This window comes from Hemitrygon akajei, chromosome 25 (assembly GCF_048418815.1).
Source record: "Hemitrygon akajei chromosome 25, sHemAka1.3, whole genome shotgun sequence".
Lineage (NCBI taxonomy): Eukaryota > Metazoa > Chordata > Chondrichthyes > Myliobatiformes > Dasyatidae > Hemitrygon > Hemitrygon akajei.
The window spans coordinates 20,757,562-20,829,650 of NC_133148.1; the positions used below are offsets into that span (position 1 = coordinate 20,757,562).

General features: G+C 45.5%; 2 protein-coding genes across 2 annotated transcripts in view; both read right to left on the bottom strand.

The window, feature by feature from the left end:
• Window positions 1–8,070: 8,070 nt before the first annotated feature.
• LOC140716249 (uncharacterized) lies at window positions 8,071–50,157 on the bottom strand. The gene is made up of 4 exons (XM_073028857.1): window positions 50,030–50,157; window positions 43,920–45,666; window positions 18,643–18,812; window positions 8,071–15,503 (listed from the first exon to the last, which is right to left on the bottom strand). Exons 2-4 carry the CDS (start codon window positions 45,224–45,226, stop codon window positions 14,512–14,514), a joined length of 2,469 nt encoding a protein of 822 aa, XP_072884958.1. The 5' UTR covers window positions 45,227–45,666; window positions 50,030–50,157; the 3' UTR covers window positions 8,071–14,511.
• Window positions 50,158–69,069: 18,912 nt separating this feature from the next.
• LOC140716390 (uncharacterized) overlaps window positions 69,070–72,089 on the bottom strand; it is a 108,437-nt gene continuing 105,417 nt past the window's right edge. The window contains exon 3 of the mRNA XM_073029071.1: window positions 69,070–72,089. This exon is cut by the window's right edge and continues 1,497 nt beyond it. The gene's annotated coding sequence lies outside the window, so the exon portion shown is untranslated.

Below are 72,089 nucleotides of genomic sequence, written 5' to 3' on the forward strand. Positions count from 1 at the left end.
AGGATGCTCCCTGGATTAGAGAGCATGTCCTATGAGGACAAGTAGGGCGGGCTAGATCTTTTCTCTTTGTAGCAAAAGAGGACGAGAGGCGACTTGATAAGATACATTAGGTTGAGTGGAGAGCCAGATACTTTTTCCCAGGACAGAATTGAGTAATGCAAGACAGCATAATTTTAAGGTATTTGGAGGTAAGTATCAGAAGGTGCTTTTTTTACATAGAGAGTAATGGGTGTGTGGAATGCCCTAGCAGGGGTGGTGGTAAAGACAGATAGATTAGGGACATTTGAGAAATTCTTAGGCAAATGGATGATAGAAAAACAGGGCTATGAATGAAGGAAGGGTTTGGTCTGATTTTACAGTAGGTTGGAGGGTCAGTATAACATCATGGGCTGAAGGGCCTGTACTGTACTCTATGCTCTGTTTACCATCCTGTCAGTGAGCAATGTTCCTGGACCCCGGGATCCCTCAGTGCACCAATGCCGTTCAGGACTCTGCCAACAATGGTATATGTTCCCTTTGCATCTGATCTCCCAAAATGCAACACGTAACTCTTGTCCAGATTAAAATCCGTCTCCCAATCCTTCACTCAATCTCCAACTGATCTGTATAATGCCGTTATCTTTTGGGAACCTTCCTCATGGTCCACAACTCCACCAATCATACTTACTCTGAGGAATCTCTTTTCAACTCACTCAAATGTTACTGTATCCTTTCTTGCTTAATCATGGCCTCACCAACACCCTGTAACACACCTTCCCATTTCTAAACAAACTCCTTTACAATAAATCTCATTCAACCACTTGCGGCACCTGTCTATCAACCCATTTGTGACTCACAGACCAGGACACCGAAATCCCCTTGTACTCATTCAGTTGCAGCCACTTTCTACATAGAAAACCTGCTGTTCGTTCCTCTTACCAAGGTCCAGCACCTCCCACTTTCCACATTGAATCTGATTGGTCAGGTTTTCACCACTCACTCACAATCAACACTGTTTCAGGGTCACAGTACCTTCACCACAACTTGCCTTTCACCCTCCTGAGCTACCCACTGCCTTCTGCACCCGCCCCAGCCCCTATCACCCTGTTTCAATCCCAATTCGGCACACACAATGGTCCTGCACCCATTGTCCCTCTCTGCTCACTCCCTCTCCCTTATTAGATTCCATTCTCCACCTCCCTTTTCTGTCAGATCCCGTCATCTGCCACCTTTTGTTCCCTCCAGCCTCCCAGCCTTCATCGCCATTTCCACTCTTCATTTGTCCAACTGGCAACTCTTACTCCATCACTGCCCCTCTCACCTCTATCTCCCTCCAACCGATGAAGGGGCTTAACCCGAAATGTTGACTGTCCAAAAAAAAGGAGGGGGGGGGGAGTGGAATTGCTGGTCCGGGATAGAATCACGGCTATAGAAAGGGAGGACGCTGCAGAAGGAGTGTCCACGGAGTCGGTCTGGGTGGAAGTCAGAAATAGGAAGGGATCAATCACTGTGCCGGGAGTCTATTGGCCCCCAAATAGCCCTCGGGACAACGAGGAGCAGATAAGCAGGCAGATTTTAGAATGGTGCAGGAAATACGAGTTAGTAGTTATGGGTGATTTCAACTTCCCTCATATTGACTGGCACCTCCTGAGTGCAAGGGGGATAGATGGGGCTGAATTTGTCAGGTGTGTTCAAGAAGGATTCCTGACACAGTATGTGGACCGGCTGACAAGAGGAGAGGCCATACTGGATCTAGTTCTGGGTAATGAACCTGGTCAGGTGGCAGACCTCTTGGTGGGGGAGCATTTTGGTGAGAGTGACCACAACTCCCTTAGCTTCAGCATAGCTATGGAAAGGGATAAAATCAGACAAAATGGTAAAGTGCTTAACTGGGGAAGGGCTAACTTTGAAGGGATGAGGCAGGAACTAGCGAGAGTAAATTGGAAACAGATGTTCAAAGGGGAAAGCACAGAAGTAATGTGGGAGAAGTTTAGGGACCACTTGAGCTGGGTTCAGGATAGGTTTGTCCCACTGAGGCAAAGAAAAAATGGTAGGAAAAGGGAACTGTGGCTGAGGAAATATGTGAGGCAACTTATCAAGAGGAAAAAGGAAGCATATGTTAGATATAAGAAGCAGGAAGTAGGAGGGGCTTATGAGAAATACAGGGTAGCCAGGAAGGAGCTAAAGAAAGGACTTAGGAGAGCTCGAAGGGTGCATGAGAAGGCCTTGACACGTAGGATTAAGGAGAACCCCAAGGCATTCTATGCATATGTGAAGAATAGGAGGATGACGAGAATGAAGGTGGGACCGCTAAAGGATAAAGAGGGCAACATGTACCTGGAGGCGGAGGAGGTTGGGGAGGTCCTAAATAAATACTTTGCTTCAGTATTCATAAGTGAAAAGGATCTTGATCAGGATGAGGTTGAAATTGAGCGGGCCTTTGTGCTGGACAATGTGGAGATTAAGGAAGAAGAAGTGCTGGATCTTCTTAAAAACATTAAGATTGATAAATCCCCAGGGCCAGATATGATACACCCCAGGTTGTTGTGGGAATTGAGAGAAGAGATCGCAGGAGCAATAGCTATGATCTTTGAATCCTCTTTGGCTACAGGGGAAGTGCCAGAGGACTGGAGAATGGCAAATGTAGTTCCCTTGTTTAAAAAAGGTGATAGGGAGAAACCTGGGAACTATAGACCGGTGAGTCTTACGTTGGTGGTATGCAAACTACTGGAAAGGATTCTTAAGGATAGGATCTACAAGCATTTGGAGAAGTACAGTCTACTCATGGATAGTCAACATGGCTTTGTGAAGGGAAGATCGTGTCTCACGAGCCTGATTGAGTTTTTTGAAGAGTTAACAAAAGAAATTGATGAAGGTAGGGCAGTGGATGTGGTCTACATGGACTTTAGCAAAGCATTTGACAAGGTCCCTCATGAGAGACTCATCCAGAAAGTCATGAGGCATGGGATAAGTGGAACCTTGGCTGTTTGGATAAAAAATTGGCTTAAAGGAAGAAAGCAGAGGGTAGTTGTGGAAGGAAAGTATTCTGCCTGGAGGTCGGTGACTAGTGGAGTGCCGCAGGGATCTGTCCTGGGACCCCTGCTACTTGTGATTTTTATAAATGACCTAGATGTAGAGGCGGAAGGATGGGTGAGTAAGTTTGCAGATGACACGAAGATTGGAAGAGTTGTGGATGGAGCTGTAGGTGGTCGAAGGTTACAAGAGGATATAGACAAGCTGCAGAGTTGGGCAGAAAAATAGCAGATGGAGTTCAATCCGGACAAGTGTGAGGTGATGCATTTTGGAAGGACAAACCAGAAGACTGAGTACAGAATTAATGGTCAGTTACTTAAGAGTGTGGATGAACAAAGGGACCTTGGGGTTCAAATCCATACATCCCTCAAGGTCGCTGCACAGGTCGATAGGGTAGTTAAGAAGGCCTATGGGTTGCTAGGCTTCATTAACAGGGGGATTGAGTTCAAGAGTAGAGAGGTCATGTTGCAACTCTACAAATCTCTGGTGAGACAGCACTTAATATTGTGTTCAATTCTGGTCACCTCATTACAGGAAGGATGTGGAAGCTATGGAGAGGGTGCAGAGGAGATTTACCAGAATGTTGCCTGGATTGGAGAACAAGTCATAAGAAGCAAGATTAGCAGAGCTGGGACTTTTCTCTTTGGAGCATAGAAGAATGAGAGGGGACTTGATAGAGGTCTACAAGATTATGAGAGGCATAGGTAGGGTGGATAGTCAGTACCTGTTTTCCAGGGCACCAATCGCAAACACCAGAGGGCATATGTACAAAATTAAGGGAGGGAAGTTTAGGGGAGACATCAGGGGTAAGTTTTTTTTTACACAGAGGGTTGTGAGTGCCTGGAATGACTTGCCAGGGATGGTGGTGGAGGCTAAAACATTAGGGGTATTTAAGAGCCTCTTGGACAGGCACATGGATGAAAGAAAAATGGAGGGTTATGGGGTAGTGTGGGTTTAGTACTTTTTTAAAAGGATTATATGGGTCGGCACAACATGGAGGGCTGAAGGGCCTGTACTGTGCCGTAGTGTTCTAGGGTTCATTTCCTCCACACCAAGCCCCTCCAGCATCTTGTATGAACATAGAACGTGGAACAGACCAGCACTGTACAGGTGCCTCAACCCATGATGTTGCCCTTCAACCTATTCTCATGCAAGTGAAGCTCTGAAGGGCCCCTCCCCCCAGTGCTCCCGCACACAGGGGAATCGTGTGTCAACAGTGTGAATTTGTTGGTGTTTCGACAGACTGTCTGTCTGAATGAATCTTGTCCCATGAACAGACAATCACTGCTCCAAGTGTGTGGATGGATTCACAGACTCTTCCATTCCCCTGAGACCCCAGGGCATTGATGGTGAGGTCAGGCCATTCACCTACCTTGAATGTGGTGCCCTCCTGAGACACCAGTGAGTTCACACTGGGGAGAAGGTTTACGTGTGTCCTGTGGAATAGTTCAACGCCTTGTCTCTGCGATGTCAGAAAGACACTGGATTCACAGTTATTGCTGCTGCTCATCGCACTGATCACCGGCACAGCTGGGGTTTGCTCTGCTGAGATTCTACAGAGGTTGGAATTCCTGAGCACACACATAACAATCCAGAGGAACTCAGCAAGTCAGGCAGTGTCTTCATCAGGACTGTTTGAAACTCTCTTATCTCTCAAACCCTTACTGTCTCCCCACTACAAAATCAGAATCAGACTTTTTACCACCGACTTATATGAAGTGACACTTGTTTAGTGACAGCTATACTGTGCAAAGACATAAAATGATCATAAATCACAAAATAAATCAATAGTATAAAAGAAGAATAGCGAGTTCATGAGTTCACAGACCTTTCAGGAAACTGATGGTGGAGGAGAAGCTGTTCCTAAAGAATTGTGTGGCTCTTCATCCTCCTAGAACTCCTCCCTGATGGCAGTAATGAGAAGAGGGCATGACCCTGGCAAAGGTCCTTGGTGATGGATGCTGCCCTTGCTCAGCCCAGTGGGGACCACACTGAGAACAACATTAACCCCTTCATTCCTGGAATCATCCTCGTGAGCCTCCCCTGGATTCTCACCAACAACACATTCTTTCTGAGATAAGGGGCCCAAAACTGTTGACAATACTCCAAGTGTGACCTTGGCCTGACTAGTGTCTTGTAAAGCCTCAGCAATATCTCCTTCTGTGAGTCTTGCATGAGGACTTCTAAGACCCTCTGCATGTTTCATTTTCTCTCCTTTCAGATAATAGTCCACGCTTTTGTTCCCTTTACTAAAATGCATTATCATGCATTTCCCAACACTGTATTCCATTTGCCACTATTTTGCCCATTCTTCCAATTTGTCTATGTCATGCTACAATCGTGTTGCTTCCTCAGCCCTACCCACCCCTCCACCTATCTTCATATCACCCACAAACTTTGCCACAAAGCCATCAATTGCCAAATCATTCACAAGCAATGTGAAAAGTGCTGGTCAACTACTGACCCCTGAGGAATACTGGCAACCAACCAGAAAAGGTCCCATTTATTCTCACTCACTATCCTGCCCGTCAGCCATTCCTCTATCCAACTTCCCTTGTTAACCCATTTGCCTACCCCTGGCATTTGAAAACAACTTCTTATGTGGGACATATCTATTCTGCACCTTGTGAACTATTCCCAGAAACCTCAGCCATCTCAGTTCTGTTGTCATCCCTGCCAGTATCCTCCTCCAGTCCACCTGGCCGAGCTCCTCTCTCACGCCTCTGTAATTCCCTTTATTCATTGCGATACTGATACATGTAACTTATGCATATCCCTCTCAAACAGCAGTATGAATTCAATCATATTATGATCACTGTCACCTATGGGTTCCTTTATATTAAACTCCCTAATAAGTTATAATAGTTATTATTATTTTAACTTATAAGTTATAATAATTCCCTAATAGGTTATTACAGAGCACCCAGTCTAAGATAGACTTACCCCGAGTAGGCTCAAGCACAAGCTGCTCTAGAAAGCCATTTCACAAGCATTCAACAAATTCCCGCTCTTGCAATCTGACGCCAACTTGACTTTCCCAATCCCCTTGCATATTGAAGTCCCCCATTACAATTGTGACACTGCCCTTATTACAAGCCCTTTCCAGCTCCCACTGCAATCTCAACCCCACATCTTGGCTACTATTTGAAGGCCTATATGAGTCCCATAATGGTTTTTTTTCCCCTTGCAGTTTCTTAACTCCACCCACAAAGATTCAACATTCTCTGACACTATGTTACCTCTTTCTAAGGATGTGCCTTCCTGCCTGTCCTTTGAATACAAAGCACATCCTTTAATGTTAAGCTCCCAACTCTGGCCTTCTTTCAGCCACGATTCAGTGATGCCCACAACGTCATACCGACCAATCTGCAATTGCGCCGCAAGTTCAGCCACCTTATTCCGAATGCTAATCGCATTCACACCTGCATACTTCGCCCTTTTGAATTTTGCCTCTGTGTTACAATTTAACTCTTTGTTGCCTGCATTTGTACCCAGTCATTGGCTTGTCTTTCCTTACATTCATGTTACATCCACCATCTACTTGTGAACCTGCCGGCTCACCCTCAGCTCTATCGTACTGGTTCCCATCCCCCTGCCATATCAGTTTAAACCACTCCCACCAGCTCGAGTAAACCTGCCCACAAGAATATTGGTCCCCCTCAGATTCAAGTACAACCCATCCATTTTGTTCAGATGACACCTGCCACAGAAGAGGTCCCAATTATCCAGAAATCTGAATCCTTGCCCCCTGCTCTAATTCTTCAGCCATGCATTACTCCGCCACTTCAGTCTATTCCTATTCTCACTGTCACACGGCACAGACAGCAATCCCAGGATTTCTACCTTTGAGGCCCCGTTTCTCAGCTTGCTCCCTAAATCCCTGTATTCTGTTTTCAGGACACACTCCCTTTCTCTACCCATGTCATTGGAACCAGTATGTACCACGGCTTCTGGCTGCTCACCCTCCTTTTCAGGATATTGTGGACGCTCTCAGAAACATCGCCGGCTCTGGCAGCTGGGAGACAAACTGCCGATAGTGATTCTTTCTTTGCATCCACAGAATCACCTATCGGTCCCCCTAACTACAGAGTCCCCTATTACTGCTGCTGTCCTCTTCAGTTCCCAACCCTTCTGAGCCACGGGGCCAGAGAAGGGTTGTGTTTACACACCAGTGGGTCACTGCAATACAAAGATATGAAATGGAGAAATCTCCTCTGGTTGGTGTGAAGTCTGAGAGCAGGGAGAGGACCCATTGCTGAGGATGTCCCAGTGTGGCTCTAGCTGGTGGATTGTCCCGTCTCTGACTGCACATTCTCTGTATTACTGAATGGAACAGGGGCAGAAACCGGATAGAGACCAACACAGACCAGGAATAACAGCAGGGAAAGGGAATCTGCCCAGGATCATGGATGTGGGGTGTGAACAGGAGATGGGGGAGGAGATTGGCCCATCTGAGATTAGATTGTATTCACTGCATCTGTGAGCAGGACTTGGTCAGTGTGTACACAAGGGACTGTATCAGATGGGAGCAGGGCACAGCTCACCTGTACGTTACTACTATAACCTCTCCACTGGCTCAGCAGAGGGTGTTCTTCTTGTGGCAGTTGGTAAGACTCCATCTCCCCCAGAACATTCTGGTGTAATTCCACACTGGCATCATAGAGAGCATCCTCTCATCAGCCACTGCACTCTGGTTTGTTGAAGCAACCCCCTAACGATATACGAAAACGACAGCGAATAGTCATGTCAGCAGAAGAGGTGATGACTGCAATCACCGCAGGGCTTGTGTGAGTCCAGGACGAAGAAGCAGCAAGACGAATCATTGTGGACACTACCCATCCTGAAAACTGCCTTTCCCAAAAACTTCCATCTGGAAAGTATTATAAGGTTATTAAAACAAAAACTTCAAGCCAGCTGAAAAATTACTTTCCCCAGGCAGTTAATCTGATCAACATTCTAGTTATCCCACCCCCCATCTATTACCTCAGTCACTTCCCTGCACTGTAAACACATTAAAACAGTTTTTATAAACATGTCTACATTGTAAATACACGATGAATTTATGTACATTTTATTCCATATTCATAATTTAACCTCTAACTTTACTTTTATATAATCTTTATAATTATTGATTTTTTTTTTTGCATATTGCAGCCTGACCAGCACGCCACAGCAAATTCCCTATACATGTAGATGTACTTGGTGAATAAAGTTGATCCTTAATCCTTTCTACCTCTGAACTAAATACTGGGCTGAAGGAAAAGGAGAGATCTTTCCTAGATTTACTAAGCTTCATTATCACTCAGCCTCACTTATTAAAGCTTCTGCTCTTTGACCTCAAGCCACACACGCTCTCTGAATTGACATGGTTAACTGGCCTTGTGCTTGCAAACCCAATCAAAGCCTCCTAGGTGCCAGGGTCTAGCGATGTTTCTGAATGCATTCACAACACCCTGAAATGGGAAGCTGAGCAGCCAGAAGCTGTGGTACATATCGGTACCAACGACATAGGTAGAAAAGGGAGGAAGTCCTGAAAACAGAATACAGGGAAATAGGAAGGAAGTTGAGAAACAGGACCTCAAGGGTAATAATCTCGGGATTGCTGCCAGTGCCCTGTGACAGTGAGAATCGGAACAGAATGAGGGGGCAGAGAAATGTGTGGCTGAAGATTTGGAGCAGGGGGCAGGGATTCAGATTTCTGGATAATTGGGACCTCTTCTGGGGCAGGTGTGACCTGTACAAAAGGGACGGGTTGCACTTGGATCTGAGGGAGACCAATAAAGCAACCAACGTTAAAATTAGAAGCTTTATGGCTTCATGTCAAAAAGCGCTTAATTTACCAAGACACTTACTGGTTCACACACCAACTACAATCAAAGTTTATTTTTGTTTATATTTATTTAGAGATAAAGCATGGTAACAGGTCCTTCCAGCTCAATGAGCCCATGTCACCTGGTTACACCCATGTGACCAATTAACCTACTAACCCATGCGTCTTTGAAATGTGGGAGGAAACCAGAGCACCTGGAGGAAACACATGTGGTCGGCGGGGAGAAGACATAGAACAGTACAGCACAGAAACAGGCCATTTGCCCCACAGTGTTGTGCCAAACCAGCTACAAAGCAAATCAAAAGCTCTCAAACACTGACCCCTCCTACCTACACCACGTCCACATTCCTCCATCTTCCTTATATCCGTGTGCCTACCTGAACATCTCTTAAAAGCCTCCAATGGATTTGCCTCTACCACCACCCCAGGTAGCACATTCCAGGCATCCACCAATCTGAGTAAAAAAACTTCCCCCCTTTCATGCATGCCCTCTAGTATTTGACATTTACACCCTGAAAACAGATACTACCTGTCTACTCTATTTATGCCTTTCACAATCTTATATAAACATCTATTAGATCTCCCCTCGGCCTTCACTGCTCCAGAGAAAACAACCCAAGTTTATCAAGCTTCTAATGATAGCACATTCCCTCTAAACCAGGCGACATCCTGGTGAACCTCTTCTGCACCCTCTCCAAAGCCTCAACATCCTTCCTACAGTGGGGCGACCAGAACTGCATGCAATATTTCAGAGTTTTATAAAGTTGCAACATTACTTCTTGACTTTTGAACTCAGTGCCTCAGCTAATGAAAGCAAGCATTCCATAAGCCTTCTTAAACACCTATTAACCTGGGTAGTCAGTTCCAAGGAGCTATGAACTTGGATCCCAAAATCTTTCTGCTCAGGAACACTGTTAAGGCTCTTTCCCTTAACAGTGTACTGTCTCCTCGCATTTGCCCACCCAAAGTGCAACACCTCACACGTATCTGCGTTAAACTCCATCTGCCATCTCTCTGCCCATATCTGCAGCTGATCTATATCACATTGTATTCTTTGCCAGTCTTCTACACTGTCCACAACTCCAGCAATCTTGGTATCATCCGCAAACTCACTTACCCACCCATGTACTCGTTCATCCAGGTCATTTATATACTCCGCAAACTGCAGAGGTCCCAGCACAGATTACAGACCTCCAGCTGACAAGAGGAGCATTCCATCCTGACTACTCTCTGCTACGAAAAGCTTACTTCCTCTTGCCTGTGCCTCTGCCTGTTCACGCCAAAGCCTTCCCACTCTATCACTGGCATGCGCTGACAATGACCACTCCAACAGTGGCAGAGGTGAACCTGGGCCGCTGACACTGCAATACCGTTACACTACCATGCCAATTTAGTGAAGATTTTTAAATGCAAGTCAACTTAAGTACATTTCATATTTAAATATTCTATACAGAACATAATTCAATACTCTCCCCCGGCATGACACCTGATTGGACAGATGAGTGGATTTCCTACCATCTGCTCCGAGGACTCAGAGTGAACGAATTGTTGGGCCCCATTGTGATTTATTTGGTGGGTGAGGAACTAGATGATTGACTGAATTCTTTCCCACACTTGAAGCAGACGAATGTCCTCCATGTCCCTGACTGCAGTGAAACAGGCCTGTCTCCAGTGAGGATGTGCTGGTGTACCAGATCATTAGAGGAAGGAGATGATGCTTTCACCACGACCAGGTGAAGTCCCGCCCATCCTGATTCACAGACCAGGTGAAGTCCCGCCCATCCTGATTCACGCTTCCACCTGGGATGGGGAACTGTTTCCTTCCCAAGGATTTACAACCCACACCAAAGTATCACTTTTATGAGGGAAGTAACTTGTACGTTTTGCAAGGCCGCTGGGGAAGTTGAAGGTCCAATGTCTGTGAACCCAACTGCGAGTCCACTGGGGGCTGGAGGCCTATCCCAGGGTTAGAGGACTGTGTATGTTCCTGGGAGAGAGGAAAGGGGGAATTTTGCTGCTGTTCTTTTGTTGTGTACAGTGTCGTTCTGCTGAGGAACGTGGGCGCACTGTGTTGGCACTGGAACATGTGAGCCTGCAGCTCATGCAAAAGATGCATTCACCGTACGCTTTCGTGTACATGCGATAGATCTGTGAAGAGCCCTCAATACCACACTGCCCTCATTGCTGGGGGAAGCTCCATTCAATGCAGGTTGGCACTTCTATTGTCCTGGATAATGGACTACCTGACTGGCTGACCACAGTTCATGTGGCTTCAGAGCTGTGTGTCAGACATGGCTATAAGTAGTAATGAGGCCCCACAGGGGGCTGTATTGGCTCCCTGTTTACCCTGTGTACCTTGGACCTTAGATACAACATTGAGTTGTGTGATTTGCAGAAATTCTCTGATGACTCAGCAATAGTCGGGTGTATAAAGGGAGGACGGGAGGATGAACACAGGGCCCTGGTGGAGGACTTTGTCGAACGGTGCAAGCTGAATCATCCGCAGCTCAACATCAGTAAAGGAGGTGGTGATGGACTTTAGGAAGACACATCCTGCACTGCTCCCTGTTATTATTGGTGGTGAGGACGTGGATGTGGTGAGGACCTACAGGTACCTGGGGGTGCACCTGGATGACAGGCTTGAGTGCAGCACCAATATAGATGCTGTGTACAAGAAGGGCCAGAGTCACCTCTACTTCCTGAGGAGACTGAGGTCACCAATACAACGTTCTATGCGGTGGTGTGCTGGGGAAATGGCCTTCACATGGGTGATGCCAGCAAGCTCAATAAGCTGATTAGAGAAGATAGACAAGTCAAACTGGACATTCTGGAAAATCCTGGCAATTGTGGACAATGTTTCTCACCCTCTGCATGCCACCTTGTCTGCACAGAGGAGCACTTTAGTAACAGACTAAGACAACTGCGCTGCTCCAAAGAGCGATATAAAACGTCATTCTTACCCTTGGCCATTAAGTTGCATAATTAATCAATCTGGGAACTGATGACCCCCTCCTGTTAGAACGTCTGTTGACTTCTGTTTACCCCACTCTGCTACTGCCGACACCCTGTGCGTTATTGCCATCACTTCTTATCCGGACGGTGTGAATGGGCATGTTTTACTGTATAATGTTATGGTAATTCTTGCACTACCATCTTATCATTGTAACTTGGAAATCTTGTACATCTTATTTTTAAGGAAACATTTTTAAAAATTTTTTACTTCTAATCTTTGTAGCACTTGTCATACCACTGTGACGGTGTAATTTCCTTTGGGATCAATATCGATCTACCTATTTCTGTGAAGACATGAGGGATGGCAGGCAGTCTGAGCTATAAGGCACAGAAACAGGTCCTTCAGTCCAACTGGTTCAGACTGACCGAGTTGTGACCTGAACTCGTCCAATTTATCAGCATTTGACCCTGATCCTTCTGAACCTTTCCTGTCCCTGAAACTGTCCAAATGTCTTCCAGACACTGTAACTGAGCCTCTACCACTCCCTCTAGAATTGTGTGATGGGCACCCATCACCCTCTGTTTGAAAAACCTGCCCCTAAGGAGCTAGTTAAATCTTTCTCTCTCTCTCTCACCTGAAACAGATGCCCTCTAGTTTGACACTCCCCTACCCTGAGAAACGGCTGTGATTATCCACCTCATCGATGCCCTTCGTCACTTTATAAACCTCTGTAAGGTAACGACTCAACCTACTATGCTCCAGAGGGGTATAACCAGCAGAGGAAAATGTTTTTTTTTACACAAGTGGTGGTATGTGGAACAGCCTGCCCGAGTGGGTGGAAGCAGACAGATTAGGGGCATTTAAGAAACTCTGAGATAGACACATGGATGATAGAAAAATGGAGGCCTATGTAGCCGGGAAGGGTTAGATTGATCTTCGGGTCAGTAAAAAGGTCGGAACAAAGGGCCGACACTGTACTGTCGTGTTCTATGTTCCCTCCAGTCTCTCTTTATAACTCAAGCCTTCCAGTCCTGGGATCCTTCCTGAGAACCGATTTTGCAACTTTGCCTTTTTAATGTTATCCTTCCCATTGATAAGTGACCAGAAACTCACATAAACTCCAAGTGCGGTCTCACCGACATCTTCCACAGTCAACACGACGTGCTGACGCTTGCACTCAGACCCCCGACTAATGAGGGTAAGGGAGCCAAACGACTTCACCACGTCGCCCTTTTCAAGGAACTCCGCCTCTGAGTTCTCCAGCGCTCCCCAGGACACTGCAATTCACGGTGCAAGGGCCATCTTCCCAAAATGCAACACCTTGCAGTTCTTGGCCCATTTCCCAGGCAAACCAGATTCTGGACTCTGGGACCACAAAACAGGATGCTGATAGAGCTCAGCGGGTTGACCAGTGCCTGTGGCTGATAAAGGTACAAGTTGACGTTTCTAGTCGAGATCCTGTGTCAGGAAACCCAGACCATTAACTCATACTTTCTGCCATGCAAAACCCCATTCGCATGTTTCATTTTCTCTCCTTTTAGATAATTGTCTGCACTTCTGTTCCTTTTACTAACATGCATTATCATACATCTCCCAACACTGTATTCCATCTACCACTATTTTGCCCATTCTTCCAATTTGTCTATGTCATGCTACAATCGTGTTGCTTCCTCAGCCCTACCCACCCCTCCACCTATCTTCATATCACCCACAAACTTAGCCACAAAGCCATCAATTGCCGAATCATTGACAAGCAATGTGAAAAGTGCTGGTCAACTACTGACCCCTGAGGAATACTGGCAACCAACCAGAAAAGGTCCCATTTATTCTCACTCACTATCCTGCCCGTCAGCCATTCCTCTATCCATGCCGATGTCTTTTCTGTAATGCAATAGGATTTTATCTTGTTAAGCAGCCTCATGTGTGGCACCTTATCAAATGCCTTCTGAAAATCCAAGTAGATGATAACCACCGCCTCTTCTTTAATATCTTCCCAACCACTGAAGTTCGGCTAACTGGCCTACAGTTTCCTTTCTTTTGCCTTCCTCCCTTCTTAAAGAGTAGAGTGACATTTGCAATCTTCCAGTCCTCTGGGACCATGCCAGGATCAAGTGATTCTTGAAAGATCATGACCAATGCGTCTGTTCTCCCTTCAGCAACCTCTCTCAGGGCTCTGGGATGTAGTCCATCTGGTCCAGCCTCCACAGATGCTGTTGGACCCTCAGTGTGTTGTGCCCCGCTTTGTGTGAGCATCATACCACAGGTAAGGGCCACTTGGCCCCTCTCTCTGCCCCGTCAGTTAGCAAGGTCATGACTGACGGTGATACGACCCCATTTTCCTGCCGTCGACCATCTGACGATCAACTTGACATCATGAGTTCCCACTTAGGTTGATGATCTCCTATTTTCAACACTTGACTCCATCTGCTGTGTGTTTGCCCGTCCCTTCAGCTTGTCCACATCCCCTCGAAGTCTCTCCACATCCTCCTCAAGCCCAGTTCATTCACACAGAACAGATTTATTTATAATCGGTGCAGAATACAAATGTACCTGCAGTTCCAGGGGAAACAACCCAAATGTGTCCAGTGACCAGGGTCCAAACCTGGATGTGATCAACAGCAGCAATAACTGCAGAATCAGTTCCTGCAGTCATTTGTGAACTCACCGCTGGCTCAGCAGCTCCTGTGTTTAAATGCCCCGCGTATGTACCGCACATTTAAACCTTCTCTTCAGTGTGAGCTCGTCGGTGCCTCCAGAAATGAGAAGACCGAATAAAGTTCTTCCCACATTCAGGGCAGGTGAATGGCTTCTCTCCAGTGTGAACTCGCTGGTGCATCAGCAGATCAGTTGAACGAGTGAAGCCTTTACCGCAGTCAGAGCAGGTGTACGGTCTCTCCCCGGTGTGAATCCGTTGGTGCGTAAGAAGGTCAGACGACCGGATGAATCCCTTCCCGCACTCGGAGCAGGTGAATGGCCTCTCCCCGCTGTGAATCTTCTGGTGTATCTGGAGGTTTGAGGTCCGGCTGAACCCCTTCCCACACTCCGAGCAGATGAACAGCAGCCTCTCTCCAGTATGAATCTGCTGGTGTACCAACAGGTTGGCCATCCGAGTGAATGCTTTCCCACAATCAAAGCAGGTGAATGGTTTCTCCCCGGTGTGCACTCGTCGGTGGGTCTGCAGACTGGACGAACGGCTGAATCCCCTCCCACACTCAGAGCAGGTGAATGGCCTCTCCCCTGTGTGTATTCGCAGATGTGTCAGGAGGTGGGACGACTGAGTGAACCCCTTCCCACACTCAGAGCAGATGAATGGCCTCTCCCCGGTGTGAACCCGCTGGTGAGCCAGCAGTTTGGAAGACTGGGTGAATCCCTTCCCGCACTCAAAGCAGGTGAACAGTCTCTCCCGAGTGTGAATTTGCTGGTGTATCAGTAGGCTGGATGACTGAGCAAATCCCTTCCCGCACTCAGCGCAGGTGAACAGTCTCTCCCTGGTGTGAACTCGCTGGTGTACCAGTAGGTGGGTTGACTGAGTGAATGCCTCGCCACACTGATGGCAGATGAACGGCCGCTCCCCAGTGTGGACTCGCTGGTGCCTCTGCAGGTTGAAGGAATTGCTGAAACTCTTCCCGCAGTGAGAGCACGTGAATAGCCTCTCCCCAGCGGGAACTCGCTGCCGTTTCATCAGTTCCTTCCTGTGGTCGGATGGTCAAATGAATCCTCTCCCACAACATCAGCAGAAGAACGGCCTCTCCTCAACACGAACTCAGCAGTGTGTCACCAAATAGGATGAGGGAGTGAATTCTTTCCTGCATGCACAGCAGATGAATGGCCTCTCGCCAGTATGAATTTGCCAATGTCCCATTATGACTGAGTCCCTACATGCACCCGAGGCAGGGTGTCAATGTTTCCCTAGGACCTCAGTGATCAGTCAGTAAAAAGATGACCGAATTAATTACTTTCCTTAAATGGAAACAAGGGAAAGAAGATTTGAATATTCTCAGGGAAATGGATCAAGCTTATCCCAGTCAAAAGAATGAATGTTTCACTGGTGCAAAAACAAGGATGTGGTGAACACGTTTCCAGTCACAGATCAGGTGAGCTCACCTCCCCCAACGTGTCACACACGGTCTCTCGTTGCAGTGGCTGTTCCTTTCCCAATCCGCACTGGAGTGATCACTGCCCGCTCCTTCACGGGCTGGAAGAAGTTACTCGGCTTCTCTGCAGATTGGTTCCTGACCTCACACATCAGTAGATTCTCCCCTCCCCGCTGTAGACAGCGTGTCTTCTCCCCAGCTGTGTCACGGTCGGTGCCTGCAACAGCCCTCACTGCCTGGGGTCTGAAGTGAAACAAACCAGCGTCTCTCCCTCCACGTTCACAGGCCGATGATATTCAGGTGCTGGGGAGCTGAGTGGGGTGTGGATCGGATGTGATATTCCGTCTGAGATACCCAGTCGCAATTCCTCCACCTTTGATGTCCTGTAAAAAGATACAAAAATCATCAATAAGTACAGGGTAGCGACAGAACAGATCACTTTAATCTCCTGGGTCGGCTGTGACTCAGTTGGTAGCTCTCTGACTATGACACTGTAATTGTAACATTTAAGAGAACATTTCAGTGCCCTGTCATACTATGATGGCAGGGGTACCATGTTTGACTTGGAGCATTGAAGTAAGCCCTTTCCTTCTGTTCCACAGGTAAGAGTGAGGCAGCCCGCACCACAGCTGACACACTACTGTAGCAGAGACATGAGGGAAAGACAGTCAGTGGCTATATTTCATTAGGAGTCTGAGATTTGATGTCTCACCCAAGACTCTAGCCAACGGATGCTTTGCTGCGCACCTGAGTGCTCGGTGGGGCGGGGGGTCCCAATGTTTCTTTGCTGGGGGGGTGTCATTGCTTTGCTGCTGCTTGTGTGTGGAAGGGGGTTGGGGGGGGGCTTTCGGGTTCTAACATTTAACTGTCATTCATTCTTTGGAGCACTCCTCTGTTTTCATGGATGTTTGCGAAGAAAAAGAATTTCAGGATGTATATTGTATACATTTCTCTGACATTAAATGTACCTGTTGAAATTTTACAGATTGACCGTGCATTCTAACTGGTTGTGTCACCGTCTGGAATGGAGGGGCCACTACACAGGTTAGGAAAGAGCTGCAGAGGGCTGTAAACTTAGCCAGCTCCGTCACGGGAACCTGCCTTCCCAGCATCGAGGACGCCTTCAAAAGGTGATGCCTCAAAAAGGAAGCATCCATCATTAAGGTCCCCCAACACTCAGGACATGCCTTCTTCTCACTGGCATGATCAGGGAGGAGGTACAGAAATCAGACGACTCACACTTAAAAACAGCTTCTTCTCCTCCACCATCAGATTTCTGAATGGACAATGAACCCATGAACACTTCCTCACTATTTTTGCTCTCTTCTGTGACACTAATTTATTTTTTTTACATATTGCACTGTACTTCTGCCACAAAACAATAAAATTTCAGTGAAGATAAACCTGATTCTGAAATCCTTCCAAATCATTGATGGGTCTCAGCTGGTCCATCAGGAAGGACATCGAGGGATCCGTGAGATTGTAATACAACTGTAATACCACGGGAATCATGATTATCTGGAGTGACTGCAGCAGTCAGTGAGAGTGAATCGAAATGTTCCAATCGATGGGCTGATTTTAGACAAGATTGGGAGAGAAATGTAAGAAGTTACAGTGTGATATTCATCCCTTTGCCTCTGACCTCTCCGTTCAATGTATCTTCACAGCATTCTTGTTAATGGGAGGTCAGAGGAGAATGGCCAGTTGGGTTCAAGCTGACAGGAAGGTGACAGTAACTTAACTAATCGAGCGTTACAACAGGGATGTGCAGAAGGGCATCTCTGAATGCATAGCACATCAAACCTTGAAGTGGATGCTCTACAGCAGCAGAAGACCATGAACATACCTCCTGTATCTAATAAAGTGGCTACTGAATGTAAATGCACTATTATATATTTATATTTAAATATTTTTGAAATAACTTCTGTCAACTTAACTGTTTGCTGTACATGCACACTCACTTTCAGTGACTAATGTACAAAACTCCCAGGTCTCTCTGAACACCCTCACTTCTGAACCTGTAGTCATTTACAAAGTAATCCGCTGCTCTATTTATTTCACTGAATTGGATGAGTTCACTTAAAGCCAGTGTCAGACTTCTCCATGTGATATTTCATTTGCCCTATTCTCACCTCTAGTGAAGGGACTTGTTGTGTCCATTCTGTAGCAGCTCATTGTAATTTTCTCATCATAAATCTGTGAGAGTCATAGACAGAAAGAACACAGAGAAAGGCCCTTTCACCAAGTACATGCCAATTATATATGTACTACATCAACACTGTTTCTGTCTTATTTTCCCAGAGTTATATCAATTCCTCACCTACTCACTTGGGGTAACTTACAGTGGTCCATTTATCTACGAAACGAAAAAAAGGTAATTGTTCTTGCACCACCTGTTATAACTGAAGTTAGATTAGAATCTTTTTTTTATTTATTAACTGGGAGTGTAACTCCGTTCCTTTTTATTCCGTCTGAGTTCCAGCTCCAGCCAGTGCATGCCCAGATTGGAGTATTGAGAACTCGGCGGGGTCTGCCTCTGGAACGCACGCTGTGAGATCAATGGCCGTCTCGTTACCCAAAATGCAATGGACACAAGCCAGCGCTCTACCCCATCAATACGCCTGCGCTGCCACGTACATTTCAGGCCGCCGGTGACGGCTCGGGGCGAAGAGCCACAGGACGGGCGGTGAGGAACGGGGGTGGGGACCGTTAATCATTAGCGCGGCGGCTGCCGATGCTTGTAGCGTCCATACCCGGTTTTTCCTCGTCGGGGCCTGCTCCTTGATGTTGATTAAACGCCGCCTGACTCCGAGCTGTCGCCGAACTCCTGACAGAATCTATCTGTACGATCGGTGGCGTCACGTCCGATGTCGTGCGCATGCGCTCTAGGCTCCAGGACAACCTTGGAAACTGCGTTTTGGACCTGAGGACCATTAAGGTATAGGAGCAGATTTAGGCCATTCGGCCCATTGAGTCTGCCCCACCATTTCATCATGGCTGATCAATTTCCATCTCAGCCCCAATATCTGGCCTTCTCTCCGTATCCCCTCATGCCCTGACTATTGAGGAATCTTTTCAACCTTTGCCTTAAATATACCCAATGACTTGGCCTCCATGAATTCCACAGATTCACCACTCTCTGTCCTATATAAGTCTTTCAACATTCAATAGGTTTCAATGAGGTCTCCCCCATTCTTCTGAATTTCATTGAGTAGAGGCCCAAAGCCATCAAATGCTCCTCATATGATAAGCCTTTCAATCCCAGTATAATTTTCATGAATCCCCTTTGAACCCTCTTCAATTTCAGCATATACTTCCTTCGGTAAGGGCACAAAACTGCTCATAATACTCCAAGTGAGGCCTCACTTGTGCCTTTATAGATAGATATATATATAAAGAAAGTTTGAAATTAATAACATCTCCTTCTACCTTAGGCCACAAACTTATCAATCACCCCTGCTGTCGACACTTTCTGGAGGTCCAAGATCTGTATGTTCCATGACCGCTAGACTAAGTGTATAAATGTAGGAGGGGACTATGTTGAAAAATAAATGTGCTAGGTTTTTAAAAATTGACTCCTACCCTAGGCCACAAAATTATCAATCACCCCTCATATAATGTAAAAAGAATCGGTCCTAACAAGACCCCTGTGGAACAGCACTAGTCACTGGCGGGCAACTAGAAAAGGCTCTCCTTAGTCCCACTCTTTGCCTCCTGCTGATCAGCCATTGCTTTATCCATGCTAGCATCTTTCCTGTAACACCTTAATTTGTTAAGCAGCCTTGTGTGTGGTACCTTGTCAAAGGCCCTCTGAAAATTCAAGGGTACAACATCTGCTGGATCTCCTTTATCTATCCTGCTTGTTATTTCTTCAAAGAATTCCAACCAATTGGTCAGGCACAATCTTCCCTTGAGGAAACCAAGCTGACTATGGTCTATTTTATCATGCAAGTCCAAGTACCCTGAGACCTCATCCTTAACAACTGACTCCAACATCTTCCCAACCATGAAAGTAGGGCCTCTAATTTCCTGTCTTCGACCTCTCTTCTTGAAGAGCTGAGCGACATTTTCAAATTTCCAGTCCTCCGGAACCATGCCAAAATCAACTGATTCTTGAAAGATCAACACAAATGCCTTCGCAATCTCTTCAGTCACGTCTTTCGGAACCCTAGGGTGTAGACCATCTGGTCCAGGCTGTCTGTCTGCTTTCAGACCTTTCAGTTTCCAAAGCACCTTCTCCCTAGTAATGGCAATGTCATTCACTGCTGCTCCCTGACATTCTTGAACCTAGGGCATACTGCTAATGTTTTCCACAGTGAAGTCTGATGCAAAACTCAGTTTGTCCACCATTTTGTTGTCCCCCATTACTACCTCCACAGAATCATTTTCTAGTGGCCTGATAACTACGCATGCCTCTTTTTTTACATTGTATGTATCTAAAGAATATTTTGGTATCCTCTTTAATATTATTGGCTAGCTTACCTTCACATTCCATCTTTCCCTTCTTTTTGACTTTTTTATTTGCCTTTTGTTGCTTTTTATAGCTTCCCTAGCCTAAAATATCCACTATTTTTTGCCTTTTCTTTGGATTTTATGTTGGCTTTGACTTGCCTTGCTAGCCACAGTTGTGTCATCCCGCCTTTAGAATACTTCTGCTTCTTTGGGATGCATCTATCCTGCACTTTCCGAATTGCTCCCAGAAACTCCGGCCATTGCTGCTCTGCCATCATCCCTGCTAGTGTTCCCTTCCAATCAATTTTGGCCAGCTCCACTCTCATGCCTCTGTAATTCATTTTACTCCACTATAATACTGATACATCTGACTTCAGCTTTTTATTCTCAAACTGTAGGGTGAATTCTATCATATTATAATCAGTGGCACTTAAAGTTTCCTTTACCTTGAGCTCTCTAATCAATTCCAGTTCATTGCACAGCACCCAATCCAGAATATCTGATCCCCTAGTAGGCTCAACCAGAAGCTGCTCCAAATTGCCATCTCATAGGGTATTCTACAAATTCCCCCTCTTGGGATCCAGCACCAAACTGATTTTTCCAAACTACTTGCATAGAGAGATTGCCCATGACTATCATAACGTTGCCCATTTGACATGCATTTATGCATTTTCTATCTCCCATTGTAACTTGTAGACCGTGTCTTTACTACTATTCAGGGGTCTACATATAACTTCCATCAGGATATTTTTACCCTTGCAGTTTCTTAACTTTACTCACATTGATTCTGAATTTTCCAATCCTTATGTCACCTCTTTCTAAGGATTGAGTTGTATTTTTCACCAACAGAGACACCCCACCCCCTCTGCCTACCTGCCTGTCCTTTAAATACAATGGGTACTCTTGGACATTAAGCTCCAAACTATAATCTTTAATCAGCCATGATTCAGTGCTGCCCACAACGTCATACCTACATATGTGTAACTGTGCTATAAGTTCATCTACTTCCTTCCGTATACTGTGTGCTTTCAAATATCACACATTCATTCTGTATTCATCACCCTTTGCAATTTTGTTCCCTTTTACATTGCAACTCATCCCTTCGACTGCAATTTTGACCTGTCTGTAAACTGACTATCCCATCCTCAGTACTGTCACTACGGTTCATATCCCCCTGCCAAATCAGTTTAAACCCTCTCGAACAGCTCCAGCAAACCTGCCCGCAAGGATAGTGTTCACCCTTGGGTTCAGGTATAACGTGTCCCTTGTGTACAGTCATTCCTTCCCCAGAAGAGATCCCAAGTGACCCAGAAACCCGAACTCTTGCCCTCTGCATCAGTTCCGCAGCCACACATTCATATGCCAAATCATCCTATTCTTACCCGCGCTGGTGCACAGAACAGATAGCAATCCAGAGTTTACTACCCTGGAGGTTCTGTTTTTCAGCTTTCTACCAGGCTCTAAAATCTCTCTTCAGGACCTCCTCGCCTTTACTACTCATGTTATTGGTGCCAATATACACCTCGACTTCTGGCTGCTCACCCTCCCCGTTTCGAATGCTGTGGACCCGATCCGAAAATACCTAACCCTGGCACGTGGGAGGCAACATACAATCCGGGGGCCTCTATTGCATCCACAGAATCTCATATCCATTCCTCTAACTATGGAATCGCCTATCAGTCCTCTTCACCTCCCTCCTCTTCTGAGCCACAGCGCCAGACTCATTGCCAGAGACATGTGTCCTCCCCACTGGTATGTTGTCCCCCTCAACAGTATCCAAAGTGGTATACTTATTATTGAGGGGAATGGCTCGACACTGGATTCCTGTTTCCCGTGCATCTCCTGATGGTCACCCTGTTACCCATCTCCTGCGACCTAGGGCTGACTACCTCTCCTAATTTTCATTTAATTTGCATTTAAAAGGCATCTGCCACTTTTCCAGCTTCCTTGATGCTTTATGGTTGATTATTGTAATGTCAGAGGAAATATATTAACAGCAAATCGGAGACTCTATGGAGGGGAATAAACTGTCGCCGTTTCGGGCCGAGACCCTCATCAGGACTGGAATGGAAGTGGCCAGGATGAGAAGGTGGTGGGCTGGGAGGGTCACAGAGGGATAACAGTGAGAGAGGGTCTCCCCGAATTTCCCTGCACAGACACTGCCCGAGCTGTTGAGATCCTCCAGCTGTTGACAGCCTCCCGCAAACAATAACGTGACCATGAAAGGATCTGTAATGTTGACTGGAGAGCAAATGTTATTTGGGACCTTGGGAATAGATCTCCAGCTCTGGTTCACATAGTTGGGGATCTTTTGTGTTTCAGTTGAGAGAACAGCTCTCTTGAAGGATGCTGTAGTGTCTTTAATATTTCAGTAATATTTGAGTACTAATGCAAATATATTGTTTGATTAAGCATTCTTTGTTTACATAACTGTAAATGTATGTGAATGGCATACGTTATTATGCCACCAGGTCATGTGTGAGCGCCTCATGAAAGTAAAACTAAAGTACGTGAGTATCTCTGGGCTCCGTGTTTTCCTCTCTGCTAGTTCTGAAGTTACAGAACATAACAGATGTTGCCTCTAGCAGTGTGACAACCTGCCGTCACAGCGCCGTTTAACCCAAACCGTTCACAGCTCTCTACACTAATCCCACTCTCACGAACATGGAATATATAACTTTACAGTACAGGCTCTTCGGCCCACAATGTTATACTGACTTTCTAACCTCCTCTCAAGTCTTATCCTTGCCACCTAAACAGCCCTCCATGTTTCTGTCATCCATGTGCTTATCTAAGAGTTTCTTAAATGACCCCAATGAATCTGCCTCCAACAAAACCCTTGTCAGAGTGTTCCATGCACCCACCACTGTCAGTGTAAAGACATTACCCCATTCCCAATTCTTTCCTTCAGTTTAAAATTATGTTTTTGTACATGTCTGCCCTGGGGAAAAGTCTCCGACTATCCACTTGATCTATGCCTGCCTTTTATGATCTTATAATCCCCTCTCTGCTTGTTTTACAGCTGGTAATCCATGAGCGTCTGCTCTGCCCCACTTCCTGATGTCAAAGACCAACTCTTCAGTCTTGCTTACATTCGGGGAAAGGTTGTTAACACCAAGCCACGAGGCTCTCTAACTCCTTTGTGCACTCTGTCTGGTTGTTATTGGAGATCTGGTCATCAGTGAATGTAGATGTAGTGAGAGCCGAGTCTGATTACACATTAGAGAGTACAGGGGGTAGAGTAGGAGCCTGTGGATGCAGCCTTGTGATAAGGAGAATCATGGAGGAGATGCTCACAGCCTGATAATGATCATCTTTGCCCTTTATAATTTTATAAATTCTTTATAGTCACCCCTTAGCCTCCTTCGCTCCAGACTGGATTGGGATTACTGAGGGATGCTCAGTAGCTGTGGCAAGGTTTGAATGCCATAACCTCCTACAAAGCTAAATCTTGCAGTATAGCAGACAACTTTGCTTCACTTCCTGATGAACTCACTTTCCGATATGCTCACTTTGACCACCAGAACACCCCCATGCACCCTCACGTCTCCCGATGATCCTTTGGTCTCAGCATCTGAAGGTGACGTGAGGGCTGCCTTCAAGAGAGTGAATCTAAGGAAAGCATCTGGTCCGGATGGAGTATCTGGCCCAGTGCTGAAGACTTGTGCTGACCAACTGGCTGGTGTATTCACAGATACCTTCAACCTCTCACTCTGGCAGTGTGTGGTACCCACCTGCTTCAAGCAACCTTCAATCGTACAAAAGCCTAAGAAACAATGTGGAAACCAGAGGTCATCAGAGGATCAGAGGTGGAGAGGGTCAGTAACTTTAAATTCCTGAGTGTCACTCTCTCAGAGGACCTGTCCTGGACCCATCATATAAACATTATTGCAAAGAAAGCACAACAGCGCCTCTACCTCCTCAGGAGTCTGTGCGTTTCGGCATGTCATCGAAAACCTTGGCAAACTTCTATGGATGTGTGGTGGAAAGTGTGCTGACTGGCTGCATTATGGGCTCGTATTGGGACACCGATGCTTTTGAGCGGAAAATCCGACAAAAGGTAGTGGATTCGGCCCAGTACATCATGGGTTAAAAAAAACCCTCCCAACTATTGAGCGCATCTACACGAAACACTGTCGTAGAAAAGCAGCATCCATCGTCCTTTTCTTGCTGCTGACATCAGGTAGGAGGTACAGGTGCCTCAGGACGTATCACCAGGTTCAAGTACTGTTACTACCCCTCAACCATCAGGCTCTTGAACAAAAGGGGAAAGCTACACTTATTTATATCTTGTTATTTCATGCCCGTTATTTATTGCCATTTATTTACATCTGCATTTGCGCAGCCTGTTTACAGTTAACTCTTCCTAATGTTTATACTTACTCTTCTATAGATTTGCTAAGTATGCCCGCAGAAAAAGAATCTCAAGGTTGTATGTGGTGACTTTATACACTCCGATAATAAATTTTTCTTTGAACTTTGTACTTAATATTTTGGATCGCTGTCAAAATGATAAGAAGCACGTACAAATTAAGTGCTACATGAGACTAAAGTAAGACAGTGGCCGAAGTTGTGAAACCAAATACAGAATCTCCTGTTTGGTGTGAACAATTATCGGAGGGGTTGAGGTCATAGCATTACAGTTTGATCAGATCAATTAAAAAATCCAGACAAAATATACCATCGATGTTGAGTCTAATGAAACATGGCTCTTAAATGATAACACTTTGTCTGCGAATCTACTGGAGTCCATTGTTCCTGATGCAGCCCCCTCTACATTGGTAAGACCCGTTGTAAACCAGGGAGGGGTGGTGGTGGGGGTGCCACTTTGTCGAGCACCTCTGCTGCTTCCACCAAAAGTGGAACTTCCCGGTGGCCAAACATTTTAATTCCCATTCCTGTTCTGACATGTCAGTCCTTGGCCTCCTCTTGTGACGACGATGAGGCCACCCCCAAGATCGAGAGGTAACACTTTATATTCTGTCTGGGTAGCCTCCAACCTGATGGCATTTTGATTTCTCTTTCCATTAAAAATTCCTTCCCCTCCCCTCTTCTTCTTACTCCCCACTCTGGCCTTTTACCTCTTCTCACCAACTTATCAATTCCCCCTGGGTTTTCTCCTTCTTTTTCTCCCATGGCCCTCTTTCCCCTTTCCTATCCGATTCCTTCTTCTCCAGTTCTTCACCTTTCCTACCCTCCTGGCTTCACCCATCTTCTACCGAGTCTCCTTCCCCCTACCCCCACCCATCTTTTTATTCTGGTGTCTTCCTCCTTCCTTTTCACTCCTGAAGAATGATCTCGGCCAGATACGCAACTGTTTATTCTGTTACGTACCTGTGGGTATCTTGTGCCTGTCACATGACCATGGTGTAATTGAGGCTATGCTGGGCATGAGGTAATGGTCTTGTGATGGTGGAGTGACGTAATTTTCCCGCCAGTGAGAGGTCATGTGATAGTTTTTTCAACAGGGTATAAAAGAGGAACCCCCTCCCTGTGACGTGGGGCAGTTCGTGGTTGAATTCGCCGTGACTCCAGTTTGCTGCGTATTCGATGTTATGACGCAGTTTTGTTTTAAAGTGGAGTTTTACTTCCTGCCTTAAGTCTCAAAGGTTATTGCCGGCAGTTTTGCTACAATGCTGCCAGTTAAAGTCCAGTCGGAGAGTGAAGATTTATCGAAGTTCGGGAAGCTGGAGGATCGAGGAAAGTTAATGTGGATGGTGAAACAGGTTCGACCTTTATTTAATCTTTGTACGAGGAATTAGTAACTTGTGTCCACGATAACTCCTGCTTTGCCAAAAGAGCAGAGAGTTGGATGCAGAGTTTCGCCAAGGAAAGGTCAGTGCCTTTAAACCGTTTTATTTCCTTCAATCGTAAATCCCTCGGCAAAGCATACTTCGGCTGAGATCAGCAGTAACGTCGTGAAAGAGGATTTAATTACTCCAAGGAAAGTCTCTCCTAACTGACTGTAAATCATTTTGGACTTTTTTTGCAATACTACTTTAAAGAACTGAGTTCGCATTTCTCGCTTTAAGAACTGTTCGAGCTGCCGTATTGTAGCTGACTTCCGGTTAAGTTAGTCGTTTGTTTACTTTTGGGTATTTTTTTTAACAGTGTTTAATAAATGTTTTATTTGTTATTAAAAAAAACCCGTCTCAATTATATATTCATTGTTGCTGGATCGTAACAATTCATTTCCACAGATGCTGCCTGACCTGTTGAGTTCCTCCAGCATTTTGTCTGTGTTGCTTTGGATTTACAGCATCTGTCAGATTTTCTCATGCTCTTAAATATTTTGATAAGATCTAGAGAATAAGTGCAAGCAAGAAAAGATAAGGATGATGGCAGTTTCATTGCAGTTAAGGTAGCCTGAACGCGTTGGGTTAGAAGAACAGTTTAAATTTCCACACACTTTGTGCGTTAACTGAGGGAGTTTACTGATTGATCGGGAAAGAAACGTGGAACAAGTGATAATCTACAAAAACTATGATATTGACAGTAAAATGTCCAAGGAGCAAATCTCTGCATCAATTGAGGAAGCAAAAAAAAAAACCCACATAGACAATATCGAAAAGCTCTGTGGGGATTGCAAGCGGGCGGTGCTTCCAATGATGCTTGTTCTTGTTCCTACATCGGGCAGTACCCTGACACAGCACCATCTTCTGAACAATAGGCACAGTAGATGTCTAACTTAGACAGAACGTCTTCACCCACTGAGTGGGGACAGTGTGGAACCCATCAGCACAGGGAAGAGCTGAGATAATCAGCAGGGATGGGTTTAACATGAACCTGAGTGGACATGGAGAGGACAGAGAGACTTGAGAATATTCCTACAGGGTGAGAGGGGAAGATACTGCTGTGGAGCAGAAACACTGGCAGGGACTTGTCAGTCACAATGTAGAGACACTGAGGGTTTGAAACACTGTATGTGTGTGTGTGTGTGTGTGTGATAAAGAGAATGGATCCAGAATACTAAACTGCAGAACAAACCCCAGCGTGCCCAGTGACCAGGGTCCAGTCCTCGATGTGGTGAGCAACAACAGTAACTGCAAAATCTAACACCCACAGCCACTCACTGTTGTCTCTGTGAAAACGTACAACACGCTGGAGGAACTCAGCAGGTCGGGCAGCATCCATGGAAACGAGCAGTCAACGTTTCGGGCCGAGACCCTTCGTCAGGACTGAAGAGGGAGGGGCAGAGGCCCTCCTTCAAAATTAAGTTGTCAGGTCAGTTTTTTAACTACGCTCCTGAACTTTGAAATTGAAAATCTAAAACTATAAAGGATACAGTCTCAGCTGACACTTCCAAACAATAGTTTAAAACTATCTATTTAACCTTGCTTTTAATTAACATCATTTTGCCTTTTATTTTTATGTTTGCACTTTATCCCATTGTAAAACACATTGAAGTACAGCTTTTGTATGAACTCTATAAATTAGTTATTTACCTGCCCACTCATTAATACAAATATCTAATCAGCCAATCATGTGGCAATATTTCAATCTACAAAAGCATGCAAACTTGGTCAAAGGGTTCAGCTGTTGTTCAGAATGGAGAAGAATTGTGATCTAAGTAGCTTTAACCATGGAATGATTGTTGGTGCCAGATGGGGTGGTTTGAGTATCTCAGAAACTGCTGATCACTTGAGATTTTCATGTACAGTACAACATTCTCCAGGGTTTACAAAGAATGGTACAAAATTTTTAAAAAGCTTCCAGTGAGTGGCAGTGTTGTAGGTGAGCACAGCTCGTTAATGAGAGAGGTGAGCGAGAAATGGCCAGACTGGCTCATGTCGATAGGAAGGTGACGTAACTCAAATACAACAGTGGTGTGCAGAAGAGCATCTCCGAATGCACAACATACTGAAAGTTGAAGTAGATGGGCTACAGCAGCAGAAGTCCACAGAGGGTCCACTCCTGTACCTAATAAAGAGGCCTTTGAGCATAAATTAGCTTTAACAATAGCTTCATATCAAAAAAACACTTAATTTACCAAGAAACCTACCGTTCCACACACCAACAACTACATTCAAAGGATTATTTTTATTTCTAATTATTTTGAGATACAGCTTGTAACCAGTCCTTTCAGCCCAACGAGCCCGTACTGCCTAATTACACCCATGCAACCAATTAACTGGCTAACCCATACGACTTTGGAAAGTGGGAGGAAACCGGAGCACCTGGAAGAAACACGTGGTCACAGGGAAGAACGTGCAAACTCCTCACAGACAGTGACGGAATTTAACCCGGGTTACTGGCACTGCAATGGCACTACACTACTGTGCCGATTTAGTAAAGAGTTTTTAATGCAAGTTGTTTTAAATACATTTCATATTTAAATATTAAACCCAGCACATAACTCAATATTCTCACTTGTGTGAAAACTGACTGGTGTGTCACCTGATTGGACTGATGAGAGAACTCCCCCCCCCCCTCACTAGTGACTCTGAGTAAGTTAACTGTTGGCCCCCAGTGTGAATGACAGTGGATTCCAGTTAATCGGGCCATTGGTTAATCAGGGCAGCCAGTTATTTAGGACAACACTTAAAGAACAAAAGCTAATAAAAAAAATAACCGGCATACTCTTTGTTTATTTGGGACACTATGCCAGTCAATTGGGACGGGAGGCTGTTGCCAAACAATTTCTAACTAGCATCCCTTATGTTCACATGTGTGGCCATTAGATGCTACACTGAGCTTAGAGCGAACTCTATTTAAATAGCACGGTATGAGGTTACCTGCATGAGGTGTCTGCATTGATTTTGTTCATTTATGAGGGGTGATTGATAAGTTTGTGGCCTTACATAGAAGGAGTCAATTTTAGAAAACCTAGCACAGTTATTTTTCAACATAGTCCCCTCCTACATTTACACACTTAATCCAGCGGTCATGGAGCATACGGATCTTGGACCTCCAGAAAGTGTCCACAGCGGGGGTGATTGATAAGTTCGTGGTTCAAGGTAGAAGGAGATGAGTTATACAGCTCCCGTTACGTGCACATGCAGGTCAACTCTTTGAGTGATTATGCAGAAAGTTTGAAGTTAATAACTCATCGGGGTGGTTGATAAGTTTGTGGCCTAAGGTAGAAGGAGATGAGTTATTAACTTCAAACTTTCTGCATCATCACTCAAAGAGTTGAACTGCGCGTGCATGTAACGAGAGCTGTATAACTCATCTCCTTCTACCTTAGGCCCGAACTTATCAATCACCCCTGCTGTGGACACTTTCTGGAGGTCCAAGATCCATATGTTCCACGACTGCTGGACTAAGTGTGTAAATGTAGGAGAGGATGATGTTGAAAAATAAATGTGCTAGGTTTTCTAAAATTGACTCCTACCTTAGGCCACAAACTTATCAATCACCCCTCGTATTCAGGATCAGCTTCTTCCCCTCTACCATCAGATTTCTGAATTGACATTGAACCCATGAACACTACCTCATTACCTTTGCTCTCTTTTTGCACTACCTACTTAATTAAATATATGTTTAATAGTATTTTATGTAATGCACTGTACTGCTGCTTCAAAACAGCAAATTACGTGACATGTGTTAGCGATAATAAACCTGATTTTGATTCTGACCAGCTTCTCCAGGACATGGTAACACCTTGTGCTTTCATCGCTTCTTTAATTCATGGTAGGCAAGTTTCCTCACATACTTGGAGGGACCCAGCTCTCGTGTCTCACCTCAAGGTCTGACCTGGTTCAGGAAGGACAGAAGTGAAGGGAATGGTGATGTACAAAATCCTGTTTCTGAAATATTCTGTGAATGCTCCCCCCAGCCCCCCGCCTCTGGAAGAACTCCACTTCAGCCGCCCTTGTCCTATTCTACCACAAATGGAGGGGCCTGTGAGAACGCATCAGTCTTCTCACTGTGCACTGACATGGCTGAGAGAAACTATTCACCAGCAGATTTTGTTCTGAACAATTCATTTTAATTCTTAGAAGTTCAGTTGGAAAAGTTCCCTCTTATATGTGGTATGTAGCATAGCGGCTAGCAAATTATTTTACAGCACCAAAGACCTGGGTTCAATTCCGCGTGTCTGTCAGGACCTTATATGTACTTCCCATGACCACTGGTTTTTCTCCAACATTCCAAATATGCGCAGGTTAGGGTTAGTAAGCTGTGGGCATGGGAGCATGGCAACTCCAGCTGGCTATCCCCTGCAAATCTTTAGACTGTGTCGGTCATTGACGCAAATGACACATTTCGCTGTATTTTGCAGCAGCACAATAGCACAGCAGTTGGCGTAATGCTATTACAGGGCTAGCGACCCAGGTTCAATTCTGGCTGCTGTCTGTACGGAGTTGGTACATTCTCCATGTGACTGCGTGGGATCCCTCTGGGTGCTCTGTTCTCCTTGCACATTACAAAGATGTATGGGTTGGAACGTTAGCTCGTCACAATGAGGTTGCATGGCCTCAGTGGGCTGGAAGGACCTGTTATCAAGTTTATCTTTAAATACATAAGGTGACACTCTGTGTTACAGCAGTCCGAGAAATGGAAATTCACCCAAAAGGAATTTGCAAACCAACCCAAAAAGTTTGAGATACAGGATAAATATTTGCTCAAGTTGATGCATATCCTGTTAACATAGATTTGCATCACAATATGGACCATTTTCTGGTAATACATTGCAACCGCCAATATTGGGGTTTGTCTGTGCAAATTACCATCGTTTTTCATTAACTCTCTCCCTCTTTACATGTGGCAATTGGACACCTAGAACACTACAGCAGAGTACAGGCCCTTTCACCCATGATGTTGTGACAACCGTACAAACTACCCCAAGATCAGTCTAACCCTTCTGTCCTACGTAGCTCTCTATTTTTCTGTCATCCAAGTGCCTACCTAAGAATTTCTTAATTCCTTAATGTATCTACCTCTTCAGACATAACAATGACACCCCCTACACATTCCTCCAGTCCCCCATGTTAGCCATTTCCATTGTGGGAAAAGGTCTCTGGCTGTCCCAGTGTACTCTGTCTATCCACAGGCATGCTCAGACCACAATCCCACTGAACATGCGAGGCAGGTGGTGCGTCGATCTACATTGACAATGACAAAGACGTGCTCTTTCAAAATCCCTTCATCATTCTGAAATTGGATAGGAAATTCCTGGACTCTGTGCCATCAGATTTCCAAGCTGGACAGAAGAGGCAAGTCTTAGACTGAGTATTGCCCAGGTGTGAAGGACCACGGCCGTTGTGTTATTTCAGCACTGGTCATGGGGAAAGACCAAAAGACACAACAACAGAATTGGGCCATCAGCCCATCAAGTCTGGTCTGCCATTAGATCATGGCTGATTCTTACCCCTCCCAACCCCATTTCGCTGGCTTCTCCACAAAATGTTTGACACCCTTATTAAACAAGAACTCAATGTTCTGTATTTAATATTTCAGTAATATCTGAGTAATATTGTTAATACATTGTTTGTTTATGCATTCTTTGTTTAAATAATTCATTAGAGTATGTGAATGGCATAACGCATACTCCGCCATTTCATAAGTGCACATCTCACTGAAGTAACAACAAAGAGTGCACGTTTATCCCGGAGTCCCGTTTTTCGTTCAGTTAGTTTGTAGAGTTACAAAACACAACATTGGTGACGAGCAAGTTTTAAAAATAAACCTATGATGACTACCTACCTGCTGTTGCAGTTAAAAATGCAGCACAGTTTCTCCGCAGGAGGAGAGAAATAGTTGAGTAAAATAAAAAGCCCCAAACATTGGTTGTTTACTCTTTTCCATAGATGCTGCCTGGCCTGCTGAGTTCCTCCAGCGTTCTGTGTGTGTTGATTGGATTTCCAGCACCTGCAGAGTATGACCATTGTAGCTGGGGTTCACCAACACCAGGCCAATGCAGGTTTAAAGGTGCAAAAACATGCAACAAAGCAGGATGCAAACAAAAAAAAAAGATGTTGGGCAGACAAAAATAAATGGACTGCACAGGGCAGAGAAAAAGATAAAATGTGAAGATGCGGTTTCAAATAGAGCACTAATCTGCAAGCTGTCGATGAAAAATCTGATAATGATGAGAGTGACATAGGACTGCATAGCCTTGAGATTTACAATGTGAAAACTAACAATAGACAAGCAAAATGCCTTACAACAGGAGTGCAATTAATTAAAATGGAATTGGACTTTGTCTCAGCTGTTTCAGTTATTCCTCAAAGATACTGAGTTAAAGCTTGCAGATATCCAACTAAAACTTTATACTGGAGAAAAGATAGCTCCTGTGGGAATGACATACAACAACCAACAAACCACAATGAGCATGTATGTGGTTAAAAACAGGAGGGCCTGCATTGTGGGGATCTCAGTGGTTGAGACAACTACAATGTGATTGGCGATCCATTCACCATTTGCATGCCACATTCTCTGCAAATAGAGTCAACTGAAAGCAAATTAAGAGAGTTATTGGATGATGCCACGGCAATGTTCAAGGATGGCACTGGAAAACTCAACCATAGCAAGGGCAAAATATTGTTAAATGAAAATGTCACATCCAAGTTTTACAAAGTCTGCCCAATTTCTTACACCATCCGTGATGAAGTAGCTAGTGAGCTAGATCGCATGGAGCCTTTCTCTGGAGCCCATGGGCAATGCCAACAGTCCCAGTAGCCAATAAGGACAGGGTGTGTCATGATCTGTGGTGTTTTTAAGGTTGCCACCTACCCACTACTGAAAGTAGATCAATACCTTTTCCCCAGGGTAGGGGGTTACCTGCCAAGCTGAGTGGCTCCCCGCCCCCTTTTGTCAGGAAAGGCATTATCCCACAAAAGAAATCCTGGACAGCGATTAAACCTCCAGGCCTGACTGGGACAATTTAAAATTTACCATATGATGACTAGAGAGCAATACGTTACATATTTGAGTTGAGACGCATTCAGTATTGAGTTGGAATTTATCGCTAAGCAGGGAGCAGTGTTGTGTATTTAATATTTCAGTAATATTTGAATTCTACTGCAAATATATTGTTTGATTAAACATTCTTTGTTTACATAATTAATTACAGGTTGTATAAAATTACGTAAATGGTATATGTCATTATATCACCATGTCATAAGTGCACGTCTCACTAAAGTAAGAACGACGAGCCCATGTTTATCCTGGTCTCCCAAGTTTTTCTCTTGTTTAGTTTATGGAGTTGCAAAACATAACACTCTGCTTTCAATATACCCAGTGACTTGGCTTCCACAGCCGTCTGTGGCAATGAATTCGTGATTCATCACCCCCTGGTTAAAGAATACTGAGCTGAATAGTGTCTGGTATAAAGGGAGATCTTTGTCTTCTGAGACTGTGTTGCCTGATCCCAAACATCTGCAATATTGTAAACATCCTCTCATGTCCACCCTATCTGGGCCTTTCAATATTTGTTAGGTTTCAATGATGAACGAATAGCAATCAGGACTGGAGGTCTCGGGTTTAAGGTGAGGGGGTGGGTTTAAGTGAGATTTGCAAGGCATATACAGAGGCAGTTGGTATGGGTTTACTATTATTGTCCACAAGTACCGAGATAGAGTGAGCAGCTTTTGTTCAGTGTGCCCTCCACACAGACCAGGCCACACATCGTTCAGGAGCCAGGATCAACTTTATTTGCTGCCACAGAGCAGTTGAAGAGCTATTTAAATCTTTCTTTCTCTCACACGAAACTGATGCCCTCGAGTTTTACACTTCCCTACCCTGAGAAACGACTGTGATTATCCACCTTATTGATGCCCTTACAGAGGTGACACCTCTGTTGAAAATTCATCAACTGTTTTAAATTAGGCAACTCACTGTACAACACTTCATCAATTAAAGCTTGCATTTTTATTTCCTCTGCACAAACAACAACATAACCCTGTTGACCCCCGGCAAACAAGAATTCCAGCATCTGTCATACCTCTGTGTACATGAATTCTACTTTTTCCTTTGTACCGATACCCACTCAGGCCATTTCTCCAATTGATAACACTGAAATGGAATCTCCCGTTGGCCAGACAATTGATATTTTTCCCTCCCAGCCTCTGGCATGGGGTCATCCCCGGTGAATTAGTCTCTGGAGATTCCACCACTTTGCACTTGAAGTACTTCTTTCTTATAGTCTTTCCTCATCAATTCAAACATTGCTTCTCAATCTCATTGGATCGAGGTTACAGTTGAGGTCAGAAGTTTACATACACCTTAGCCAAATACATTTAAACTCAGTTTTTCACAATTCCTGACATTTAATCCTAGAAAGCATTCGCTGTCTTAGGTCAGTTAGGATCACTACTTTATTTTAAGAATGTGAAATGTCAGAATAGTAGAGAGAATGATTTATTTCAGCTTTTATTTCTTTCATTACATTTCCAGTGGGTTATAAGTTTACATACACTTTGCAGTATTTGGTAACATAAATTGTTTAACTTGGGTCAAACGTTTTGGGTAGCCTCCCACAAGCTTCTCACAGTAAGCTGCTGGAATTTTGTTTCATTTCTCCAGACAGAACTGGTGTAACTGAGTCAGGTTTGTAGGCCTACTTGCTCACACACGCCTTTTCAGTTCTGCCCACAAATTTTCTATCGGATTGAGGCCAGGGCTTTGTGATGGCCACTCCAATACCTTGACTTTGTTGTCCTTAAGTATTTTTGCCACAACTTTGGAGGTTTGCTTGGGGTCATTGTCCATTTGGAAGACCCATTTGCGACCGAGCTTTGACATCAGCCAGTAAGTTTTGAGATGTTGCTTCAATATATCCACATAATTTCCCTTCCTCATGATGCCATCTATTTTGTGAAGTGCACCAGTCCCTCCTGCAGCAAAGCACCCCCACGACATGATGCTGCCACCCTCATGCTTCACAGTTGAGATGGTGTTCTTTGGCTTGAAAGCCTCACCCTTTTCCCTCCAAACATAACGATGGTCATTGTGGCCAAACAGTTCAATTTTTCATTCATCAGACCAGAGGTCATTTCTCCAAAAAGTAAGATCTTTGTCCCCATGTGTTCTTGCAAACTGTCGTCTGGCTTTTTTTAATTGCGGTTTTGGAGTAGTGGCCATTGGTATTGGAGTGGCCATCACAAAGCCCTGACCTCAATCTGATAGAAAATTTGTGTGTAGAACTGAAAAAGCGTGTGCGAGCAAGGAGGCCTACAAACCTGACTCAGTTACACCAGTTCTGTCTGGAGGAATAGAACAAAATCCCAGCAACTTACTGTGAGAAGCTTGTGGAAGGCTACCCAAAATGTTTGACCCAAATTAAACAATTTAAAGGCAATGCTACCAAATATTAACAAAGTGTGTGTAAACTTCTAACCCACTGGGAAAGTGATGAAAGAAATAAAAGCTGAAATAAATCATTCTCTCTACTATTATTCTGACATTTCACATTCTCAAAATAAAGCAGTGATCCTAATTGACCTAAGACAAGGAATGTTTTCTTGGATTAAATGTCAGAAATTGTGAAAAGCTGAGTTTAAATGTATTTGGCTAAGATGTATGTAAATTTCTGACTTCAGCTGTATCTAACTGATCTGTGTCAGCTTCCTATTGGATGTAGTCCAAGGGCTACACAACTTCGTGCCTTCAGTGACTTGTCCTATTCGACGCCGGTTCAAACCAATCAAACTGCATCACCCAGTCACTGGGCCAAGATAACGAGATTACTTCTGTAAACCTGCCATTGTACACAATAAACAACTTATCTGAGAATGATCTCAGGCTTAGTAGATCAATAGCGGAAACTCCTTGTGTCCATGTTCAATTGTTTCAAGTTATCTGAGAGCAAAAGTCAGTTCAAACAGTTCACAAACTGGAGGCTACAAAGCAGGTTTTCAAAATGGCAGCCCGCATTCCTTCCAGAACGTGGCAAGGTTTGTCTACTTCCACTCTCCTTGACTCATTCAAGGTCAATGTTTTCTTCCATCATGGCCAACATCTATCCCCCCACCCCACCGGCCTTTGATCCACAGAAAATTTTGGATTCACACTACCGTTTATATGTCTGAGTGATACAGTCCGAGAGAAATGCCAGCATTAATGACTACACCAAATAAGACTGATAAAGATACTTACAGAATATCATACTCGAAAACACAGGTACAAAAGGAATATCAACAATGGCATATTTCAAAATATTATCAGTACAAAAGCATATCAAGGAAACATAAAATATACAGCTGCAAGAAATGGTTTGTGAACCCTTTGTAATTACCTGCATCAATTAAATAAAATGTGGTCTGATCTTCATCTAAGCATAATAATAGATAAATTCAAATCTGTCTAAACTAGTAACACACAAACAATTGTACTTCTTCTCGTCATTACTGAGTACATCATGTTAACAATCACCGTCTAGGTTCAAAAAAGGGGTAATGCCTACTACAAAAGCTATTAGGAGTCAGGTGTTCCAATCAATGAGATGAGATTAGGAGGAGTGGGTTGTAGAGGTGCTCTGCCCTATAAAAAAGACCCACAAAGTCAGGTTACTGATAGAGCCTGCTCTTCCCAAGAAATATCTGCTTATGTGCACCGTGTCTTCAACATTCAGAGGACCTTAGAAGAACTGTAGAGATGCGTGAAGCTGCAAAAGGCTACAAAAGCATTTCTAAACACCTGAGTGTTCATCAGCCCACAGTAAGAGAAATTATCCCCAAACGGAGGAAATTCAGTACTGTTGCTACTCTCCCTAGGAGTGGGCGTCCTGCAAAGATCACACCAAGAGCACAATGTGCAATGCTGAGGGAGGTGAAAAAGAACCCAAGGGTTACAGCAAAAGGCCTGCAGAAATCTCTAGAACTTGCTAGAGTCTCTGTTCATGTGTCCATGGTAAGAAAAACACTGAAGAAGAATGGTGTTCATGGAAGGACACCACAGAGGAAACCACTGCTTTCCAAAACAAAAGCATTGATGCATGTCTCAAGTTTGCAAAAGACCACTTGAATGTTCCACAATGCTTCTGGGACAATGTTCCATGGACAGATGAGACAAAGTTGAACTTTTTGGAAGAAGTACACACCACTATGTTTGGAGGAAGAAAGGGCAGTGCACACCAACACCAAAACCTCATCCCAACTGTGAAGTATGGGTTTGGGGCTGCTTTGCTGTCTCAGGGCCTGGAAGCTTGCAAAAATTGAGGCAACAATGAATTCAATATTGTATCAAGACATTTTACAGGATAACGGTCAGGGTAATGGTCCATCAACCGAAGCTTAATAAAAGTTTGATGATGCAACAAGACAATGATCCGAAACACAAGAGTAAATCAAAAACAGAATGGTTTAAAAAGAAAATTTGTGGGTTGGAATGGCCAAGTCAGAGTCCAGACCTTAACCCAATTGAAGAGGGCTGTTCATGCAAGCTATCTCAGAAATATTGATGAACTGAAGAAGTTTTGTATGGAGGAATGGTTTAAAATTGCTCCTCACCATTGTGCACGTTTGATCAGCAGCTACAGGAAACATTTGCTGGAGGTTATTGCTGCTAAAGGAGATTCTACCAGTTAATAAATACACATACATTTTCCAGCCTCGACTGTGTTCAATAAAGACATGAAAACTACAATTGCTTGTGTGTTATTAGTTTAGGCAGATTGTGTTTGTCTATTATTGCAAACTTAGATGAAGATCAGACCACATTTTATGAATAATTAATGCAGAAAACTAGGTAATTGCAAAGGGTTACAAACTTTTACTTGTAACAGTATCTGATTTCATACCATATACTGAGGCATTTAACAGTAATTAACAAAATATCATGTTGCTATTTTTGCTAACATTGTCTTTAAAATCCTGTTCCACTGGATTGGAGTCGATAAGGGAAATGGAACCTCTGTTTTACCCCAAACAATTTTGCATCACTTTGCAGTGAAGTGGGGACCTTGATCTGTTTCTGCTTGAAAATAACCCAGCTGTAACCTTATCAGTGTTACTTATAAGCAAACAAGAGAGTTCTGCCAAGGGGTTTCAGCCCAAAACGTCGACTGTACTTTTTTCCATAGATGCTGAGTTCCTTCAGCATTTTGTGTGTGTTGCTCAGTGTTATTTCTAGTTGGGAAAGCCTCTATCCACTTGGTGAAAGTATCCACTATCACTAGGACATATTACAGACCTCCAGGGATAGAGGCAAAGGTCCTACAAAATCAAACTGCAAGTTAACCCAAGGTCCTTCTATGGCTGCTTTTTTGGCTAATTTATCTGGGTTATACTGCGCACAAATCAAACAATTCTTCCAATAATGTTCCACATCTCCTCACTTTTTCTGGCCACCAACACAAATTCAAATGTTCCATAGTTCTACCTCCTCCTCGATGCACAAAGATGTCATGGTACCAATACATCATCTGGGTTCTTTCTTTTACATTCTGGCACCATAAGTCTGCCATTATGAAGTATAATTCCGTTCCATATCTGTACTCGTGGATATTTCCCATTCTCCTCAGAATTCTCTCCTCTCTGTACCTTTGCTAACTCATCCTGTTGTTGTATCTTCACTAAGTCTATAAGCATACTGGTCGCTGGTTTCTGTGTCATCACTCCCTCTATATCTGGATTCCATTTCACCCTGCATCTTGCTCTGAGTCCGTCTAGCTCGTTCCCTTCCAAGCATGTGTTTAAGTCAGCCTTCAACAAGGGTGGAGATGGTAAAGGTTTACCATCTGCTGAGACATAACCTCCAGCTTCCAAAATATTCAGTCAAACCGTTACAAAGACACATACTATCTGACTACATGCCTTGCTGATGAAGGATACAAGACCATAAGACATAGGAGCAGAATTAGGCCATTTGGCCCATCAAGTCTGCTCCACCATTGAATCATGGCTAATCCTTTTTCCCCCTGCTCAGCCCCACTCCCTGGCTTTCTCCCTGTAACCTTTGATGCCATGTTCAATCAAAAACCTATCACGCATTTCCTTAAATACACTCAATGACCTGGCCACCACAGTTGCCTGCGGTAATAAATTCCACAAATTCACCACCCTCTGGCTAAAGAAATTTTTGTTTCCGTTTTAAATGGATTCCCCTCTATCCTGAGGCTATGCCCCCGTCCTAGATTCCCCCACCATGGTAAACATCCTTTCCCACATCTACTCTTTCAAAATTCAAAATGTTTCAATGAGATCCCCCCCCCCCCCAGTCATCTTACTAAATTACAGACCCAGAACCATCAAACATTTCTTGTATGATAACCCTTTCATTCCCAAAATCATCCTTGTGGACTTCCTCTGAACCCTCTCCAATGTCAGCACATCCTTTCTTAGATGAGGGGTCCAAAACTGTCCACAACACTCAAGGTGAGGCCTCACCAGTGCCTTATAAAACCTCAGTATCACATCCCTGCTCTTGTATTCTAGACCTCTTGAAATGAATGCTAACACTGTATTTGACATCCTCACTACTGACTCTACCTGAAGTTAACTTTTAGGGTGCTCTGCATGAGGACTCCCAAGTCCCTTTGCATCTCAGATTTTTGGATTTTCTTCCAGTTTGCAAAATAGTCCGCACATTTATTTCTACTACCAAAGTGCATGACCATGCATTTTCCAACATTGTATTTCATTTGCCACTTTGACCATTCTCCTAATTTGTCTAAGTCTTTATGCAGCCTACCTGCCTCTCCACCAACCTTCACACCATCTGCAAACTTGGCAACAAATCCATCTATTCAATCATCTAAATCATTGATATAGAGCATAAAAACCAAGTGGTTCTAACACCAACCCCTGCGGAACACCTCTAGTCACTGGCAGCCAACAAGAAAAGGAACCTTTTATTCCCACTCATCGCATCCTACCAATCAGCCGATGCTCTAACCATGTAAGTAACTTTCCTGTAATACCATGGGCACTTAACTTGGTAGGCAGCCTCTTGTGTGGCAGCTTGACAAAGACCTTCTGAAAGTCCAAATATACAACATCCACTGCATCCCTTTATCTATTCTACTTGTAATCTCCTTAAAGAAACCCAGTAGGTTCGTCAGGCAGGATTTTCCCTTAAGGATATCTGTCTGGATGGCTGACAACAAAAGCTATAGCTGAAAGTTCTGCCGTTGGGGCACCCACTGTTTTTGGTAACTTGATTGAAACACTTTCAATCTTGACTCCCTCCTTCACCTCCACATATAGACCACATCCTATAAATCTCTCTCCATCCTGAACTGACAACAATCCATCAAAGATCCCTCAAAAGAGGAATTTTCCAGTCGCTGGATTTTTATTTTCCTCTCCTGATTTGAAGATGGGAATGAATGGTCAGTCCGTCCTTGTACTGCTGTCCCCTGACACTCATGAGGTTCACAACGATAAGTTAAATTGTTAGTGAGCTTGGTTAACACTTTTAACTGCGACATTACGACCCTGTAATAGCAAGGTCCATCAGAGTGTAACACTGAAGGCTTACCTTCCTATTCCGTGCTTCATTTAAATCATGAGTTATCTGTCCTGTGTTGCTGAATATATTGGAAAAGTTCCCAAGGGTTGTCTCCCAGCCCACACTTTGGTATATTCGCAGCTATAGGACTCAGTTGGGCCACGTTAAAAGGGGTAGAATACTGTGGCACAACTGGTCCCTCTGGCTCTGGTGACTCCTGAACTCTCTCCATCACCATGGATACCACTGGGGCAGTGGAAAAATCCACGTGAAGGTGGACCACTTCCCTAATCATCCTCACTATTACAGTGCGTCGCCTCAGACGTAGATCACCCCAATCTACATCACCATCAGTCCTCACATCAAATACACACGTCACCCCTCTCTGAGCTGAGATGACTGTGCAGCTGTTCGATCTCTTTTAAACACTTCGTGTGATCAGAACGGCCTTTCTTTTCAGCTGATTTCTGCACGGCATTCATAGCACTCTGTAAATCCTGACACTGACTTTCCCACTTCTTAATTCCGTATTCACCCTTTTACACTCCTCTTCACTTTACTGTCTCTGCACAAACAACGTAACTAAGTTGACCCCTGGCCAGCATGAATTCCACTGTTCCCCCTGTACCAATACTCACTCAGACCACTTCTCCCATTTGTAATACGGAAATAGAATCTTCCGTTGGCCAGACAATTGATCCTTTCTCTTCCAACCCCTAGCATGGGTTTCATCCTTGCAATAGTTAGTCTCTGGAATTCCTGCCACTTTGCATTCGAAGCCCCTCATCCTTACAGTCTTCACTCATCAGTTCAATGTCGCATTTCAATCCTGTTGGCATCATCTGACTGACCTGTGTCTGATTCCCATTGGATGTAGTCCAAGGATGACACAACCCCAGCCTTAAGTGACTTCTTTCGTTCTATTCGACTCGGGAACGAACCATTCTAACTAGGTCACAGAGACACTAGGCTGAGATAATGAGATTACTTCTGTAAATCTGCCATTGTACACAATAAACAGCTTATCTGAGAATGATCTTCAGGTTTAGCAGATCAATAGCGGAAACTCCTTCAACTGCTCTGATTAAGTTATTCCAGAGGAAGAATCAGTTCAAACTGTTCACAAATTGGAGGTTACGGAGCAGCTTCCCAAAATGGCAGCCTCCATTCCATCAAGCACATGGCAAGAACAAAGACATCTGGTTCATCTACTTCTTCTCTCCTTGACCCTTTCGAATTTGATGTTTTCTTCCATAATTATTTCCTTCATGGCCAACATCTCAAACTATTTTACTTCAGGGAAAGAAAGCAGCAGAGGAAAGTTTGTCTTTTTTAAAAAAACACAGAAAGTAGCGGGGGGGTGGGTGGAAAACCTTGCCACTGGTGGTGGAAGCTGATACTTCAGGGGCATTTTAGAAACTCTTAGATAAGCACGTGGACGATAGAAAAATAGAGGGCAATATAGCAGGGAAGTGTTAGATTAATCATAGAGTAGGTTAAAAAGTCTAGACAACATTGTGGGCCAAAGGGCCTACACTGTGCTGTGGAGTTTTGTAAGTTCAATCCAGATTCCCTTTATAACTCATGCTTTCCAAGACCCTGGTGTCAACCTTGTGAATCTATTTTTCACCTTTGCCTTCGTAATGTTATCATTCCTGTAGTCAGGTGACCAGAAATGGACATTAACTCCAAGTGTGGTCTTAACATCTTGTGCAGTTGCCTCACAACTTGCTGACCCTTACACTCAAACCCCTGACCAACGATGCACATAGGTGATGGTAGGGCTCCACCTTTAGGTGAACTCAATGCTTTCTGTGCTCAGATTGTCAAAACCTGGAGGAGCCATCAAGAACTCCCTCAGCACCCAAGGATCCTGTGATATCTGTCTCTGAGGCTGACATGCAACTGGCTGGAGCGTCCACTGTCCGCAACCTCCTGCTTCGGCAGTCTGAGTTACCACCTTCTTCAAGCAGACTTGACTGACACCAGTGCCTAAGACAACCATGGTGACGATCTTCCAGTAGCACTTACACCCACAGTGATGAAGTGTTTTGAGAGACCGATGATGCAACCTATCAACTCCTGCCTGAGATACGACTTGTATCTGATCCAATTTGCCTGCTGGAGCAACGGTTCCACGGCAGGCTGGATCTTCACTCAACCCTGGACAACAAACACGCAGGCTGCACTTGCCACATCATTGTAATGTTCCCACAAACTATCAACTCTCTTTCAAGGACTCGCTATCTCACCACCTCAATATTTATTGCTTGTTATTTATTTATTTTCGTGTTTGCACAGTCCGCTGTCTTTTGCACACCTTAGTTGATGTGTAAACTTTCATTGATTCAATTATGGATTTAATGAGTATGCCCACAAGAAAATGAACCTCAGGGTTGTGTATGGGGACACATACGTACTTTAATTTACTGTGATCTATGGTGAGGGCAAGAGTGCCAAATGCCTTTACAACCTTTGTCCATCAACATCACCACTTTCAGGGAACTCTGTACGCGTAGGTCTCTCTGTCCTTCAAATGCTCCCCAGGACACTGCCATTCACTGAGAAAATCCTGCCCTGGTTTAAATTCCCAAAAATGCAACTTTGCACTTGGCCCATTTTCCCAGGCGAACCAGACACTGGACTCTGGAACCACAAATCCGGACGCTGATAGAGCTCAACAGTCGAACAGCGTCTCTGGATGATGAAGGCCCAAGTCGACGTTTCCAGTCGAGACCCTGCGTCAGGAAACCTAGACCACTGACTCATACTTTCTGCCTCCATGGATGCTGTTGGACCGTCAGTGTGTTGTGCTCCCTGCTTTGTGTGAGCATCATTGCATGGGTAAGGGCCACTTGGCCCTCCCACCTGCCCCACCAGCCAGTAGAGTCACAGATGACAACGGGATACAGCTTGTCTATATCCCCTTAAAGTCTCTCCACATCCCCCTCAAGCCCAGTTCATTCACACCGAACAGATTTATTTATAATCGATGCAGAATACAAATGTACCTGCAGTTCCAGGGGAAACAACCCAAATGTGTCCAGTGACCAGGGTCCAAACCTGGATGTGATCAACAGCAGCAATAAATGCAGAATCAGTTCCTGCAGTCACTTGTGAACTCACCACTCTCAGAGCTGCAGTGTTTAAATGCCTCACGTATGTTCTGCACACTTAACCTTTCCCTTCAGTGTGAGTTCGTCGGTGCCTCCAGAAGTGAGATAATCGAGCAAAGTTCTTCCACGTTCAGGGCAGGTGAACGGCCTCTCTGGTGTGAATTCGTTGGTGCCTCAGAAGGGCAGACGACCGAGTGAATCCCTTCCCACACTCTGAGCAGGTGAACGGCCTCTCACCGGTGTGAATTCGTCGGTGCGCCAGTAGCTCGGACAACTCAGTGAATCCCTTCCTGCACTCCGAGCACGGGAAGGGCCTCTCCGCGGTGTGAATCCGCTGGTGCCTCAGAAGGGCAGACGACCGAGTGAACCCCTTCCCGCACTCGGAGCAGGTGAACGGCCTCTCCCCGGTGTGAATTCGCTGGTGCGCCAGAAGTTCGGACGACTGTGTGAATCCCTTCCTGCACTCTGAGCAGGTGAAGGGTCTCTCCGCGGTGTGAATTCGTTGGTGCCTCAGAAGGTCAGACGACCGAGTGAATCCCTTCCCGCACTCGGAGCAGGTGAACGGCTTCTCCCCGGTTTGAATTCGTTGGTGCATCAGGAGTACGGATGACCGAGTGAACCCCTTCCCACATTGGGAGCAAGCGAAGGGCCTCTTCCCAGTGTGAATATTTTGGTGTGTGAGAAGCTCGGAAGACCAAGTTAATCTCCCCCCACACTCAGGGCAGATGAATGGCCGCTCCCTGGTGTGAATCCGCTGGTGTATCAGCAGGTGGGCAGATTGAGTAAACCCCTTGCCGCACTGATGGCAGATGAACGGCTGTTCCCCGGTGTGAATTCGTTGGTGAGTCAGGAGGTCAGACGACTGAGTGAATCCCTTGCCGCACTCGGAGCAGATGAATGGCCTCTCACTGCTGTGGAACAGCTGGTGCCTCTGTAATCTGAATAAATCTACGAAACCCTTCCCACAGTGACAGCAGGTGAACGACGTCTCCCCGGTGTGAATGCGTTGGTGCGTCAGGAGCATGGACAGCTGAGTGAACCCCTTCCCGCACTCGGAGCAGGTGTAGGGTCTCTCCCTGGTGTGAATGTGTTGGTGCGTCAGAAGCCCAGATGACCGAGTGAATCCCCTCCCACACTCAGAGCAGATGAACGGCCGCTCCCCGGTGTGACTTCGTTGGTGTGTCAGCAGGTGGGACGAGCGAGTGAATCCCTTGCCACACTGACTGCATATGAATGGCCGCTCCCCGGTGTGAATCCGTTGGTGCGTCAGAAGGTCAGACGACTGAGTGAATCCCTTCCCACACTCAGAGCAGATGAATGGCCTCTCCCTGGTGTGGACCAGCTGGTGTCTCTGTAGTCCGGAGGAGTTTTTGAAACCCTTCCCGCAGTGACAGCAGGTGAACGGCCTCTCACCGGTGGGATCTTGCGGGCGTTTCATCAGGTCGCCGAGTCACTTAAAAAGTTTTTCCTGGGGTCAAATGTGTCAGGAGGTTGGACGATGGATTGAACAGCAGAACGGCCTCTCTCAGCTCAGCGGCGTTCCACCAAGTGGGATGAGCGAGTGAATCGGATGACTGAGCGAGTCCCTTCTCCCACGTGAGGTAGGGTGACGATGTTTCCCCAGGACCTCAGTGATCAGTCAGTAAAAAGATGACCAAATTAATTACTTTCCTCAAATGGAAACAGGCGGAATCAACATTTGAATATTCTCAGGGAAATGGATCTGAAGATCTGGGGCCTGAAGTGAAACAAACCAGCGTCTCTCCCTCCACGCTCACAGGCCGATGATATTCAGGTGCTGGGGAGCTGAGTGGGGTGTAGACCGGATGTGATATTCCGTCTGAGATACCCAGTCGCAATTCCTCCACCTTCGATGTCCTGGGAAAAGTTACAAAAATCATCAATAAGTACAAGGTAGTGACTCAGAACAGATCACTTTAATCTCCTGGGTCGGCTGTGACTCAGTCAGTAGCTCTCTGACTTTGACACTGTAACTGTAAGATTTAAGAGAAATTTGGATAGGTACATGGATGAGAGGGATAAGGGAGGGATAGGTGGGGCCAGTCAGAAGTCAAGGCTGGAATGAACCAGATGGGCTGAAGGGCCTGCTGTGCTGTTGACCTGTATGATTGTCCTGCCTCTAGGGCCGGATCAGGGGCTTGTGTCCAGTTCCAGAGACTTGAACACAGGACTGGGCAGAGAGGTCAATTAGCTCACATTCAGATCACAGATCACAGCATAAAGATTAGAAATCCCTGGACACACACTTCTGAAATTCACTGCCTGAGGTCACAATGAAGGTAGTGTCATGAATATATTCACAGGTGATATCAAAGCACCTTTGGGCCGTAAGGGACCGAGGAAGTGGATTTCTGCGCTGCGAAGTTCTACATGAAAAGCCAGCCTGATGCTAAACAAGAGGCCTGCTAATCGGGGGGGAAACAACATTATTGGCCAGGACATGAGGCACAAATGCCCAGCCCTTCTCCCAAACATCAGCCCAGAAAGGCAGTGCTTTGACGTCTAAATTGAAAATCAGATCAGAGGTTTCAATCTGGATAAAATCAATGGAGAATAAAACAGAATTAATGCAGATTTAGTGTATATAGTTCGTACATAATTGTGTAAAAGAGCCTCTTACTGTACTGTATCTCTGTAAGACTCAAACATAGAGTCATGATAAAGAAAATGTTGGTTGACTTTTTGTTTGTTTTGTTGTGTTGTGATCAGAAGAACAGAAAAGGGTACATAAATACAACAACACACACAAAATGCTGGTGGAACACAACAGGCCAGGCAGCATCTATAGGGAGAAGCACTGTCGATGTTTTGGGCCGAGACCCTTCGTCAGGACTAACTGAAAGAAAAGATAGTAAGAGATTTGAAAGTTGCGAAATAATAGGAAAAGACCGGAGGGGGTGGGGTGAAGCTGAGAGCCAGAAAGGTGATTGGCAAAAGTGATACAGAGCTGGAGAAGGGAAAGGATCATGGGACGGGAGGCCTAGGGAGAAAGAAAGGGGGAGGGGAGCACCAGAGGGAGATGGAGAACAGGCAGAGTGATGGGCAGAAAGAGAGAAGAAAAGATGGGGGGAAATAAATAAATCAGGGATGGGGTAAGAAGGGGAGGAGGGGCATTAATGGAAGTTAGAGAAATCAATGTTCACATCATCAGGTTGGAGGCTACCCAGCCGGTATATAAGGTGTTGTTCCTCCAACCTGAGTGTGGCTTCATTTTGACAGTAGAGGAGGCCGTGGATAGACATAGCAGAATGAGAATGGGACATGGAATTAAAATATGTGGCCACTGTGAGATCCTGCTTTCTCTGGTGGACAGAGTGTAGGTGTTCAGCGAAACGGTCTCCCAGTCTGCGTCGGGTCTCACTAATATATAAAAGGCCACACCGGGAGCACCGGACGCAGTATACCACACCAGCCGACTCACAGGTGAAGTGTCGCCTCACCTGGAAGGACTGTCTGGGGCCCTGAATGGCGGTGAGGGAGGAAGTGTAAGGGCAGGTGTAGCACTTGTTCCGCTTACAAGGATAAGTGCCAGGAGGGAGATTGGTGGGATGGATGGGGGAAGTGGGAGGAGCCAAAGGAGAAATTATTGAGAGTAAAGACTAATTCTGCTAGACAGAGGAGAGTGGTGGCAGAGGGGATTTGGTTAGGTCTGGAATCCAAAAAGAAGCGGTGAGCTTTGAGACCTTCCTGGTGGGGGATGGAGGTAGATAGGGACTGGATGTCCATGGTGAAAATAAAGCGGTGGGGGCCAGGGAACTTAAAATCATTGAAAAAATTCAAAGCGTGTGAAGTGTCACTAACATAGGTGGGAAGGGATTGAACAAGGGGGGATAAAATAGTGTCAAGGTATGCAGAAATGAGTTCGGTGGGGCAGGAGCAAGCTGAGAGAATGGGTCTACCTGGACAGGCAGGTTTGTGGATCTTGGGTAGGAGGTAGAAACGGGAAGTGCGGGGTGTGGGAACTATGAGGTTGGTGGCAGTGGATGGGAGATCCCCAGAGCTGAAAAGTTTGGTGATGGTGTGGGAGACAGTGGCCTGGTGCCCCTTAGTGGGGTCATGATCGAGGGGTAAATAAGAGGAGGTATCAGCAAGTTGTCGCTGTGCCTCGGCAAGGCAGAGGTCAGTTTGCCAGACTACAGCTGTGCCCCCCCCCTTATCAGCGGGTTTTATAGTAAGGTTGGGATTGGTTCGGAGGGAGTGTAGAGCAGAGCATTCAGAAGGAGTGAGGTTGGAAGTCGAGACGGTTGATGTCCCGTCAGCAGTTAGCAATAAAAAGATCCAAAGCAGGGAGAAGACCAGAGCGGGGTGTCCATGAAGAGGAGGAGGGTTGAAGACGGGAGAAGGGGTCATCGCTGGGGTTGGGAGAGTCCTTGCCAAAGTAGTAAGCTCGAAGATGAAGCCAGCAGAAGAAGAGTTCGGCATCATGGCATACGTGGAACTCGCTGAGGTGTGGGCGAAGGGGGACAAAGGTGAGGCCCTTACTGAGGACAGAGTGCTCTGCCTCAGAGAGTTGAAGGTCGGAGGGAATGGTAAAGACCCGGCACGGATGAGAGATGGGATCGGGGGGGGGAGGGAGGCTGGTGGTGTCGGTGGAGAGAGGAGGGTTGGGGTGAGAGGAAGATGGAGCCTCTGAGAGCCCAGGAGCTGACGATGGGATCTGAGGGAGAAGGGATTGCAGAGTGGTGTTGGGGGAAGGGGAGATGGCAGTCACAATCACAGCATGTGAAGACCTGGCCTGGAGTTCAAGGCTGGAGTCGTAGTTGGAGGCCGCGCAATCGCTTTGAAGGAGTCCATGGTCGTTGGAGCCCGCATTGATGGTGGAGTCCGGGTTTTGAATATACCCTGGGTTGATGGGGCAGCCAAGATCGACGGCCGGGGCAGCGATCCGAAGTTAAATAAATACAGTATGGTATCTGATTTTCAGGAGGACTTTCAAAGTTTGGTGATATTATACTGATGAGAATTCAGGCTTGCATAATGAAAATCAAATGGTTGGAAATATTTAGATTACTTCCAGGTTAGGAAGCTGTAAGGATTCATGCAGGGGGCCATGATTAATGATTCGAGGCCAAGTGTTGCTAACGGTGCAGAACTGGGCAATTGTGTGTGTTTTAACAATGATACAGAAAGTTATTTATTAATTTTGTTAATTTTTGAGATGCAGTGCAGAATCAAGCCACACCACCCAATAATCCTTTACTGAACCCTCGCCTAATCCGGAGACAATTTACAGCGACCAATTAACCTCTGAACTGGCACGTCTGGATTGAGAGAAAACCAGAACACCCCCCCCCCCCCCCCCCGTGATCTCAGGGAGAATGTACAAACTCCGCACAGACAATGGCAGGATTTGAACCTGGACCACCAGTACTGTATAGTGTTGTGCTAACTACCACACAACCTTTGCCACCCATATCACTGGACAACAAATTTTTTCAATTTTCAAATTTTTTCCTCTGAATTTTTTTTTGTTTATGATCGACTGCTTCGAGATGAACACAAATATAATTTCAGACTACTTGTATCACATAGGAATTTGGAGAAACAGCAAATTAAATTTTATTGAATATAATGTGTTTAATTGCATAATGGTGCTGATGCTTTGCAATAGTTCGACTAAGTTTAAAATATTTTGTTAATGATTTTCATTTGTACTCAGTGTCTGAGGCTTCTAGCTTAAGTGTCCAACAATAATTTGCCAGCATTGATGGATTCCAGTTGCCCTGGTATCTTTTCTCCATGACCACAATGTCCAATGTCAGTGAGGAACATTTCCTTTGGCTCCGTAGAAATGTCCTCTTTGGTCTTGGAGGGGCCCTACAGCCCAGAAAAGTCCTTAGATCCAATTACATATCAACTATATACACAAAATCTGCAATAATTCCTTTTTTTTAATTCTCCCTTGATTTTATTCAGATTAAACAATCTAGATCAGAGATTTATTTTCTTTATTTACTAGTGGTATTGTTGACTTCCAGCCCCTGCATGCCCAGATCTGGGTCTGGACGCCTCACCGCCGGCTCCCAGTCCGCCTGGCTTATGGAATCAATGGCCGCCTCCCTACCCACAATCCCACGCACACCAGCACATCCACGCATGCGCCACCACATACAATTTAGGCCGCCAGTGGCGCCTCGGGTCGCAGAGCCCCGGAGCGGGAGGTGAGGGACGGGAACCGGGGTGGGGACGGGAACGGGAATGGGGGAGGGTTTAAACTTACTGTTGCGATGCCGGAGCCCGTACCGGCTCTCTCGCCCCGCCCCGAACTGCTCTTCGATGCTGATTGAACCCAGAGCCCGGCGCTCGGCTCCGAACAGCCGCCGAACCGTACGGTCAGAGTCGTCACATTTGTCGTCAGGCGCATGCGCACTGGGCTCCTGAGCATTTTTCTGTTCTGCAAACTGTTTACAAGCTTGCATTTAAACAGCGCCTCTCACTATTTTACGGCCTCCACGATATTTGTAGCCCTTTAATATTTAATGTTACGATTAATGATATTTTCTCTGCGGTAGATAATGGGGTGGGTAAATCACTATGTGCAGATGATGGACCTTTGTAGATAAGAGGTAGAAATTTCAATTTTGCTGTATATAGGATGCGATTAATAAGGTCGAACATTGGGCAAACAGATAAGGATTTAAGCTTTCAGTGGTTAAAATTCAAGTTATGTGTTTCACAAAGAACCTGCACTTGATTTAAAATTATATGGTCAAACTCTTGAAGAAGTGTCAGTGGTAAGATTTTGAAATGTGTGGATGGATAATAAGCTGACATGGAAGCACTATATCAGTGAGATAATGGATCAATGTAAAGGAACATTAAATATTTTAAGGTGTCTATGTGCGTATTCTCGGGGTGTGGGACTAGTGGTTCCAGTGATAATATCAAAGAGCTACAGACAGAAACACACCTTTCGGTCCTTCTAGTAGTTTTTTAAACCTGTATTTACCAAATTTCTCTTAAAGTTGAAATCAAATCCGTACCCATTTCAGTTGGCAGCTCATTCCACACTTTCACTGCCCTCTGAGTGAAGAAGCTCCCCTCATGTTCTCCTTAAAAATTTCACCTTTCACCCTTAACCCATTACTTCTAGTTCTAGTCTCGCCCAAGCTCAGTGGAAAAAGCCTGCTTGCATTTGCTCTGTCTATGCCTGTCATAATTTTGTATACCTGTATCCAATTTCCCCCCATTTTCCTACACTCCTGGGAATAAAGTCCTAACCTACTCAACCTTTCCCTTTTCACACTGCCTCTCAAAACCCGACAACATCCTTGTAACATTTCTCTGTATGCTTTCCATCCGAGACTCAGAATCAAGTTTTATATCACCGGCATATGTTGAGAAATTTGTTAACTTCACAGCAGCAATACATAATAATAGAGAAAAAAATTGAATTACAGTAAATATATTTATTTGATAGATAAATTAAATAAGTTGTTCAAAACACAGAAATAAACAAGTCGAGAGGTAGTGTTCATGGGTTCAATGTCAATTCAGAAATTGGATGGCAAAGGGGAAGAAACTGTTCCTGAATACGAGGGGTGATTGATAAATTTGTGGCCTAAGGGAGAAGGAGTCAAGTTTAGAAAACCTAGCACATTTATTTTTCAACATAGTCCCCTCCTACATTTACACACTTAGTCCAGCAGTCGTGGAGCATACGGATCTTGGACCTCCAGAAAGTGTCCACAGCAGGGGTGATTGATAAGTTCATGGCCTAAGGTAGAAGGAGATGAGTTATACAGCTCTTGTTACATGCAAGTTAGTATCTTGTCTCCTTCTACCTTAGACCACTAACTTATCAATCACCCCTGATGAGTTATTAACTTCAAACTTTCTGCATAATCACTCAGAGTTGAACTGCATGTGCATGTTGAGAGCTGTATAACTCATCTCCTTCTACCTTAGGCCATGAACTTATCAATCACCCCTGCTGTGGACACTTTCTGGAGGTCCAAGATCCATATGCTTCATGACCGCTGGACTAAGTGTGTAAATGTTGGAAGGGACTATGTTTAAAAATAAGTGTGCTAGGTTTTCTAAAATTGACTCCTTCTACTTTAGGCCATGAACTTATCAATCACCCCTCGTAGTAGAGTGTGTGTCTTTGGGCTTCTGTATCTCCTTCCTGTTGGTAGTAGTGAAAAGAAGGCAGGACCTGGCTGATTGGTCCTTAATGATGGGACACCACCTTTCTGAGGCACTGCTCCTTTCAGATGTCCTGATGCTATGGAGTTGGGTGCCCATGATAGAGCTGACTAATATTCCAACTCTCTCAGCTTGCTGTGTAGTAGCGCCCCCTTCCCATACCAGATGGTGGTGCAGCTAGTTACAACGCTCTCCACAGTACACCTCCTCTGCACCCTCTCCAATGCCAGCACGTGCTTTCTTACATCAAAGCTACTCCGAATGTGGTTTGAGAATTACCTTGCAAGTCCTTAGCATTATATCCTTGCTTTAGTTTCTAAAATTCTATTATATCTTACACAAACTTGGTCACGGACTATTGGCATGGACTAGAAGGGCCGAGATGGCCTGTTTCCGTGCTGTAATTGTTATATGGTTAACATGATCAATTCTGTCATCCAGATCATTAACATATACAGTGAAGGCTATTGAACTCAACAGCGATCTCAGGAGACACCAGTAGTTAATGGCAGCCAGTCTTCTGTCCATGTGGTACCTCTCCTGTAATACCATGGGCACCTTTTTGTTTCATAGCCTCATGCACTGCATCTTGTCAAAGGGCTTCTGACAATCCAAGTAAACAACATCCACTCACTCTCCTTCGTCTGTCCTCCCTATTGTTTCCTAAAATTCCGACAGATTTGTCAGTTCATCTGCCATTCCTTTGTTCCCCATTACAGTCGGCCCTCCTTATCCGCGGAGGATTGGTTCTGAGACCTCCCCCCCCCCCCCCCCCCCCCCCGCGGATACCAAAAAACTTGGATGCTCAAGTTCCCTTATTTAACCTGGCTCAGTGCGGTGGTCTTTAGGACCCAGCGGAACCCCGGACTTTATTTAACATGCTCAGTGTGGTGGTCTTTAGGACCCAGTGGAACCCTGGACTTTATTTAACATGCTCAGTGCGGTGGACATTAGGACCCGGCGCAGCTCTGAATCCACGGTGTTTCTGTTCATGAAAATAAGGCGATTGGAAAGGCGAAGTAATAAAGCGATTGGAAAGAGGTGAAATGCCATCGGTCATTGGAAAAGCATTAGGGTACAGTCGGTCAGCGATCGGAACAATTTTAATGGAGCATGTGAAAGGCCCTGCCTCGATGAAAGCTACAATTATTACTAAGCAACGCAGTGGTTTAATTATTGAAATACGTATGTTTCTTAAGTGTTTTATAGACAATAGACAGTAGGTGCAGAAGTAGGCCATTCGGCCCTTCTAGCCAGCACCGCCATTCACTGTGATCATGGCTGATCATACACAATCAGTACCCCGTTCCTGCCCTCTCCCCATATCCCTTGACCCCGCTACCTATAAGAGCTCTATCTAACTCTCTCTTGAAAACATCCAGAGACTTGGCCTCCACTGCCTTCTGGGGCAGAGCATTCCACATATCCACCACTCTTTGGGTGAAAAAGTTTTTCCGCATCTCTGTTCTAAATGGCCTACCCCTTATTCTTAAACTGTGGCCTCTAGTTCTGGACTCACCCATCAGCGGGAACCTGCTTCCTGCCTCCAGCGTGTCCAATCCCTTAATAATCTTATATGTTTCAATCAGATCCCCTCTCATCCTTCTAAATTCCAGTGTATACAAGCCCAGTCGCTCCATTCCTTTCTATATGCATAAAAAGGTAAAATATATACTATATACTAAGAAAAACGTTTGACTAACTGACATTAAATAATACCGGATGTACCTGTTCTGACTTCAAATCCGACTTAAAGACAGAAGTCATTCATAACCCAGGGACTGCCTGTACTTTAAAGTCATTTCTAGATTACTTATAATACCTAATACAATGTAAATGCTATGTAAGTAGTTGTTATACTGTATTGTTTAGGGAATAATGACAAGAAAAAATAGTCTGTACTTGCTAAAACAAGTAGTGCTGGAGAGAGAACTTCCAGGTTTTCCCGATCTGCAGTTGGTTGAATCCGCGCATGTGGAATCCGCAGATAAGGAGGGCCGACTGTACTTGGTCTGATGTACACTCTTGCCTCTTTATACAGTATGTCTGAAAAGTGTTGCAGTCTCCTCTTTGACATTAATGACGAGCTTAGCTTTATATTTCAGTATTTATCCTCTTTTTTTTTAACTTTTCAGTTGCCTTCATTTATTAAAAGCTTCTCAATCGTTCAGCTTTCCGCTAAGGTTTGCAACATTGAAGAGTTGTTTGAATCTCTGGATGGTGGGAAGGGGAGAGGTGAAAGAGCAGAGGGGGTTGGAGGCATAAACCAGTGTCACTGCGATGGGAACTGTTTCCTTTTGCAAAGGTCTGCAAACCAGCTTTTTTCACTTACACATGGAATTAGCTGTCCACTCCCTCAGAGATCTGATCCGTCCAAGTTGATTCAACAAAATTGTGAACGTGATTGTGCATCTTATCTAAGGAAGGGAGTGCTGGCGTTGGAGAGGGTCCAGAGGAGGTTCATGATTCCAGGTTTATAATGTGAGGAGTATTTCGATGCATGAAGGGAATCTCGTTGAAAACCTATTCAATATTGAAATACCTGGACGTGGAGAGGGTGCTTTCTTTAGTGGAGTTGAGGTTGAGGACCAGAGGCCACAGTCTTGCAATACAAGCCCATCCCTGTGGAACAGAGATGATCAAATGGTGGAGCAGAATTAATGGGCCGATTGGCCTAATTTTGCTCCTCGGGTCCGTTTTAATCTTTCTTTTCTTGTCCTTCAGTCTGTTGCTGTCTAATTATGCTGGGGAATGGACCGACCATTCACCTTATCTACTCCTGTCAAAAACTCGTACACTTCTGCACGGTCGTCCCTCAGCTGATATCCCAGGAAAAGAAGCCACAGGCTATTCAGCCTCTGCTTATAACTCATGGTCTGCAGTTCCCATGGCATCACTAATAACTGGACATTTCATTGGTTTAAATGCACTGTTTGCCATTATGATCAGACAATTCCCGCTGAGGTTGCATCAGTCAGAACCAACACAGAAAGATCCCACAGATAGCGTCGAGATGATTGGTCAGAGCTTCAGGTTTCGCTGCCGGTGTTGCAGCTGTTGAAATGTTGGTCCCAGGTCCCTGCGGATGGAGTTTGTGGGGAGACTGGGGTCTCCTGTGATGGGACTGGAGTTGGTCGAACTGTAACTGGAGGGACCACATCTGGTGATCTTCTCCCTTGGCTCACTGACACCACTTGTAACTGCACCCGTAATAAAATGGTGAAACCGGGAACAATCCTGAGGCAAGTTTTACTATCTGTGGCAGATTACATGAGCTCAGGGAGACAGAAAGCTTTTAATTGTCTTTCAATCATTCTCACACTCAGGAGATCCCGAAGTGATTTGTGACCATTGATGAATGTGGAACAAAAGGTGAAGAGACCAATTAGAATCCCCCACCCCATTCTCAAGTAATAGGAGGTTCTGGAACAGATAGACCTGGAGAATAATGTTCACCGGACGTCTGAAGCTCCCAGGGCAAGATGACGACACTGCAGATATGTTCTTATTAGTGTCTGCATTAGGGGGTTGGAGGTGGAGAGGGTCAGTGGCTTTAAATTCCTCAAGTGTTCACATATCGGACAATCTCCATTGGAACCAGCACAGAAATGCAATTGCAAAGAATGCACAACAGTGTATCAAGCTTGCATAGATTTGGCATGTCACCAGAAACTTTGACAAGCTTCTATAGATGCACATTGGTGAGTGCCCTAACTTGTGGAATCATGGCATAGTACAGAATTACCAATGAACAGTAACAGCGAAGGCTACAGGAGCTAGTGGACATGGGCCAGTCCATCGCTGACAATCGAATATATTCACGTGGAGTGTGTCACAAGAAAGCAGCATCCATCATCAAGGACCCCCCACCCAGTCCCCAAATCCTTTCTACAGGGGCGCAATTGAGAGCATCCTGACTGGCCGTATCACTGCCTGGTATGCAAACTGTACTTTCCCCAATCGCAAGATTCTGCAGAGAGTGGTGTGGACAGCCCAGTGCATCTGTGGGCATGAACTTCCCACTATTCAGGACATTTACAGGGACAGGTGCGTAAAAAAAGGATCATTGGGGACCCGAGTCACCCCAACCACAAACTGTTCCAGCTGCTACCATCTGAGAAACGGTAGTGCAGCATAAAAGCCAGAACCAACAGGCTCCAGGACAGCTTCTTCCCCCAGGCCATCAGACTGATTAATTCACGCCGACATAAATGTATTTCTAAGCTATGTTGCCTGTTCTGTTGTATGTAGTATTTATACAAATAGTATAAATTGTACATTGCTCACTCAGTCGGAGACATAACATAAACATTTTTACTCATGTACGTGAAGGATGTAAGAAATAAAGTCAATTCAGTTTCATCCAGGTCATAACCTCTTCTGACTTCTACCATTGGACAGGAGATACAGGAACCTTGGGGCCCTGATTATCATGTTCAGGAACAGTTATTACCCTAGAGCCATCACGCTCCTGAACTGGCTTGGATAATTTCAGTAAACATTACTCCGAACAGATCCTAAGACCTCATCCTCAAAGACTCTTTTCAATTTGTATTTTTTTTTATATTTTCACAGTTTATGTTCTTTTGCACGTTGGCTATTCATCAATCTTTGTCCGTTTATGTAAATGCCTGCATGAGAGTGAATCTCAGTGAGATATATTGTACACGTCCTACTCTGAACTTAACGCTCTGCTTTAGAAAACGTGAAGTCATAGAGCAATATGGCATAGAAACAGGCTATTCGGCCCAACAAATCCATGCTAAATGTGGTGCTTACCCAGCTATTCCCAGGTTTGTACATTCTGTCCAAATCCCTCTCTGTCCTGTCCCTCCATGTACCCAAAATGTTCTTAAATGATACTATTGTACCTGCATCAACCACTTCTCTGTGAACCTGTTCCATGTATTTGTCCCTCTCCATGGAAAAAATTGACCCTCATGTCTGTTTTAAATCTTTTCCCCTGCACCCCAAATCTAAGCCCCTAGTTCTGGACTCCTCTATCCTGGGTATGATACTTGATATGATTTTTACAGGTGTCAGAGACATCAAGGCGAATTCACTGTAAGCAACACACACAAAATGCTGGAGGAACTCAGCAGGTCAGGCAGCGTCTATGGAAATCGATAGATGGTTGAAGTTTTGGGCCAAGACCCTTCTTCAGGAATGAATATAAGGGAAAGGATGCCAGAATAAAAAGTTGGAGGGAGGGGAAAGAGGTTAGCTGGAAGGTGATAGAAGAAGCCAGGTGGGTGGGACAGGTAAAGGGCTGGAGAAGGAGGAATCTGACAGGAGAGCAGAGTGGACCATCAGAGGATGCAGGGGGAAGTGGTGGACAGGTGACAAGATTCACTATAAAAGGGGATTTCACGCTGTGGAAAGACAGAAATTCTTTCTTTCTTTGGAAGGATGGCTTTGGTTCACTGTCCTGATAAATGTTTAGATCCTCATCTGCTGATATGTTCACTTTTGGCTCGGCTCTCGACATCCAGTCCTTGGATTTCAATTTTTCTCAAGCCTTAACTTATCTATCGCAAGCTGCCTTTGTTTGTCAAAACGCCTTTTTTCCCACGTCTTCCCTCTGTCTGTCTGCCTCTGTCTTTCTTTTTCCTCAGCCTGTACTTTAAACATATCAAACTTCACAGTTGTTCCGGTGGTAACTGGATCTCCTCTTTACTCACAGGGAACCTGTTTAACACCTCCTCATCAAACACCGCGAAGATATATAGCGCTCAGCTATTTTCCTCTGAATCCCTGGCTTGCTCATAGCCCGCTTTATCCCAGTAAGGTTCAGCGCATTAGCAATGGCCAAAACTTCATCCTTTTTGGCTTTTCCTAATGCCTCAGGGGTCGGCTGTCCCAGAAATGCCTCAACACTAATATCCATAGCTGCTGACTTCCACACACAGATAAATCGAAAGAGGAGTGGCCAATGAGATCGGTAATCAATCGATCAATAAGCTCCAATTTTTATCCTTTTCGCAGACGAGCCCCCAATTCTGTTACGAACTGTAACGTTTTAGAAGCGAACCAGCAGCAATAGACTACACATGGAGTCTGGATTTGATGCTAAAACCACTATCTTTATTAGTAACTACTTATAATTTAGTAACTTAAACCAAGATAAACAAAAGTTAACAGTGTTGTGTGTATATATGTGTGTGAATATAACTCGCAAACTATATTGAGCTTGGGGGGGGACATGGCTTAGAGTCTTGAGATGGTAAAGTAGGGAAAGTTCAGTTTGTCACGGAGTAAGTGGTAGGAGAGAGACATTTGTAATCCAGGGTAAATGTAGAAAGGAGGCAATTACGTCGAATTCCACAGGTTCCACGATGGTAAAATGAGGTAACAGTCGCCGTAGATTTTAGAATACTTACACAACGCTGGAAGAACTCAGCAGGTCAGGCAGCATCCGTGAGAAAAGAGTAGCCAACGTTTCGGGCCGAGACCCTTCATCAGGAATGGGGGGGAAGAGAGGGCCGAAGCCCAGTAATAGAGATAGGGGAGGGGGTAGGGCCTAGAGGCGCCAGGTGGAAAACCAATCAGAGGAAAGATAAAGGGGGGAGGGGAGGGGATAGACATGAAAGAACTGTAGAGATAAAGAAGCAGAAAGTTGAAAGAGGAGAGAGGCAGAGAGGGACCTGGGATAGGGGGAGGGGGAGGGAATTACCAGAAATTGGAGAATTCAATGTTCATACCACCAGGCTGGAGGCTACCCAGACTGTATATGAGGTGTTGCTCCTCCAACCTGAGTTTGGCCTCATCATGGCAGTAGAGGAGGCCATGTATGGACATATCTAGATGGGAATGAGAGGCAGAGTTGAAGTGGGTGGCAACCGAGAGATCCAGTCTGTTGTGATGGACGGAGCGGAGGTGCTCGACGAAGCGGTCCCCCAATCTGTGTCGGGTCTCACCGATGTAGAGGAGGCCGCACCGGGAGCACCGAATGCAACAGACGACTCCAGCAGACTCGCAGGTGAAGTGTTGCCTCACCTGGAAGGACTGTCTGGGGCCCGGAATGGTGGTAAGGGGGGGAGGTGTAGGGACAGGTGTAGCATTTTATCCGTCGTATCATTCCAAATCCCCATACGAATTATCACCGAAAGTGACAGGGATACCAGCCTCAAGTGATTACCATACCACATAGCCAGGCAAGGGTTAACACATCAGAGGTCTCCACGGGATATCCCAAACAAAACCCACTCCTGTGGATGATATGAGGTGACAGCCACGCATTCGTTGTGCACCGTGTGCCGGTGATCAACCCACTCTTGTGGGCACAGGAGAGTGCCAAGCCCCAGCTGTGACTAGCTGAAAATCCCGGCTTCCCCAGTGTGTCTGTCTCTGTCTCTCTCTGTCTCTCTCTCTCTGTCTCTCTCTCTCTCCTCTCTCTCTCTCTCTCTCTCTCTCTCTCTCTCTCTCTCTCTCTCCCTCCCTCCCTCCCTCCCTCCCTCTCTCTCTCTCTCCCTCCCTCTCTCTCTCTCTCTCTCTCTCTCTCTCTCTCTCTCTCTCTCCCTCCCTCCCTCCCTCCCTCCCTCTCTCTCTCTCTCCCTCCCTCCCTCTCTCTCTCTCTCTCCCTCTCCCTCTCTCTCCCTCCCTCCCTCTCCCTCTCTCTCTCTCTCTCTCTCTCTCTCTCTCTCTCTCTCGTTTTCAGTCCGCAGCAGCCTGTGACTGACGTCATAGTCCCGCCTCACTCAGTCACTCCCTTAAAGGGACAGTCCACCGCAAACGAAACCTATGGGCTCGTAACAAGTTGGCGGTGTTTGTACAGTTCAAGGTTCCCATCACACACATTCCCAATCAGTCCACCTGCCTTTCCCAATGTGGTTGTCAGGCCTACTCATAATACCCCACGCTCAAAGCCATCAGCCCCATCCATCTGCCAAGACGTGACGGAGATTGTACTGACTTTTCCCCATCTGGCGATCCTTCCTCGGGGATGACAAAAACTACAGCCTATGACCTTCCTCCTGCCTCTGCTCTCCCGCTTGATTTCAGTGCCGGACCTCGGCTGCTGTGTGCGAATTAGTTTCTACCCCAACCCCTACATCTTACACCCGGACGACGGCTGGGGGAGGTGTTTAATTCTTCAACTCTGACCCCGCCAACGTCGCCTAGCAACAGCTTCACAGAACTGTCGTTCAGCTCTCTATTCCCTCCTGGATATTTTATTTTGTGTTTCTCAGATCGACATGTTCTTTGTTCTAAACGTATGTTATTTTATAAAACAATTGATAAACAAAAGGTAACCGTTCCAATAGAAACAAGAGAAAATATGCAGACGCTGGAAATCCAAGCAACACACAGAAAATGTTGAGAGGTGGCAGATGGAACTCAACCCAGATAGACAATAGACAGTAGCTGCAGGAGTAGGCCATTCGGCCCTTCTAGCCAGCACCGCCATTCACTGTGATCATGGCTGATCATACACAATCAGTACCCCGTCCCTGCCCTCTCCCCATATCCCTTGACCCCGCTATCTATAAGAGCTCGATCTAACTCTCTTGAATGCATCCAGAGACTTGGCCTCCACTGCCTTCTGGGGCAGAGCATTCCACATATCCACCACTCTCTGGGTGAAAAATGTTTTCCGCATCTCTGTTCTAAATGGCCTACCCCTTATTCTTAAACTGTGGCCTTTAGTTCTGGACTCCACCAACATCGGGAACATGCTTCCTGCCTCCAGCGTGTCCAATCCCTTAATAATCTTATATGTCTCAATCAGATCCCCTCTCATCCTTCTAGATAAGTGTGAAGTGGTTCATTTTGGTAGGTCAAATATGATGACAGAATATAGTATCAATGGTAAGACTCTTGGCAATGTGGAGGATCAGAGAGATTTTGGGGTCTGAGTCCATATGATACTCAAAGCAGCTGCGCAGGTTGACTGTGGTTAAGAAGGCGTACGGTGTATCGGCCTCCATTAATCGTGGGATTGAATTTAGGATCCGAGAGGTAATGTTGCAACAATATAGGACCCTGGTCAGACCCCACTTGGAGTACTGTGCTCAGTTCTGGTCACCTCACTACAGGAAGGATGTGGAAGCCATAGAAAGGGTGCAGAGGAGATTTACAAGGATGTTGCCTGGATTGGGGAGCATGCCTTATGAAAATAGGTTGAGTGAACTCGGCCTTTTCTCCTTGGAACGAAAGAGGATGAGAGGTGACCTGATAGAGGTGTATAAGATGATGAGAATGGATAGTCAGAGGCTTTTTCCCAGGGCTGAAATGGTTGCCACAAGATGATACAGGTTTAAGGTGCTGGGGAGTAGGTACAGAGGAGATGTCAGGGGTAAGTTTTTTACTTAGAGTGTGTGGAATGGGCTGCCAGCAACGGTGGTGGAGGCGGATATGATAGAGTCTTTTAAGAGACTTTTGGATAGGCACATGGAGCTTAGAAAAATAGAGGGCTATGGGTAACCCTAGTAATTTCTAAGGTAGGGACATGTTCAGCACAACTTTGTGGGCCGAAGGGCCTGTATTGCGCTGTGGGTTTTCTATGTTTCTAATGCCCACTCCTACCTGGCGCTGAGCTCCCGCAGCCTCCCTCCCCTCGGGGCAGGAACAACCCCCTGCCTCATTCCCACTGAGACGTTGTCAATTCAATTTATGACGTTTCGTTGGCGCTCGCGTAACAATGATAGGGCGCTTTCTGTGTCCCAGGGGTTTCTGGTTAATACTGGACACCATGGAAAGTGCTTTAAAGTTTTTTTTCAGAACAGATATAGCGAATACTTGGTGCCCAAGCTAAGCCCGCATTTCAAACAGCGAGACTGCGGAGAACAGAGAGTGTGAGGGAAGTAGGTGAAAGTTCCGAAGGGGCGGAGGCAGGAAGTGAACTGAAGCGGTCTGTAGAATTCCGGGAGACAGGATGACGCTCAAAAGACAAACAAGAGAAAATCTGTGGATATTGTAAGCTCAAGCAACACACATAAAATGCTGGAGGAACTCAGCAGGCCAGAAGAAGTACAGTCGACATTTTGGGCCGAAAGGACTGGAGAAAAAACGCTGAGGAGTGGATTTAACAGGTGGGTGTGGGGGGGGGGGGGGAAGAGAACCACTAGGTGATAAGTGAATCCAGGAGGGGGAGGGATGAAGCAAAGAGCAGGGAAGTAGATTGGTGAAAGAGGAAGAAGGCCATGGAACAAGGAAAAAGGGGGGAAGAGCACCAGAGGGAGGCAGGGAAGTAAGTGAGAGAGGGAAAAGGGAAATTGGAAATGCTGAAGGAGGGGAGTGGAGGGGGGCATTGCCGGAAGTTTGAGAGATCGAAATTCATGCCAGGTTGGAGGCTTCCCAAATAGAATATAAGGTGTAGTTCCTCCAACCTAAATGTGGCTTCATCACGGCAGAGGAGGAGGCCATGGTTTGACATATGGGAATGGGAAGTGGGATTAAGGTGGATGGCCACTGGGAGATCCCGCTCGTTCTGGCACCGAACACAGTTAATGACCCCGACAGACTCGCGTCTGAAGTGTCGCCTCACCTGGAAGGACCGTTTAGGGTCCTGAATGGTAGTGAGGAGGGAGGTGTAGGGGCAGGTGTAGCACTTGCAAGGCTAAGTGCCAGGAGGGAGATCAGAGGTGAGGGACGAATGGACATGGAGTCGCGTAGGGAGCGATCCCTGTGGAAAGCAGGAAGTGTGTGAGGACTGTGTGAGATCTGCTTGGTTCTGGAATCCCGTTGGAGGTGACGAAAGTTTCGGAGAATTCCCAGCTCTTTACTTCATCCCTCCCCCTCCAGATTTCACCTATCACCTGGAGTTTCTCTCTCCCCTTCCCTCCACCTTTTAAATCTACTCCTCAGCATTTTTCTCCAGTCACGCCGAACGGTTTCGGCACGAAATGACTGTACTTACTTCCCATTGTTACTGTCTGGCCTGCTGAGTTCCTCCGGCGTATTCTGTGTGTTGCTTTGAGGCCCAAAAGAGCCCAGTTTCAGACGAACTCACTGACGGTCTGTGTAATTGGGTAAAATCCTGTTCGCAAGATCGAAAGCCGAGGAAAAGGTTAAAGGGAGAGACCCCAGCAGAAGACGTTGTGAGAGGGAAACGGATACCAGAAAAGTAGAGACAGTGGGGGCAGCTCGTGGGACACGTCATCTGATCCAAAGTTGTCTCAGGTCGCAATGCCGTGATTACGACTTCCACCCGGGAAACACAGGTAACGAAAGACACGCTGTGCTCGGTTCCCACGGTTCAGACATTGGAACGTGTCAGGTCTTGGTGGCTCAAAACTTAATGTCACCGTGGGTCAACACCAATGGTTTCAGATTCCAAGCCGGTCGAGTTTATTGTCCTGGGCACAAGTGCATGTCTGTACAGGTGTAATGAAAAACGTACAGGAGCATCACAGGTTCATGGTATCATAGAGGTAACATTCACAAGGAAAACAGAAATTAAGCACGAATTGTAACAAATTTCTACCAGAAAAGTCACAAATAGAGCAAAAGTGAATTTTAATGCAAAGTGGTCTGTGTTACCAGACGGGTGATGAGGGCTGTGCCGGTTGGTCCAAGAACCCAATGTGAAAGGGAAATAACAGTTCTGGATCCTGGCCACGTGGGGGCTCAGGTGTCTGTACCTCCTGCCTGACGGTAGATGATTGACTTGATGGTGAATTGGCACAAATCCCAGAATCTAATTACAGTAAACAAGGAGGGGCAATTAGAGAGAGATTGGAGTTCATGGGTTTAGTGGTTCCACTCTTGCTAATCCAGGCAGCATCCTCGTAAATCACCTTTGCACCCTCTCTAAAGCTTCCACATCCTTCGTGTGAGGGGAGCAGAGCGGAACACAATTCTCCGAGTGTGGTCTAATCGGTTTTCCTGAGCTGCAACATTACCACGCAGCTCCTGAACTCAACCCCCTGACTGAAGCCCAACACTCCACGTGCCTTCTTAACAACCCGATCAACTTGCTCGGCAACGTTGAGGGATGTATTCCACCTTCACGTTCGACCCTTCCAGACTGTATCACTTCGCACTTCTCTGGATTGAACTCCGCCTGCCATTTCTCAGCCCGGCTCCGCATCCCATCAATCTTCCATCATAATCAATAACAACCTTCTACACCATCCACAATACCCCAACCTTCATGTAAATCTGAAACTTACTAACCCACCCTTCCTCATCCTAGTCATTTAGAAAAATTGAAGAGGATTCATCATGATGTTGCCTGTTTTGGATACTGTCAGTTAGCGAGAGAGATTGGATAAGCTGGGACAGTTTTCCTACGGTAGGTGAGACATAGAGATGATGTTATAAAGCTGTTTATGATTACAGGTAGCCAGAAACTTTTCCCCATGTTGGAGTATCAAAGCAAGAGGGCATTATATCCCCCTCTCCTCATTCTTCTATTCCCCACTCTGGCCTCTTACCACTTCTCACCACCCCCTGGTGCCCCTCCTCCCTCCTGTTCCCTGTGGTCTACTCTCCTCTCCTATCTGATCCCTCCATCTCCAGCCATTTATCTTTCTCACCCACCTGGCTTCACCTATCACATTCTAGCTATCTCTCTTCCCCCAACCCCCAAACGTTTCCTGTTGGCATCTTCCCCCTTCCTTTCCAGTCCTGAAGAAGGGGTTTGGCCTGAAATGTTGATTGTTTGTTCATTTTCCTGAATGCTGCCTGATCTGCCAAGTTCAAAAGATTCAAAGTAAATTTATTATCAAATGATGTACCCGGTGTGCACCCCTGAGATTCAGACTCTGTCCTCTGGCAGCAGCGAGAGAGAGGCGGGTAAACGGCACTGAATTCTCGCTCGCCTCCATACTTTCAATCTTCCTTGGCGCTTTAATCAGTGAGATCAGTGAGCAATGGAGTTGATCATGGACTTGCCCCATCCCTAAGCTTCTTAGCCTAAGGGCCGCTCACTTCTCAGAACCTTCTCGGCTACAGTAAAGCACCGGACCGCTCAGTCAGCCTGAAAACACACCATCAAACTGTAAATCACACCACCAACTTAAAACATGAATGTTACTACTCCCTCTGTACCAGTACTCACTCAGACCACTTCCCCAATTTAAAACGTGAAATAGAAAATCCCACTGTGCAGACGATTGATCCTTTTTTTCTGTCAGCCACTGGTGTGGGGTACTACCTTGCATTCAAAGCCTTTCATTTCTGTAGCCTTTCCTCATCAGTTCAAACATTGAGTTTAGATTTTGTTGGCTCAAGGTCATCTGACTGACCTGTGTCAGATTCCTATTGGATGTACTAACTCAGCTTTCTAAATTTTCATCCAATTCATTCTTATACATACAAAGAGCAGAGGTTCCAGCACAAATTCCTGCATAACTCCACTAACTACAGATCGCCAGCTCGAGCAAGTCCCTTCAACTTCTATCCTGTTTTCTATGTGCAAGCCAATTCTAAATTCAAAGTGCCAATTTGTCATGGACCCAATGCATCTTAATCTTCTGGATTAGCCTCCCACAGGGGACTTTGTCAAGTACCTTACTAAAATCCATGTAGACAACATCCACTGCTGTACCCTCATCAATCTCCCTTGTCACCTTGTCAAAAACCTCAATCGAGTTGGTAAGGCACAATTTGCCCCGCACAAAGCCATACTGGCTCTCCATAATCAGGGTCTCCAAATGCTCATATCCTCTCCTTAAGAATTTTAGCAATTTCCCAACTGCTGAATTGAGAGTCCCTGGTCTATAGCTCCCATGATTTTCTCTTGTTCCCTTCTTAAAGAGAGGTACAAAATTAGACACTCGCCAGTCCTCTGAGACATTGCCTGTGGCTAGAGGTGGCATGAAGATACTGGTCAAGGACCCAGCAATCTTATCTCTTGACTCCTTCAATAACCTGGTGTAGATCCCATCAGGCTTGGGGACTTATCCACCTTAATACTCTTTAGGAGGCCCATCACTTCCTCCTCCTTGAGCTCCAAATGCCCTAACATATTTATACACTCAGCATTGATCTGGTCTTCCATATAATTTCCCTTAGGAAATGCTGAAGCAAAGTACTCAAACTATCTCACTTACATTCTCTGCATCCAAACAAATGTTGCCACCTTTATCCTTGAGTGGTCCCACCTTCTCCCTAGTTATCCTCTGCCTCTTGATGTATGTGTAAAATGTCTTGGCATTCACCTTAATCCTACTTGCCAAGGACTTCCATGACCCCTCCTGGCTTTCCTAATTTCCTTTAGTTCTTTTCTGGCTTCTTTATACCCTCATGTGCTTCATTTGATCCTAACTTCCAAATCTTAACATACTTTTCCTTTTTTTTCCTTGTCTGAATTCACCACCCTTCTGGATATCCAAGCTTCTCTTACCTTTCAATTCCTTTTAACAGGAACATACATTTCCTGTGCTCTGTACAACTGATCTTCAAACATCCTCCACATGTCTGATGTGGACTTGCCAGAGAAAATGGTGATCCCAATTAATGCGTCTTAGTTCCTGCCTAATGCTCCCGTAATTTATGCTACTCCAATTTAAAACTCTCCCACAATGACCATACCTGTCCTTATCTCTAGCCATCCTGGAAGTTAAGGAGTTGTGGACACTGTTCACCCAGTGAAAGGTCAGTCACCTGACCAGGCTCATTACCCAACACCAAGCCCAGCACGGCCCTTCCTCTCATTGAACCGTCCACATATTGATTTAAGAAACCTTCCTGGATACACTTAACAATCCTGCCCCATCTAAACTCCTTGCACTGAGGTCCCAGTTTATATTAGGGAAGTTGAAATCCCCCAATCCTATCCTAAGTAGATCCATACACACTCACAGACATTGAGGGGTGCTCCCCTTTTCTGCTCTCTGCACGTATGCAAAGCCTCTACCAGGTCACCTCAATTGGTCCCTGCAGCTTCTAATATAGCTCCTGTAAATCACCCTGTGACCCCTGGCCACATGCCTGTTCCTCCAGCAGGGCTGAGGTTAACACTAAAGTTAAGCACAGGAGGGTTAACTTCCTTTCCTCTGTTTCATCTAAACTGTGAAGTATCCTGTGCTGCTGAACTCTCCACATGAAGACGGACCACTTCCCTAATCATCCTCACTATTACAGTGTGTCGCCTCAGACGTAGATCACCCCAGTCTACATCACCATCAGCAGCAGTTCTCACATCAAGTACACACGTCACTCCTCTCTGAGCCGAGATGACTTTGCAGCTTTTCGATCTGTTTTCAACACTTGGGTGTGATCGGCAACTCCTTTCATCTCACCTGCTGAATTCTGCATGACATTCAAAGCAGTCCGTAAATCCTGACACTGACTTTTCCATTTCTCTGCTCCTGTTCTCACCCTTTTACACTCATCTTCACTTTCCTCCTTCTCACCTGTCACACACTGAGACTGAAACGGATTCATGTCAAATTCACCTGACCCTGCTGCCTCAGAATTTTATTTTCTTTCCCTTCTCTCTGGCTCTTTCTCTAACTCTTCCATACACTTACACAATTCTGCCAGTCCTGTTTTTCTGCCTTCTCTTCAGTTCGATCTTCCAACATACATCCCATTATAACAACTTTTTTCTTTTAAAATATCTTGTAACTTCTTTGATTTCTTTTCACTACCTACCTTCCACAATGCATCCCCCAGGATTCCTGACCCTCCATTCTCAAGGCAGTAAGAGCTGCCTCAACAACTATCATCCAGTAGCACTCACACCTACGCCGATGAAGTGCTTTGAAAGGTTGGTTCTGGCTAGAATTAACTTCTGCCTCAGCAAGGACCTTGCCCCTCCGCAACTTTCCTATCGCCACGATAGGTCTAAGGCAGATGTGATCTCATTGGCTCTTCACATGACCTTGAATCAGCTGGACAATACAAATGCCGATGCTTGTTGACTATAGCACAGCATTTAGCACAATCATTCCTACAGTTCTGATTGAAAAGCTCCAGAACCTGGGCCTCTGTACCTCCCTCTGTAACTGTACCCTCAGCTTCCTAACTGGAACATCACAATCTGTGAGGATCAGAAATAACATCTCCGCTTCGCTGACAGTCACCACTGACGCACCTCGGGGATGTGTGCTTAGCCAACGCTCTACTCTCTCTGCACCCATGACTGTGTGGCTAAGTACGGCTCAAACACCATCTATAAATTTGCTGATGATACAACCATGTTGGCAGATTTTCAGATGGTGATCAGGGTGTGTACAGGAGCAAGATTTAATCAGCTAGCTGAATGGGGTCACAGCAACAACATGCACTCATTGTGAGTAGGACTTCAGAAAGTGTAAGATGAGGGAACACACACCAGTCCTCATAGAGGGAGCTGAAGTGAAAAGAGTGAGCAATTTTAAGTTCCTGGGTGTCAACATCTCTGAGGATTTAACCTGGACCCAACACAGCGCTGCAGCTATAATGCAGGCAGGCAGTGGCTTTATTTCATTAGGATTATGAGGAGATTTGATATGTAACCTAAAACACCAGCAAACTTCTATAGATGTACCATGGAGAGCATTCTAACTGGCTGCATCCCCGTCTGGTATGGGGCTGGGGGAGGGGGGGGGGGGTAGCGTGGCTACTGCACAGAATCGCGGCTGCAGAGAGTTGCAAACTTAGTTCCATCTTGGGCACTAGCTCCAGGGTATCCAGGACATCTACATGGAGCAATGCCTCAAAAAGGCAGCATCCATCATTAAGGACCCCCATCACCCAGGACATGTCCTCATCTCACTGCTACCTGCAGGTAGGATGTATAGAAGCCTGAAGGTACACACTCAATGATTCAGGAACAGTTTCCTCCCTTCTGCATTCCAATTTCAGAATGGACATTCAAACCATGAACACACCCACATTATTATTTTTTATTTTTGCACTGCTTATTTAACTCAACTCTTTAATAAATGTACTTACTGTATTTGTCTTTTTCTGTTATTATGTATTGCATTGTACTGCTGCCGCAAATTTAACAAATTTCATGACATACGCTTGTGATATTAAATCTGATTCACTTTCCAATCCTCCAAACTCCCTGGGCTCCTCTTGTGCTTTCATTTTCCCATTTTAATATCCTAACCTAGTGGGTGGTTCAACTCAAAACAGGAGCTCAAGATTTCTATTCTTTCTTTCAGAGCGCACCCCAGGACACCAAACTCTCATCAAAAAAACTGATCTGGGTCAGGCAATTCACTACACAACTCTTATTAAAGTTTGCATTTTATTTTCTCTGCACAAGCAACAATGTAACTATGTTGACCCCTGGCCAACAACTTAAAACATGAATTCTACTGATCCCTCTGTACCAATACTCGCTTAAACCATGTCTCCATTTGTAACACCAAAATGGAATCTCCTGTTGGTCAGATAATTGATCCTCTTTTCTCCCAGCTCCTGGCATGGGTCGTTCATTGTGCTTGTTACTCCCCAGAGTTCTCACCATATTGCATTTACTTTTAGTCTCTACTCATCAGTTCAAATGTTGCATTTCAATCTCACTGGATCGAGATTATCTGACCGATCTGTGACCAAGGGCTACACAATTTAGCCTTAGGTGACTTCTTTTGTTCTATTCGGCTCTGATTCAAACCGTGTCACCAGTCACTGGGCTGAGATAACAAAGATCACTTCTGCGAATCTGATACCGTACACAAACAGCTTATCTGAACATGACCGCAGGTTGAGTAGATCAATAGCAGAAACTCCTTGTGTCCACGTTCAAATGGCTCTGATCAAGTTATTGCAGGACAAGAATCAGCTGAACAGTTCACAACATGGAGGTTACAGAAGGGCTTCACAAAATGGCGTACTCGATTCCTTCAAGCACATGGCAAGAACATCCTGGGCAGCCGCATCACTGCTTGGTTCGGAAATTGCACCGTCTCGGATCGCAAGACCCTGCAGTGGGTAGTGAGGTCAGCTGAGAAGATCATCGGGGTCTCTCTTCCCGCCATCACGGACATTTACACTACACGCTGCACCCGCAAAACAAACAGCATTATGAAGGACCCCACGCACCCCTCATACAAACTCTTCTCCCTCCTGCCGTCTGGGAAAAGGCTCCGAAGCATTTGGGCTCTCACGACCAGACTATGTAACAGTTTCTTCCCCCAAGCTATCAGACTCCTCAATACCCAGAGCCTGGACTGACACCAACTCACTGCCCTCTACTGTGCCTATTGTCTTATTTATTATTTATTGTAATGCCTGCACTGTTTTGTGCACTTTATGCAGTCCTGGGTAGGTCTGTAGTCTAGTGTAGTTTTTTTTCTCTCTGTTTTGTTTTTTTCACGTAGTTCAGTCTAGTTTTTGTACTGTGTCATGTAACACCATGGTCCTGGAAAACGTTGTCTCGTTTTTACTGTGTACTGTACCAGCAGTTATGGTCAAAATGACAATAAAAAGTGACAACACACACAAAATGCTGGTGGAACACAGCAGGCCAGGCAGCATCTATAAGGAGAAGCACTGTCGACGTTTCAGGCCGAGACCCTTCATCAGGACTAACCAAAAGGAAAGATAGTAAGAGATTTGAAAGTAGTGGGGGGAGGGGGAAATGCGAAATGATAAAAGAAGACCGGAGGGGGTGGGATGAAGCTAAGAGCTGGAAAGGTGATTGGCGAAAGTGACACAGAGCTGGAGAAGGGAAAGGATCATGGGACGGGAGGCCTCGGGAGAAAGAAAGGGGGAGGGGGGGAAGCACCAGAGGAAGATGGAGAACAGGCAAACAACTAAATATGTCAGGGATGGGGTAAGAAGGGGAGGAGGGGCATTAACGGAAGTTAAAGAAGTCAATGTTCATGCCATCAGGTTGGAGGCTACCCAGCCGGTATATAAGGTGTTGTTCTTCCAACCTGAGTTTGGATTCATTTTGACAGTAGAGGAGGCCATGGATAGACATATCAGAATGGGAATGGGACGTGGAATTAAAATGTGTGGCCACATTAAAAAGTTAAAAATTAAATAAAAAATAAAAAAAAAATTAAAAATTAAAAAGTGACGACTTGAAAAACATCTGGTTTGTTTACTTACTGACTCACTGACTCATTCAAGTTTGATGTTTGCTTCCTTATTTTAATCTGTTCATGGCCAACACCTCAAACTACTGTGCTCCAGGGGAGGTTTTTATTTAAAGCCAGAGAGTGAGCGCAAGACCCTGCCAGAAATGATAGAGGCAAATACATCAGGGGCATTTAAGGACATCCTAGATAAGCACATCAATGACAGAAAAATGGAGAGCTCCATGGCGAGGAAGGACTAGATTGATCTTAGAGTTGGTTAAAAGGTCGGCACAACATCATGGGCCAAAGGGCCTGGACTGTGCCATACTGTTCTAAGTTCTATCCAGTCTATCCTTACAACTCAAGCCATCCAGCCTTGGTGTCATCTTTGTGAGCCTATTTTGCATATTTGCCTTCAAAATGTTATCGTTCCAATCGTTAGGTGGCCCGAGATACATGTAAGCGCCAAGTGTGGTCACGATATCTTGTGCAGTTGCAACACACCTTGCTGCCCCTTGCACTAGCTTCCCTGACAGATGAGGTGATATAGGGGAGCTCACTTTGACCGTCTGAACATGGAGGAACCCATCACAAACTGCCACAGCCACCGGCGACCCTGCGATTTCAGCTCGAGGCTAACGGGCAAGCGGCCTTCAGGAAAGTGACCCAGGCAAAGCATCCCACCTCGGCGCTGTCTACCCTGACCTCATCTGGATGCAGGTCTCACGGAGATCTGTCGCTTCGGCAGTTTGAGGTGCCCACCTGCTTCACTTACACCGGCGTCTAAAAAGAACACGGTAACCAGCCTCAATAACCTTCATCCAGAAGCACTTACACCCACAGTCAGGAACGGTTTTGAGAGGGCGGTGATGAAACACACAAACTCCTGCCTGAGAAGTGACTTGGATCCTCTCCAACTTTCCTACCGCAGCAGAAGATCCACAGCAGATGCCATCTCATTGGCTCCTCACTCAACCCAAAGATACAGACATCAGGAGGCTTCTTATACACTACAGCTCAGCATTCAATACCCTCAAAACTAATCAATAAGATTCTAGACCTTGGCGCCAAAACGCCCTTCTGCAAACGTGGATCCTCTACTTCCTTACTTGCAGACCCCAGTGAGTTTGGATCGGCAACAACACCCCCTCCACAATCTCCATCAGCACAAGTGCACCACCAGGCTGTGTGCTCAGCCCTGCTCCACTCGCTTTACAATTA

Bases quoted from the DNA above. Each gene is read 5' to 3' on its own strand.
- LOC140716249 (XM_073028857.1), bottom strand. From the start codon at position 45,226: ATGAAACGCCCGCAAGATCCCACCGGTGAGAGGCCGTTCACCTGCTGT. The intron at 18,813-43,919 runs AACGTGGAAGAA...AATGGTCCTCAG, and splicing joins GAGGCCGTTCACCTGCCCTG to GTCCAAAACGCAGTTTCCAA. The intron at 15,504-18,642 runs GTATGGACGCTA...GAGGATTCATTT, and splicing joins CCCCGACGAGGAAAAACCGG to GACCATCCGACCACAGGAAG.